Raw genomic sequence first — 72089 nt, 5'->3', positions numbered from 1 at the left:
GCCAGGTATAGTATCTTTTGGCTTTTAAATAGCATCATAATGATTGGAAGATATATTAATAATGTTCATTGAATTCAATTAGACTGCAGATGTTCACAATGTCTGAAAATCAGCAAGCATCTTAATATGATTAAACATGGATTTCAGTGCTTTGTGTTACATACCAGTTTCTGAAAACAGCCTTCAGTAAATTCGTTTGGAATTCTATAACTCGATCCTTTTCTGTAGTGTTGTGTATTTTTATGTTCTATTTACACATTACTGCTTCAAAAAGGTGCTTATAAACCAATGTGATTTTCTCTGTACTAGAGCCAAAGAGAGCACTAAAACACAAACAGGGAATGTACAGACAGGGCATTCAAGAACTGGTACACAAAAGTGAAGAGATGAAAAAGATGGATTTCTCAAATTCTTTTTTTTTTTAAATATGTTCTATAACATTTGCAGTCTTTGTCAGTCAATAATCACAATAAGATCTAATAAATATTGTTTTTCAAAAACTAATTTGTTTTCCCAACAGAGGAGCAAAAATGTTCTCTCATTCAAAATGGCTTTTATTTAAGATTAAAAGAAGGAATATAGAGTAGATAGAGATCCCAATGAGAAAGCAAAATTAGTTTTGATCACTTATTACATACATGTAGGGAGAAAGCAGGAGAACAAGAAGATGAAGTTTTAGCAGTATTTTGTAAGACGGAGAATGTCAAACCAGAAATTGTGCTGAAATCCTTGAAGAAGAATGAATACAGTGCCTACTGTTAAGGGATGTTAGGAGCAGCAGCCACCTCCAGTGGCTCCAGCCCAGGACCCTCTGTCCTGGCCACTGGAGCTCAGCCTGGTGCCCCAGGGACATGGGGTCTCTGCCCAGCCTGAGGGACATGGCTGCTGCTTTCCCGTTTGCAGGTTCAACAAGTAGCGAAGCTGTGCATGTGCCCCAGAGACACACACACACACAAACACACACACAGAGGCACACGCAGAGGACACTGACATGGGCAGTTACACAGGCTGCCACAGACAAGGCACTGCCTTCAACAGCACCTACGTACAGGGCTTACATAAAGCACAAGCACAGACAGCCAAGTCCTCTCCTCCTCTTCAGCTGGTAGAAGCAGAAGTGAAGGCACATGCACATGACTTTCCCTAGATTCACAAGCACTAGCAATCCCCTGAATACTGGAATGACCTCTTTGTCGGTCCGACACCCCTGACGAGATCCTGGGCCTTCTTACTACCTCCACAGATCTCCCACTCGCTGTCTGGTCCAGCTTGGTGCTTGCTAGCAAACAAACACCCACTCACACACTCATTTCAAAGGCACCCTGCACTCTCAGGTCTCCCTGAACACCAGCCTGGGCCCTCTCCCTGCCTGATACCCCGGCCCAGACCCGGGGTCTCCTACCCGCCGGCTGCTCCTGCTTGAGGTTTGCTAGCAAACACACATGAACACTCCGTGCACCCCTGGTTTGGAGGAGATACAGACCAGGAACGGTCTCCCTCCAGCAACCAGCGCTGAGCCCCTCACTCACCTCACTCACACTGGTCCTTCCCAGTAGCTGTTTTTTCAGGACACACACCATTCCCACCCCAGTGGCTGGCAGCCATACGCTCCAATAGCTGGAACTGGGACACCAACTCACTCCAGCAGCTGACACCACAGGCCAGAGGTGCCTGCACCCCTTGTCTGACTCCAGTATCTGCCCCAAATCCACTCACGCCAGTCCCCCCAATAGCTGACACCTAGTCCTTACAGCACTGACACACACAGAGGACAGAGAGTGAGATTACGCAGAGAAATAGTTAAAGAAATAATTTAATAAGAAGATAAGACAGACTGTAGTGATCAGGCACAGGCTCAGTCAGACAAGTGTGCTGACTGGCCCCATTTTACACCTGACTGACCCCTTTTATACCTCTTTCTGTCTATTCTCCCTTTGTTCTGCCCTTGTACATTCCTCCACCAGTTTGCACAGTTCCACCGACCCCCTGCAACATCCCGAACCCTCACCTTTGCATCCTTATCAGTTACAAAGTCCTGGTTTGTGTGCGGTTTTTTGATAGTCCATCAATTAGTGTGACTGACAAGGTTTGTTTCTTATCTTTTTCTGCCTTATGTTTTCCTGTCAGGTTTGTGTCTCTGTGTATTTTGTTTCTGGCTTCCCCCTTTTCCTTAGTAACCCATTTAGCAAAGTCCATGATCAGATAATCTTACAGAAATAAACGTTACCACTTTCCACATACACTTACCAATTGATGTGACTGACCAGGTTTGGTTCTCCTTATGGCCTCCCTTATCATTAGTTGGTCAGGTTTGTGTCTCTATATATTCTTCATGGATTCCTCCTTTTCTCATTATCCTCTTTTGCATTTAAAAGATCATTGTCCAGATACCCTGAAGAAGCAGACACTGTCTCCTTCCTCATACACTTACACCTATGTTTAAGAAATAAGGAAGAAGTCTGGTTTGGGAGTTTGGTCAATAATCACATGCTAAAATACAATACAATATTCCTTAGGAAAAGATTATTAAAATAGGAAGTTAGAGGAAAAAGGCTATACAGGATTGGTTTTAATTATAGGTGGAGTGGAAAACTATAAAAAAATCAGGTGGTTGTAGTGCTGTTGATTTCTTCCACTTCCACCATTTCAGAGCTTTAACAAGTGTGGCTAACTTACTGGCTCTTCCTCTTTTGTGGCTGCAATGAGAAAGGGATCCTACCAAAATTTGGAGTTCTTGTTCCCGAAAAAAAGTAGAGGAAAGTGAAGAATCCCACATAGAGAGTGAAATGGGAAAGCACTCCATGCTGTGGGAGTTGGAGGAGAAGACTATTGTGAGCATACTGGAAATAGAATAGAAGTGGGACCTTGTCGTGGTTTAACCGTGGTAGGCAGCTCAGCACCACACAGCCACTTGCTCACTCCCCCACAGCAAGATGGGGGAGAGAATCAGAAGAGTAAAAGTGAGAAAACTCGTGGGTTGAGATAGACAGTTTAATAAGTAAGGTAAAAGCTGCACGCACAAGCAAAGCAAAATAAGGAATTCATTCACTACTTCCCACCGACAGACAGATGTTTAGCTATCTCCAGGAAAGCAGGGCTTCATCACACATAATGGTTACTTGGGAAGACAATGCCATAAACCCGAACATCCCCCCCCCTTCCTCCTTCTTCCCCCAGCTTTTTTTGCTAAGCATGATGTCATATAGTATGGAATATCCCTTTGGTCTGTTGGGGTCAGCTGTCCCGGCTGTGTCCTCTCCCGGCTCTCTTATGCACCCCTAACCTTCTCCATTATTGCAAAGATGGACTCTTGAAAATGTCATGCTTATTTCAAAATTCAGCCATTCTATTCCTGATCATTCTTGATTCTCACTGTAGTTAGCTAATGACTTTCTTCTATTTCCACTGCCAGAAAAGGAAAACTCACTGACTTCCAGAGAAGCAAAATCAGGCCCAATAGCCAATAAAAATTTGCAGTGGATGGTAGAAAACAAGTCTCTTTAATTCATGTCAATTGTTTTTGTGTCTTTGAGATGTACCAAATAATTCTACTGTGGATTTTCTTTATATTGTTCTTTTGCATCTGGAAAGTCAAGATGACGTTGTTGTGGTTTAACCCCAGCCGGCAGCTAAGCACCACGCAGCCGCTCACTCACTGCCCCTCCACCCCTGGGATGGGGGAGAGAATCAGGAAAAAAAACCTCATGAGTTGAGATAAAGACAGTTTAATAGGACAGAAAGGAATGAAAAACAATGATAATGATAATAATAATATGATAATAGTAATACTAAAACAATTAAACTATACAAAGCAAGTGGTGCACAATGCAATTGCTCATCACTCGTTGACCGATGCCCAGTTAGTTCCCGAGCCGCGATCGATCCCTCCCAGCCAGCTCCCCCAGTTTATATACTGGGCATGATGTCATATGGTATGGAATATTGCTTTGGCCAGTTTGGGTCAGCTGTCCTGGCGGTGTCCCCTCCCAGCCTCTTGTGTCCCTCCAGCCTTCTTGCTGGCTGGCCATGAGAAGCTGAAAAATCCTTGACTTAGTATAAACACTACTTAGCAACAACTAAAAACATCAGTGTGTTATCACCATTCTTTTCCTACTAAATCCAAAACACAGCACTATACCAGCTACTAGGAAGAAAATTAACTCTGTCCTAGCCGAAACCAGGACAGATCTTAACAGAAATTTTTGCAACAAAAAATTTGGGAGACCACAGACCTACAGAATGTAATTTTCAAAAGGATTCTGTAGTGCTAACTCTGATCTTATTGAAGTCAAAGGAACTTCAATATTGATCTCAGTAGGAAAGTACTAAAGACTTTAGAAACTCTCATGATACCTGTGCAATAATAATATAGACACAACAGTACCACCTAGGAAATGTTATTCATTCAGCTTAAATTATTTTAAGCCTCTAGTCTATTATTATTTAAAAGCATACTGAGGTTTTCTAAACAAAATTATTTTATTTTTCTCTACACAGCTCAGAGAATGAATAATTCTTCGTTAGTTGTTGTTTGTTATTGAAAAAATCAACACAATCTTTTAACAATTAGGAACCTCAACCTGTCAGATTTTGCATAACTTGAGTATCTAAAAACACCTATGACAACTGAGATTTTTAAGTGTCTTGCAAAACTGAGTCCCAAAACATCAGTCAATTTAATAATGAAAAAGTTTCTCAAATAAATTAAGAGGCTCCAAAAAAACCCCAAACAAATTAAGAAACCATCTCCAGCCATGTTTCTTTGCATTATTTTGCATGCATACCTTTAACTCACGTAATTTTCTGTAGACAGAATTGAACAGTAACAGTTACTTAATGGTTTATACAGCCTTTAAATCTTATTATTATCGATTAAGCAACATTGTGAATTCTTTTTTGTTGTGTTTTATTTGCTTAATCTACCTAAACCACGTCATTAATATTCAAATACATACAACAGCAACAGCTTTTGATAGAAATTCAATTCAATTTGTTTGGAAGCCACTACAAAATAAAACATTCCTGAAAAGCCAAAGTTTGCCAACTGTTCTTGAAGCTGTCATGGAGGAATAGGTGGCTGTTAATGGCAGATCTCTATTAATATGGAACAAATAATTTTCAGTTAAATAGCATTCTCATTATAAATTTCTGTCTTAACTAATAAAGACAGATGTGAGAGATGGGAAATATCCAGTACAAAATTGCTCATAACAGCTGTCTTTTAGTCTTAAATATTTCCCTGACTCTAACTGCTTCATCAATGCATTCTGTTATTTTTCATGTTTTTTAAGTTCTATGCTTTGAAAATAGTTCATTGAATGAATATGTGTTATTATCAGTATTTTATCATACTAATGGTTAAATGTTCCAGCTGAGACTAAGGCCCTGTTGTACTATAGGGCCTATTGTGTAGATACCTAAAAGACCTGCTGCACAGCTTGTACAATGTAAACTGAGGACAAAGGAAAAATAAAAGCTGTTTCCTCTCTGTTGTAAATTAAGAAGAAAAATAAATGACTTGCTAGAAGTCTTATATGAGAGTTTTTGCAGAAATGCAAGTAGATCTTAACCTTCTGAGGAGAGCTGATCAAAATACAAGGTTTCCAAATTTCAGCTGTGAAGTACACATATATGTAGTACTAGATATGTATATACATTTCAATATGTGACATTACTTCTATACATATAGATTTTCTTAGTTGTCCTATATTTTAAATAAAAGATTATATATAAAAATATTTTCTGTCACAGCTGTCTACCCATCATGAAACTGACAAAAATATCAATTTCACTGAAATGAATTCAGGATCTGTAGTTACAAAATCTTTCGAGGGACATTAATCTTTTAAAGTCATCTCAAGACTGTTAATTTTTGTCAGTGTGCAACTTCACAACAGGGAGCAGCCATATGCCAGACCCCCAACTAGCCTTGGTTGGCTAGGAATGATGAATTTTGGTTTCTAAAGATTACTCAGGTTTCCCCAAGGGTTCCCCAGAAGATCTGACTGTCCCAGAATTATGGACCCTGGAGTTCTGGTAAGTCCCAACTGACATAAAAGTGAGATTGCTCAAATGATTTTTTTTTTTCTCTAACTGCAAGAAGACATTTCATTTTTTATATAATCCCACTCACTACATTTGACAATGCAACAGACTATTTGGGAATTAAAATAAAAGATTATGAAAATTTTTAAACTTTCTATAGAATACGTTACTAGCATACAATGTAGATTAGCATACAATCACATCTTATGTTAAATTGCTAAAAAAGTTACAGTCCTGGCTTGTTTGAATTATTAATCAATCAGTTTGTCAAGATTGGAATATATCAATGCAAATAAGGGTAGTAAAATAAATTATGTGCTTTAATTTTCTTCTCTTACCTTGTCTCTACAGAGAGATGAGATCCTTTGAGCATTCTAAGTTGGCTGGATCCACACTAGTTGAAGTCTGAAAGACATATACCTGGGTTTGCATATTGCTGTGCTCAGTTTATATACGCTTAGAAGCAGGACATAAACAATTCACACAGTATTAAGGGAAATGGCATATTAGCTTGGCCATACTAGAGCAGCTGTATAGCTTCTTACCAAAAATTTGCTTATATCAAGCAGACTCAGAATACGGGCAGAAAAGTATGAATCTGTTTAAACCCTATCCTGTAATTATACATTTGTATGTTCTGTTACCCTGCAGGACACCTTATAGCTTCACAGACAAGATTTATTTTCTTCTTCTTTATAATATTGTTAGTGAGAATGTGCTTTTTTCTTCTTACGTGTATTAAAGGTTTGTCCAGTTTCAAGGTGAGGAGCAATGGAAAGCAGTCTCATGCATTTCTTTCTTCCTGTCTTTCTTGAATGGCCCAACTGTTAGGGAGAAAAGAATTTAGGTGTCCTGTGCTTCATGCTCAGAACAGTAAAGCTGCAGAAATGATCTAGGAAGGACAGTGGACAGACAAGAAATGCATTTAAATGGAATTTTGGAAAACTGTGCCTCAATCCAAAACATAGATCTTTAAAACTTCCCTCCCCAGGGGACACTTGGATATTCTGCATGCCCTTAAATGTAGGAAGCTGAAATTTCTGTATCAAATTTTCATAGCACCTTAAGCTCCTGTTTTGAATTTGCCTAGAAGTGCTTCAGTCCTGCCCTAGGCTATTCAGCTTGGCATGTAGTAAACACCCAAACCTGGTCAGATTCCAGAAATTTTGCAGTGGAGTTTGAAAAAGGGAAGATGGTGTGAGGCTGCTCAACCCTCTAGCTATGGCCGTTCCATGTGATGTGAGAGCATAAACTGTAGGAATCATTGTGAGTGCAATAATCTCCCTTGCCTAGGAAACACACCTCTTCCTCTTCTGATGTCCCTCATCGGACAGAACTTCTCATAAACAAAGCAGTAGTGCCCTGGGCTTCCTTTAAAAAAATAGACTGAGGTAAAAGTCCTATTGCCTCCTATTTCCTCCCTACTCAAAGGCCCATTTGTTCTTTTATTTGTGTGAAATGACCCATCTGAAATTGTTGCCACATGACTAAAGGACTTTAATTCAGGAGAGGATGGGCTTATAGTGTATGTCTAACTTGGTAAATTGAGAATTTAACCCCTGCTCATCATGACTTGTTGGGTATTTTTGGTTTTTATTTTTCTGTAATGGTTAATGCTCCTTGTACCTTGTATAGGCCTATTACCTAAGGCATGAGGGAAACAAAATGGAAGGTTCCAAAACTGACCTCATACACATTTGGTAAATTTCAATCTCAGGACAGCTTTTAAAAAGCTCTTAGACAATTAAAGATGCTAAAAATGTTTAAAGTACATAAGGTGTGAAACGAAGATTAAAAATATTTTGTCTTCATGAAAATGTATGTTTTAACAATCAAGAGGTGATTAGATAATACTGAAATGAGTTCATAAAACATTTTAGAAAAGCTCATATTGTAATATAAGAAAGTTTTGAACTCAACAATGTGATGCACATATGAGTGTGTCTATGCTTATATTTGTTTTAAACCCCTGAGGGCATTAAATACAAATTCAAGGTTTCTAGGATAATGTGAAAGAAACTGAGATCGAGCAGTGCTTAGGCAGTTCACAGAAGTGCTGACCCTTCTTTCTGGGCTCCTGAGTGCTCACTAAGTGCTATGACTGAAGATGTACATTCTTACTTAATATACATGTCTTTTAGATTTTAGTTATGTATTGTATTTTATGTTGTTCATGATGAAAATCGCAGAAGCAGTTTTCTGCCGTTAAGGAACTTCTGTCCATCCACTGGAGTTTAGCTAATGGCAGATATCTATTTCTATACAGGAAAGTAGATGTTAAATTTAACAACTTGAATAGGACACTCTCAGTGAAAAAAAATGGTTCCTTCTTTCCACTTCTATAGCTCCTCCCCTACTGTTAGCAGAGGCCTCTGAAATAATACCACTAAAGAATAATGGGAGCTGCTATAAAAAAAGCGTAAAGCTATTAAAAAAGCAACAATCCTAAAATAAAGATATTCCTGAATGCACAAAAGCAGCTGCTGTGTTGATGCTTGCAATCAATTACTATACTATAAGCCATTCGCTCCTCTTGAAGAACCTATTATTTTGAAACATAATGCAAAGTCACAGCAGGTGTCATAGTATTGGGCCATGCATACTGCATCTCAGCCAGATAGAGAGAACCTTAAACAGGCTAGACTCTGTGTGTATTCTATATAAAAAAATCAACAATCCCTATATCACTGCTCAAAACTGTTTTACCACATTTGTTTTTGGGATCATGACATTCATTACTGAGACTAAATCCTTCATTATGCAGTCTGTTGAAGTGTTTAAAGCAATACACCAGCCTAAACAGAAAGAGTGGAATTAACTTTCAATGGCTAGCTTCTCAGTTTCAAGGAATTTATATATTCACATGCCTAAATGCATGTACTATGTAGGAAAATCTCACTAATTAGAACTTTGCAAGTCTGTACTCTTTTTAATACACAAAAAGTAGGCCTCCCAATTTCTCAGAGATTTACTATCAGATGTTAATAAAGGGCTTAATTTTACTTATTTTTTAATTGTAAAAATAATTTGCTAAATAATTTGGTCATGTATTTGCTAATTTGTTGTGAAATAATAGCTTAAGTGGATAAAATTAAACTAATTGGCAAAATAGAGTGTAAATAAATTTTGAAATATTTAAATAATACTATATACATATTTATATGCTCACTAAATAAGATTCTATGAGATATTCAATATTTGCATAAGTTTCAATACTTGAAATTTTAACCATTTCTATTGGGTCTCATAGTTCCAATGAATTATTTATGTGTGTGTGTGGGTGTGTATATATACTACCGATATATATATCTCTCCACAGAAATATTATTATGTGTTTGTGTGTATATATACCATAGAGATGTATATATACCATAGAGATGTATATACCTCCACAGAAATATTATTATGTGTTTGTGTGTATATATACCATAGATATATATCCCTCTCTCCACAGAAATATTATTACGTATTTATTAAAATATATCATGGTCATCTAATTGCACAACCATTGCAAAAGGCATGTAATGATCCCTTTTTAGGATTAATATCTATGCAAGAAATAAGCTCCACAACTTTTTCCCATGGTATGACGTACAGCTATTGGAACTTTTGGAGGTTCCCTGGATGCAACAATATTAGGAAAAGAAATGTTACTATAGATGATTGTAAAGATTCCAAAACATAACAGTATGATTTTCATTTTCCACTGATTCTTGTAGGGTTAAACTCTACTAGCCAGATCTTAGAGGTAGAGAGGTGAAAGATAAAGTTTTTAAAATTCTTAAAATCACACCTGACAGGGTGTTTTGATTCTTTTTTTTTCTTTTTAAATATGAGTCATCTGGAGTACTTGGTAACATACTGGTTTGCATTCTGGATGAACTATAACTTTTTTAATCATTTTGTTACTTGCAAGTACTGTGGTGTTTTTTTTTTTTCCCTAAAAACTGGTAAAGGATTTGAATGCACGCACTACTGCTCTACTACAGCTCCCTTAGTAATCTTGATCCCAGGCAGCCTGTGAGAGGTGAGCTTTTCTGTGCATAGAAGGCCTTTCACAAGAAGTGCATGATGGAGGCAGAAGCACATTTGCCTATTACAACAAATATGCTAAACATGACACCAGAGACATATCCCTTTGCTTCCCTTTACCATCAATAAGGGCTGCTCACTTCAGCCTTGATTCTTGTCATTACTTCTATATCTAGGTATCATTGGAGAGTATTTAAAAAAGGGTAAAATTATATTTGTTGGCTGTACAGGAAAGTAGGCATAAATCGCTACTAAAGCATATCCAAGTAGGAATATTTCTATATTATGCTGAAATGAAGTCATTTGGAGAGCAACAAAAGAATTTGGACTTGTCAACAAAGGGAGACATGATCTCTGAAGCAGAAAATTCCAACACAGAAAACAAGGAGATCAATTAAATGAGAATCAGGAGCCTACAAGGTGCAGTTTCAAGTAAGTGACCTCTTTTTTGTAACTGCTATCTGATATGTCAAGTAGAGGTTCTTACTGTAAATGGTGTCTAAAGTATGTAGTTTGCTTATTTTATAATATTAACTTGAAATAATGTTTTAGTTTATATGAATGCAATAAAGAGTATAAAGGTCTTTCAAATTAATGTCTGTAAACACAATATCCTTAAAAATGTGAACCATAGTGTGTCTTTGCATCCATTTATTTAATAGATACCTACTCATTTTCAAATAGCATCTGTCCATTTAGCATGTCTGCAAAAAATCCCTCTCTCCCTTGTGCCCATACACATCATGCCTGCTTAAATAAATTAACTGTAAGCATAAGAAATGATTTTATCACAGGTTAAAGAAAAATGTTAAGTTATAAATTTAATCTGTCTTCCCAGATCAGTGATGTCTATCCAGAGACAAATACTTGAAGATTACTTTGCTTTTTCACTTTATTGTAAGCCATTCTATTATAAGCTCATTTTCAGAGTCTAAGGAGGTCAACCCTATGGAAGACAGGTAGAAGACCATCACCTAAATGCTTAGGAAATTAAACAGGACAGCCTTGTGTACCTTAAAGAAAAGTCATTCTGTGAAAGTGGTGTTTCTTGTGAGATTTTTTTGGTGGTGTTTAAAGCAACTGTTTTGACGATTCTTCAGTTTTTCAGCAGCTCCTTTTCTCCAGAGATGTTCCCAGGTGTTTTAAAAAGTCTTTCATGTGCCCCCTCTCTTCTTACACTTTTGAATTTGGTGAATATATCTAGCTTGAAGTTAATATTTTATGTATCTGTCTTTTAGCAGTTGTAACATTGGAGAGGCTTTATTTTAAACACATAAAGGAATAAGGTAATTGTATTTAATTTGACACCTTTCGTATGTCAATGTTTTAGTTTCAGTCACAACATGCTCTGGAAAGCCATATATTATTTATTTATTCCAGTGATTAACATATATTTTCTTAATAAAAAGTTAAGGCAGAGTTTCAGTTAACGTAGTTAATTTGGTTTCCAGAGATTTATAACTACAACATACACTTTCCCTTCTTGCCTGTCTTAGCCAAGATCTCATAGATTAGAATCATGGCTCTGAGTTACGGTAATATGAAAGTTAGTGTGGACAAAGCCCCCAAAACCTCTATTTTGTCTTCTCAGGAAACTATTCAAGATAAAGTCCAGTCTCTTCTCATTGCTACCCTCAGCCACCTCTCTGTAAAGACAAAAATAAGGATTTGAGGATTCTGACTTTTTAATGCTGAATTTCCATATCGTCGCTGCAATACCGAGTCATCCTTTTTACTTTTCTTTCTAATTTTGCAAATGTTATTTAAAGAAAGAATATTCACACACATAATACACTTCACAGTAAAACTTTACTTACACTGTTGCAAGAAATCCATACAGGTGTAGAAACTTGTTGGGTAAAACTTATTTTTGTTTCTCTAGATATCCACAACAGCAAACAAGAAAAACCACCTCATTTCATTCAGATTGGAAGAGATTACTCTCAGAAAAAGTATTACTTCACCAAGAGCTTTCACAACATTGATCCTAATTTGTATGCCTCGTGCATACCTACTCTAGCTATTTCTGTATTGTTTTCATTGACTTCATGCTTGCAACTGCACTTGGTGTAAGATCATAAAGTCAGTAATGTTTTCTTGCATGCACTATTCCTCCTAGAAATAGGCATATATTATGTTTTAAGTAACTCAAGATATTGAATCATTGTAGTCAAAGCAGAAGCCTGTGACACCTATACATTAAAGTGTGTTAATCACTATATAATTAATATTAGCTTTCCTTAAACTCAAATATAAACTGAAATAATGTAACCAATGAAAGTATGTAAGCAGGTTGTAATACTGTGATGGCATGCCAGACACAATGCATAAGCTTTTTCTGTAAGTATGTGATCAATGTGACCAACAAGAGAGAAATAAGTTGTCTGTAGCACATACGAGGCATACAAGTATAAAAAAAATTTGCTAGGCAAGGGCAAGATAAGCACAAGGAACTGCAAAAAGGCTGGACATCCTGCAAAATATATAAGAAGGATGAATGGCAAAAAAAAAAAAAGATAAACAGTATTGGGAGCAGATGAGCTACAAAAGGATGTGGAGAGAGCAAATAACATAAAAATGTCAAGCACAAATAGGCAAGCCAGGGTAAAAAGAAGACAAGCTTGCTTCTGGTCCACCTTCTGACAGGGAGCTTTCAAACCTGATCGCTTCAACCCATGTGAGTAAGGCCATAAAGAACCATAGCTGTCTGCACTGACTGTACAATAGTAACACCATGATATGGTATACTCACAGCTGATTTAGGGTATAAATAGTAAAAACTAACAGCTTTCTATATTAATATTGTGTCAGAACTAACCTTTAGCATGAAATATGCTGTTAAGGAGTGAAGTTAGTTAGGGTTTTCTTCTGTGTTGTTTTTGTTTTTTTTTTTAAAAAGGGTTTATAACTGGCTTGATTTATCTGTCTTCTAAGTATTCCCATCACAGCAATTTCTATTTCCCTGATATATATGAATGTATATATTCAGTTGCACCATTATACTCTAAAATACTGTGAACTTGAGTGTGTTTCCATTTGATACAAAAAAGTTTGAAAGATTATGCAAAACTTTCGGAATTAAAACTAAGTCTACATCAATGCCTACAAATTCCAGTCCTGTTTTTTATTTCCTTATTCACATTGAATCATATTTTGTTAACAAATAAATACATACAATTAAATTATGCAGTTTGACAAAATATGGCCATGTGATGGCACATATAATGCAATATAATATAATATAATAGCTATAATTAATATAATATAATAGCTATAATTAATATAATATAGCATAATATAATACAACATAATATAAAATTGCATAACATTACTTAACATAATGTAGCTTCCTAATGAAGTGAACTGTGAATTTTAAAAATAAGGATACAAAGATTAACTGCTTCACTACAATGAGAGTAAAATACTGTAAAATGTAAAATTTAAATACTCTTTGCTGTTCTGAAGATCAGATCAGGTACTATGCTGTGGGGCCCTAGGCCATCCCACCTAAACTAGTATCTTGGTTTTGATGGTGGCAGATAACAGATATTTAGGAAATGACTGAAAGAAAGAGTATATATATAGACACATACGAATATACAAAGAAAATATGTGACAGTGGTGCTCCTGACTTTCAGGGTCCTGAGGGCATCACCAGGCCGGACTGTCCCTGCCTGGCCTCCACCCTGCCTGCGGGCCCAGGACCCTATTATGGCTGATCCCAGTGACACCATCGGAGTGCCTGTGTTCAGTCCTGCCTCTAGTCCTGCTCCCTGGATGGACCTCGGATCTCCGTAGTAGCCTTGTTTCCAGTCCTGCCTCCCGCTGTTCCTGACTGTCCAGGTCCCCTGGATGGACCCCAGGCCTGGTTTCTCACTTTGCCTTGCCTGGGTCTGTTTGAGGGACCCTGTTACCAGCACCTGGCTCTGTTCACCCTGCTCAGACCCTGTGGGGCTGTGCCTCACCAGTAAGGGCACAGCCTGTGCTGGGGTCATCCTTGCTTCCAGCTAACCTTCCCTTAGGGAGCAAACTTGCCTCTGCTGCTCCCTGAAAATGACTGTGTGATTGTCTGAAGACGTATTATCAGAGTACCTTTGCAGTGCCAACTCCGTAAAGAAAACTAGAGATAAAAATCACGGTTTGATCTATGGTAAAAATACACGTAGAGTGAAAGGCTGAAGAGGATCTCAAGAGACCTGCTAATTCATCTTTTCACTGAGGCATGGTCATGATATTTCAGAGTCATATTCTTGAAAACTTCTAATCAGAGATTTGATAACTTGGAGAGAAACTTTGGTTCAGCATCCCACTGTTCTCACAGCTAAAGTTTTCCTGATATTCCCTCCAAATTTTGTTTCTTATCATTTTACATGCTGAAATCAAATACCTAAAACTTCTACTAAGATTATTGTAAGAATGTAAGAAATGAGGCAGAAAATAGAGCAAATCTAGGTCAGCTATGTCAAAAACATCAGATTTAAATTATAGTATCTTAGTCGTTACACAGAAAATCAGTACACGAATGCTGTAATAGCCAGACTCTTCTTCTTGGCTGGAAACTATTGCTACTATCTTGGCTGTCACTGATTCTGTGCAGTAAATTTGGGAAACTGGTCTGGATTGGTAAAAAAGATAAATAGTAAAATATAACTGGGATAATAAACCCTCTTTCAAGAGATTTTAGTAACATTGTAAGACGTTAGCATTCTTTGTTGGGACATATCTTTAAGTATTGCAGAGCTGGTTAATTAAAAAATCCCCAGTAATTTATCTAATAAACAGTTAATAGCTTAATTCATCACCCTGTTACATATAGGGACTCTGTTATTGGATAATGGTGCCCTAATTATGAATTAATTAAAAAGGGGAAAGAAAACAATGACCAAAAAATCATCACTAGCTATCAGAGAAAAAGAAAAGCCAGATCAGGGATCTGAGCGTTGCTGGCTGAAAGTATAATACTAGCTAGGTCAAAAAGTCACTTCCAAAACTCACTACTGCTGTACTCTTTTTCTTTCTTTGTTTTTGAGCAGTTTGGAGCTAGCTTATATATAAGCCAATATTTCTCACAGTTATGTCTTTCAGACTGTATGATTGTGATTATGGAAGGAGATGAGTGTTTTCATGTGTGTGCAAGAGATAGGCAAGTATGGGACTTGAATCAACTGATGATAAAGCTCAGGGTTGCTAAAAGTAGTAAGAATCCTGATTTTTCAACATTAAGTGCATGTATGCAAATATTTCCATTCGTAAAATATTCAAGACAAATTATAGCCCTGCACAAATAAGAGCTGATAAACAAGATGCTAACAGAAATCTCTCATTTCCAGTTAAACTTAAACGTAAGGGAAAATATGAGTGGTTGTGTATTGTATACATGTTGATTTGGTTTAGCAAGAAAAACTTTTTTAAAATGAGTGGGTTTTGTCTTCTGTCTGATCTGATTTCATATATGTGTATTTCAAATTTTGAGAGAGAGAATTTTTATTTCATATTCATTAAGAAAAAAACTATTTTCCACAGGGAATAGTGAAATTGACATATTTCTTCTAACAAGTTTACCCTTAGAAATTGGGAATAAAGCATGTCATAGAATCACAACCTGAATGGCTTATGTGTGTTTCAACGTATACAAGTGTGTACTGAGTTTGTGTAATAGTGAACTGGTGTTAAAAGTTGAGTACTCACCACTTTTTTTTCAGCTGAAGTAATTGTCGTGGTTTAACCCCAGCTGGCAACTAAGCACCACGCAGCCACTCGCTCACTCCCCCTTGGTGGGATGGAGGAGAGAATCAGAAGAGTAAAAGTGAGAAAACTCGTGAGTTGAGGTAAAGACAGTTTAATAGGTAAAGCAAAAGTTGCGTGCACAAGCAAAGCAAAAGAAGGAATTCATTCACCACTTCCCATCGGCAGGCAGGTGTTCAGCCACCTCCACGAAAACAGCCCTCCATCACACATAACGGTTACTCGGGAAAACAAACGCCATCACTCCCAACATGCCCCCCTTCCTTCTTCTTCCCCCAACTTTATATGCTGAGCATGACATCCTATGGTATGGAATATCCCTTTGGTCAGTTGGGGTCAGCTGTCCCAGCTGTGTCCCCTCCCAACTTCTTGTGCACCCCCAGCCTCCTCGCTGGTGGGGTGCTGTGAGAAGCAGAGAAGGCCTTGGCTCTGTGTAAGCACTGCTCAGCAATAACGAAAACATCACTGAATTATCAACACTGTTTCCAGCACAAATCCAAAACATAGCCCCCTACGAGCTACTATGAAGAAAATTAACTCTACCCCAGCCAAAATCAGCACAGTAATTTAGTAAACTACAACTGACCACATAATTCAAAATAGAATGGCGATAGATCTAGGAGCTTATTATCTTGTTCATGATCTCTGAAAATTATATATAGGACAAAACAAACAAAGGATGCATTGCCCATTATGACTTAAATAGCAACAAAAATCCATAAATCCATTAAAAATCAGAAACGTGGTTAATGACACTGATTTTGGTGGTGCTTAGCTTTCACTCATTATTGCAGAGTGCTGTTTCTTTTTCTTGTGAGGTCAGAATCAAAAGGATTTGGATAGTATGTTCTAGTAAAATCTCCTCTTTGCAATTGACTTATTAACCTTTTGATGATGTGAACAAAAAATAAATCAGGCTTTATAACACCAGTTCTTTATTTTCCCCAAATCAGTTAGAAAATATATCCGTTCAGTTTTGGAACCAATACCTCATATCTCTAAGAACTTGGTGATTTTTAGATTTCTTTAAAAAATTATTTTTATTTTTATTTTTATTTATTAATTTTATCTTTAATTAAAGATACCCACTCAGATTTGTAGCCAAGAGTTATAGTGTTTCAAGTATACATATACTCTGATGGCCCCTTCCTGGCAACTTTTTCTTCTTGACTTCAGGCACTTTCTATCCTGAATGTTTTCTTTTAACTGTTCCATCTGGAAACTTGTAGCTTCTCTGTCCTTGCCCTTATTATAGCTGAAATGTAAATTTGCTCCCTAAATGAGATAAGGATCTCTCATTTTCAAGAGCTTGAATATTACGACTTAAATTCTCTTAGGCAAGTAATTTAAAAGAAATCAAAATGTGTCATTTTGCTATGCTGAATGGAATCTTTTGAGTTTATCTTTTGATACAATTAGAAAATCCCATTAAAAACCAGTAGATAGGTTTAGGTGCGTTTTTTTAGTGAATGAAGAAGGACCTATAAACACCCAGACGCTCAATATACATACACAAGAGGCTGAGTTGCCAGTGCAGTCTAACACAATTCAAAGCCTTACTGGCAACAGCATCCTGACATCACTTACCTTACAAATAAAAATACACTTCACTCACCTGCAGTTACTGCAGTTACTATCCTCTCTTGCAGCACAGATTGAAAAGAAAAATTAGTTATGGTAGATGTTCTGAAGCTTTTCAATCTGGGAAAGGTTATTTTTCTTAAGGTTTTTGTTTTCTTTCAGTTTAAAACTTATTTCTGTGAAGAAATTTAAACCTATACTCAGCATCATAAAAACCATTAGCTATTAAAACTTTAGAGAAATATCATTTGCTGAAGAACAAGTCTTGCAGAACTCCTCTAATGTCAAACTTTTGACTGAAAGATCTATCTGACCACATAAAACTGGACATGCAAAACCATTTTTTTTCTATTTCAAATTTGAAAATATACATATAATACCTGCTAGAAAAAGATTCAGAAAAAAAGCATGATGAAATGGTATTACTCTCTCAGTTTTTACTAATAAAGAAGCAGCTATAGCTTTTGTGAGTTTCTTTAATGTAGCACAAAAGAGAAATAAGTTGGATCATTCCAAAATGTAGGATATATCTGTCTGAAAGTCAGTGTGTTGTTTTGAATCTCGTAGGTATATGCTACACTTTATCCAGTCCTAGTGTGCTACTACACTGAAGTCTGCACACAGCAGACTTCAAGCAAGTACCTGGTTGAATCATGGCCAGACACCTAAAAAAATTTACTTGCTGTTACTAGGTAGTTATACGTATAGGTTGCACAGAGGTATTATGCCAGCATCTATGTATAGTTATGTTAATGCCCATTAGCTTCTAATATACAACATTTCAAGTAACCAACATGCTGATTTTATAATATTGACTGAGTGTTCCCCGGAGCTAGATTAAGACTGTCTCATTTTGTGAAGTAATCTAGGAGATTGCCTAGAACTACGTATCATTGCTATCTGAAACCATAGTAAATGGATATAGCCAGTATTAGTACAACTTAACCATGCAATTATTTCAATTTAAAGGTGAGTGAAATGTACTACTTACTTTCATCTAGTTTCATGTGTGGCACAGGAACAGGCAGTACAGACAGTCAAGTATTCTGCCTTTTACTAAGTTGCAAATTTCCACTAACTTGGCACAAGTTGACAGTTGACAGTACTCAGTTATTACATATAAATAAATCCTCTACGTTATGGAAGTTTGTCTTTTTTTTTTTCCTATGGAAGTTCCTATTTCCTTTAATAATTGCTAGCTAAGCAATGAACATATAGCACATCATTTACAGCAAACTGATTTATGCTGAACCAAGATCACTGGGAAATAAAATAAATGAAATTGAAACCATCAAAAGCACATGAGATAAGAAAAAATAGAAAAGATCAAAAGATCACAAGGTCAATGAGTGATACATCATCAACATATTAGTAAAACTATAACCATGAATAGTCCTTAATGAAATTAGGTGGACTGTGCTTTAATACTTTCTCAGCGCGAAGAGTTCTACACAAATAATAATACAAATGTAATTATAATTTCACAAGCAAAGTTATTGAAAAAAGATGCTTGCTTACACAAACACTAATTTTATGGTTTTTTAAAATGCTTTCACTTTTTTTTAATCTTGTCTTTTAAAAATTGCAAAATGGAACAAAATATTTTTTAAAAAAGAAATAATTTGATAAATTACCTTGCCAAAAAATATCCTCAACTTCATAAGTATGAGATGTGCAGAGATAAATTGTGCTGACCATTTTAATTTAGTCTTATATTATTAAGGTAGAATGTCCTTTTTTACTGATTCTTGTAGTTAAAACTGCAAGATAAAATTGAAAACTTGTAAAAAAACCAAGGACTGTATACAAACTGATATAATGATACAAAAATTAATCTATGTAAACCCTCCTGAAACAAATCCTGCAATGTATTTTTGTTATAAAAAAAAAAAGACTCATCACCTCTTTCAAATCCAGGGTATATTTTGGGGTTTATTTTCAGATGCTGAGAAGGATTTCTGATTTTCATCTTATTCTCATTTGCAATAGCCTTTTTTTCCCTGTTGACATCTAAGGATTTTTCTTGCTTTTTTCTTTTACACGGCTTCCAGAATGTAGTGAGACAGAACAAACAAAATTCTCAAAATACTAACCCTGCTTTCTGTTCTAACCTGGTAGCTATTACTCATCTAAAGTATGGAAAGAAAGTGTATACCAGTGGCTCAGAAAAACTCTCAGAAAGATAATTTTATCAGTTCTAGGACACAAAACCAGAACATACCTACATCACCAAAGGGACAGAATCAAGCCAAAATTAAACTTTTGATAGACACTTCCAAATTATTTTTATTTCAGTAAAAGGATTCTTTCCGTTTCCAATAATGAAAATCAGTTTTATGCCCACAGTTTAGATACTGCAACCCCTCAAAGACAAGTGAGAGCTACTGAGAGCTTCCAAGCTATACTTATTATCCAATTTAACAAATCAAGATTTTGCTTTGTCATGCTAAAAAAATGAGTTTCACTGAAGATGAGTCATTGGTAAGAATATCGGTACTTCCCTACCCTCTGAATCCTGAAGGGACTACAAGTTATTTCATGTTCTTTAGAAGGCAACTTTCCAAACACTTGTCTTGCTGTAGTACCATCATCCATTCATTTAAGCCATTATGTTATGATTGTAATTAGAACTGCATTGAAAAAGGTTTTCTTCTCCTTGGGAAAAAAATCAAGTTAAGAAAAGGAAAACAAGAAGGATGTATCTTGAGTATTTTTAAGTATAAGGCAAAACCAAACACAAATTTAGATCCAGTCTAAATGATTTTTCTTTTTTTTATTTCAAAGTAGACCGTAAGAGGTAAAGGCTGTGAAACATTTCAACCTCAGAAATGTATTTATTTAGTTATATAATTTCAAAGTGAATGCTTCTGAAAACTTTAGAACTTCTTTTCTGATCATTTTGAAAGAAGAAATAGGAAAAAAATTCTGGGAAATTATTTTGCTTTTATTGAACTAACATTTTCTTTTGGAAAAAAGTTACATCAAAAACTTCCTAACATGCTCTAACTCTGAACTCCCTTAAATTATATTTTAATTAGGCTTATAATTTTGCAAAAAATTAGTTATTCACTCTGATATGAATAAAGAACCAGACCTGTAGTGTGGGGTTTTAGTGTACAGAGATTTGTCCCAGAAGAAGTATGCTGTGAAAGGAGTGTTTCTGATGTACATTTCTGCTGCATGAATTTCATTCTCACAATTTTTGTTATCTCATGAGATAGTTCAATTATTCCTGTCCATTTCCTAATTCATCCTAACATACTTCCTAAGAATTTCTGGATGATTATATAATGTGTCAGGTAAATTTCTATGGCAGAAGACTGAAGAAGAAGTGACTGTAACTTCTCAAAAACTTGATTAATGACATTAAAAAGTGCTGCCTGCAAAGTCTTATTAAAATCATTACAAAAATAATGAAAAGAGCCTTGCGCATTTACTTAGGATTATTGGTTTTGCTGTGACATGCCTGGCAATCAGTTATAAAGTTTCTATTGTGTCCACTGTGGAGGTTTAGAACAACTTCTTATTTAGTAAAGTTTTTTCTTGTTTATGCTTTAGTGCAGGTGTGACAAGCTGCTTGCCTGAAGCAGTCTTTCTGTTATTAGGGACATTTCTCCAGTTCTTCCTAATAAATTCACATGTGGTTGTGGTTAACAATTCATGTACCTGCTTGTGTTATATTAACCATACAAAAAAATTACTCTGGAAAGCTTAATATTGAGTAGTGCTTGATACTATTGCATTTCCAATCAATTTTGTGAGCTTTCTTTTTTGGAGCTAATTGCTCTGTAGCTTTGGGGTACAATGTCTTGAAGAAGATTTCTCCAGGCCTATATCTAGAAGGAAGGACATAAATCTTTATTAAAATAACCCTCTCCTTTGACAGAGATCTACTTATCTCTTCATAATTCATTATTAAAAAAACAACACGTACCCTCTCAAAAATGGATGCTTCTCTTCTTCCATTTAGAAGAGATTAAAAAAGTCCTTACAAAAATAAGATTCATAAATAGTGATAGCCATCTGTGAAAAGCTGCATCTAAGCTAAGTTACTAAGTTTGTGAAAGGCTGGTAAGGCTATTAAAGACTGGTAAACATTTTTCTTCTTCCACCCTAATTCTGAGTGATACATTCATGAAATTGTTTTACTAAACTGTTCCTCATGCCTTTGGGAAGGAGGAAGCCCAGAATGACATCAAGGATGTTTTCTTCACTCTGACTTCAGTCTTCTGGTAAATTTTTGAAGATTTATTTTATTTGCAGCTATCATTTGTGAGAATGCAAATGGAACATTGTAAAGGCTGATCTGGAACTGAAATATATACAACTTTATATATATATATTGATTTGCCACAACGTAGAGAGGTGGAGGTAACAAATGGAATTGTTCTTCCTCTGACACCTTTCTTTCTGACAACAACAATTTACACTTTAACCCTTTCCTTGTCTTCACAATAATTTAGACTTGTACGGTATAAAAATTAATATCTACAGAGTGATGTTATAAATCTTTCTGTAGAATTACGTTATCTTTAGAGTTATGTTATAATGCGCTTATTTTCTGCACTTTTCATCAGTTTTTAGGAACCCTTTCCATCTCTTACCAACTATAAAAGCCCTTCCAAAAAAATGGAAAAACTTCTCAAAAGTTATCACATAATTGCCTAATTTAATTTCTGGTGCAGGAAAATTATTATAGTGAAATTCAATGCAAAATCTTATGGAAGGGCAAGGTTATATTTACTCACAAAGTCTCTAATCGAGTTGCTGTAATGCAGTCACATGCTCACACTCACTCTCTCATAGATTTAATTCATTCACACACTCACATTCACAAACTCAGAAGTAATATAGAGATGCAGAACCCAGAACTTCTCCTGTGCAGACTAGAGTACAAATGTATAGTTTACTTGCTGGAGAGAAGGTGCAGACTCAAGGACTGGGAGAGGAATCTGAGGCAAAGGAGTGTTTAGTCAGTGACAGATATTCACAGAAGACAGAAGATCACATATGGCTACTGATTCACTGGCGAAAGAAAACTTGCTAATGGGATTTAAAGTTAACATACGTGAGAGTTTTTAAAGTTTGTTTCCTAAGGAGACAAAGATTAGTTCCTTAGGCTGTCTGCTTCCCTCCTTACCTCTGATGATTTTGAGGCCTTCTGACCCAATTCAACCAAGTGAAACAGTGAGGAAGACATCACTAACATACTAAATTCCTATACTTTCTGTAAAAATGTAGCTGCGTAGATAAGAACACCGTTAATACATTCCATGAGGGAAAGAATATTTTATAAAATTCAAATTTGAAAAAGTCCCAAGCATTAGAAGTTCTATACTCGAAGAATGAGAAAGGGTTCTCATATTTCTGTATATATATATAAGGGTTCACGTATTTCAAGCAGATGTTGTGGTCCCTTAAACTTCAACTAAATCATTCAGACACACAAACATAATACTGTATATGCAGGCAAAGACATGCAGGAATATTCTTTTTATTTTGAGATGTAAAATGAATACTTTATTCACAATTTCCATTTTCTTACTACTGTAAGTGCAAGATAGCTATAAGCCATGCTGGTACCCTTTATCATAGTTCTGCAGAATGATATTGTGCACCTTGTTCAGTTTTTCCATGTTTTGTGTTTCTCATAACATGTTTTGTTTTGTACTTTACCTATCTGCAACCTACCCTTGTTTGAATGAGGCAATTCAAGAAGTTCTGAACAAGAGGATATTGAGAACTCTATCTTAAATATATTTATTAGCTCAGATAGATTGGGGGTTAGGGGAGAAAAAATCTAGCATATTTGTGAAAAAAATTCAATGAAGGTGGTTTCGCATTCAGTCAGATAAATCTGGATGCTCTTTTCAGGGAATGCATAGTTTAAGGGATATAAAAGATGTTAGTACATAAGCATGCAAAAAATCTATAAGGCAAGGACAGACTTTTGAAAACAGCATTTCATCTTTGTGCAAAATGTTCTGCAAGAGAAGACTCTTCTGCATCTTATCCCTGTAGTGAGCCATTTAAACAAGAGGGCAAAAAGTTCTTTAATGACTATTGAAAAACCTTAACTTACCACTTAACATAGATTCTTATGACAACATCCGTCTGTTGTGGCAAAAGTGACCTATTTTTCATTCCTGATACTGTAAACAAGATTTGTCCATGGTCTGAATCTTGAACAATAGAATTATTGTTTCCAAGATATTTAATTTGAAAATATAAATTTTTTTTTAACTTTTCTTATCTGTAAATTTCCCCACAGTTTCATTTATTAAATGGCTGGACTGGATTATTCATTTTAATCTAGTTGTTGAAAATGTAACTTGCACAAGATAGGAATAAATGTTCCTTTTGTGAAGTGAAAGAAAATGACAATGACTGTCACAGGACAGGTAAAATATGTATAAAAATACTTTTTGAAGTGTGTAACATACCAAATCTTTGTTTGTTGGAAGATAGTTTGCTGACTAAACTCATCTTTTTAGTAAATTATTTTAAACTCAAAACGCTGATTTAGGTTTGTAATGAAAACTGCAGTACTCACCAGCTGACCAGAGGCAACCTTTCCACTGCTATATAAGCCTTCTGAGCTGCATATAAGAGTAATGTAAAAAAAACTATTTTAGAAGCATTTGTAATAAAAATAATTAAAAAAACCCAAACCACATGGAAAGCCAGCACAATTATTCAGTGGCACACGAGTACATGCACACACATACACAGCCTCCCAAAAGTCACAAATAAGCATAAAGATAATGACTGTTTCAACAGAATATTGATAAGAACCTTACATTTCAGACTGTATTTTCTTTTCTGCACTGCTTCAGGGACATTTTATTTCTGGAGAAGGTACAGCATCACTGGCATGTAGCTGGCTACTAAAAACTCAGCTGAAAATTTTCATGGCTTTATCCAATGCTGCTTATAGCAATGAAAATCTAACTGGTATTATGTTTGGAAATAGGTAGAATTTTGTGAATAAAAGTAGCCTTCTGTTGAGTTGCTCTCATTTGAAGAGATAGATGGTGCATTCCTACATTACCGTTTAAAATAAGTGCTGGTTTTGTGTCCTGGTTTTGGCTGGGACAGAGTTAACTCTCTTCTTAGTAGCTGGTACAGTGCTGGGTTTTGGATTTAGTGTGAGAATGATGTTGATAACACTCTGATGCTTAGTTGTTGCTAAGTAGCGCTTATCTTAAGCCAAGGACTTTTCAGTTTCCCATGCTCTGCCAGCAAGCAGGTGTGCAAGAAGCTGGGAGGGAGCAGAGCCGGGGCAGCTGACCTGAACTAGCCAAAGGGATATTCCATACCATGGAACGTCATGTCCAGTATATAAACAGGGGGGAGTTGGCTGGGAGGCGCAGATTGTGGCTCTGGCATCGATCAGCAGGTGGTGAGCAATTGCATTGTGCATCACTGGGTTTTTTCCTTCCCCCCTCCCCCTTCCTTTTTTTGTTGTATTCCTTTTCATTACTATTATTGTTATTATATTTCATTATTACTAGTGTTAGTATTATATTTTACTTTAGTTATTAAACTGTTCTTATCTCAACCCACAAGTTTTACTTTTTTTTCCTTTCCTCCTCCTCACCCCACTGGGAGGGGGGAGGGGGAAGCGGCTGCGTGGTGCTTAGTTACTGACTGGGTTAAACCATGACATTTTGTCTCATGATTTTGGCTGCTGCATGTCAATGCTACTGCAGATGTTCTTAGCATCACAAGAAAGCAAGAGGTTAAGCAGATGAACTCCATGGAAATATGAAGATACTACTTCCTGCCTGTATTGGGTTTGCATGGCAAGGTTTTGGTAGTGGGGGGGCTACAGGGGTGGCTTCTGTGAGAAGCTGCTAGAAGCTTCCCCTATGTCCAATAAAGTTAATGCCAGCGGGTTCCAAGATGGACCTGCCGCTGGCCAAGGCCGAGCCCATCAGCAACAGTGGTAGCGCCTCTGGGATAGCATATTTAAGAAGGGAAAAAGAAGTTACAGGGGAGTAGCAGTTGCAGCGAGAGAGGGAGGAGTGAGAATATGTGAGAGAAACAACTCTGCAGACACCAAGGTCAGGGAAGAAGGAGGGGGAGGAGGTGCTCCAGGCGCCGGAGCAGAGATTCCCCTGCAGCCCGTGGTGAAGACCATGGTGAGGCAGGCTGTCCCTCTGCAGCCCACGGAGGTCCGCAGTGGAGCAGATATCCACCTGCAGCCCGTGGAGGATCCCATGCCGGAGCAAGCGGGTGCCCGAAGGAGGCTGTGACCCCATGGGAAGCCCGTGCTGGAGCAGGCTCCTGGCAGGACCTGCGGACCCGTGGAGAGAGGAGCCCACACTGGAGCAGGTTTGCTGGCAGGACTTGTGACCCCACGGGGGACCCACGCTGGAGCAGTCTGTTCCTGAAGGACTGCACCCCGTGGATGGGACCCATGCTGGAGCAGTTTGTGAAGATCTGCAGCCCGTGGGAAGGACTCACTTTGGAGAAGTTCGTGAAGGACTGTCTCCCATGGGAGCGACCCCACACTGGAGCAGGGGAAGAGTGTGAGGAGTCCTCCCCCTGAGGAGGAAGGAGCGGCAAAGACAATGTGTGAAGAACTGACCCAAACCCCCATTCCCCGTCCCCTTGCACTGCTTGCGGGGGGGGAGGAGGTAGAGAAAATCAGGAGTAAAGTTAAGCCTGGGAAGAAGGGAGGGGTGGGGGGAAGGTGTTTTTAAGATTCGATTTTATTTCTCATTATCCTACTCTGATTTGACTAGTAATAAATTAAACTAATTTTTCCCCAAGTCGAGTCTGTTTTGCCCATGACAGTAATTGGTGAGTGATCTCCCTGTCCTTATCTCGACCCATGAGCCTTTCGTTTTATTTTCTTTCCCCTGTCCAGCTGAGGAGGGGGAGTGATAGAGCGGCTTTGGTGGGCACCTGGCATCCAGCCAGGGTCAACCCACCATGCTGCCACAAGTTATCTGTTTGTTTGCATCCTTGGAAAATCTGGGAATGGAATGAAAGATCAAAAGCTTTCTTTCAGATACTGCGATCTTATTCTTTCCCCATGAACACTTTCCCTTTTTTTCATGTTGTCCAGGAGGTGTATGTCTCTTTCTCTTCTCCTTAGCATACATGAACTCTTGCTGGTCTTCATTAACAAAATGATCCTGATGAAGACTCAGGTCCCAGGCGTTTGTTGTCTTAAGGGTTCAGGAAAGGTTTCAAAGATTTCTTTCTTCTTCCCTCTCTCTTTGTAATTGCATAGTAGTGGCCATAGCAATGCTGTACAGAGCAGATATATCACTTTCTCTACTTCCATCTGCTTTTTAAGTATCTAATGTAATCAATGCAATCTGTTCTATATTACACAGAGTACCTATGGGATTTCCAAGAGAATACCCTCTTATATTACCATCTAGATTACTATTCCCTAAAATTTCCCTCAGAACTTTACAGATATAATCTGCGTTCTCAATTCTCATATGCATTTGATTGTACTGAAATACAGGTTTTTTGATTCAATCCATTTAGCCAAGATATTAAGAATACGGTAGCAGTATCCTGTCCTCTTATTTATTTACTTTCCTCCCAGTCTCTGTTATAAGCAAATTTTATTATCAAAGATATTTAGATCATCAATCTAGATCATTGATAAAAGAGCATTAGTGTCATACCTAATATCAGTTCTTGAACTACCTCATTAGATTATGCTATGCACATTGATATCTCATCATTAGCAATGACAATTTAAGATGCCATATACATTATATCAGACATGAAACTGGAATTCTACTCAGTGGGAGATAAAGCAGCTGTAAAATGTACCTTTTTTAGAGAAAGGAAAGGTTACTAATTGTTTTAGACTGAGGTATAGCAGGTTACTCTCTATTAATAGTCTGTACATGGATATAGATAAAAAACAAGTTCCTTGACTGCTGATTTATGTTTGTAGATTTTATTTACCACTTTCTGTGTCTGAAACCAGACACAGAAACCAAAATAACCCACTTCTGTCTCCAGATTAGAAACTATACTGTACTCTGACTTATGAACAGGCAGTTCTAGGATCTGAATGTCCAAACAAAAGAGAATTTTGTAATCTTAAAATAGGCAGAAGCAGAACATGCACAACTCAATAAAATCCCACCCTTGATGGCAAGAAGTTGAGTCAGAAAATTAAGATAAATGCATGTCTGTCTTGCAAAAATTCAGAGGGGAAGAAGAAGGAAGGCAGCTGCAGCTAATGTATCTGGAGTTTCCTCTCCAGTTCTTTTATTACCTTAATTTAAAATGAGTTTAGTGCTAATAAAGTTTCTAAGCAAAACAAAGTTTCAGGTTACAGACAAGAGTTTGATTGTCTAGGGAAAAAGGCTGATGACTGCACAGGATCCAGCCCTCTATTCAAGCACAGAATTAGATTAGTTATAGAACGTTAGCTTTTTCTGCTGCAGAGATTGGTAAACAAACATCTTTCTTGGCTTCACCTACTCACCTTTGTTATATGCATAGGGAGCTTAGTAATTATATCTGCTGTGTAAGGGAAATAATGATATCCTCCATTCTGCGGCTTTATTTTTTCAATATGTGGCTGGCTAGGAAATAAATAAGTATGCTCAATGGAATTCACAGAAAAGCCTGATGTTGACATTAGTGTGTTCAAGAGATTGCAATTTTGACCAAATTTAAACAGGTAATTGTGTTAACTTGTAAAGAGACAAGAACATTCCCAAACTTGATCTTTTTCAAATCAAATTATTATTGTTAATAATTGTAATAATTTTGTCTTGCTGCTAATATGTTTTTGTATAAGGGCATCCCATTTGACCTTTTCCAAATGTCAGCAATAATATTTAATATGAATATGCTTCACAGACACTTTAAACACTCATATAATGTTTAATATTAAAAGATAATAATCTTGGTATTTGTACTCAAAATGTCACTGAATATTGCATGAACAGTGATCACACTGGCTTAATAGCAAGGTGTGTATCCAAATCCTGATATTATCAGATAGCTTAGGAAATTAGTATGGAAGAGAATTGTTGTTTTCATGCTTTTTTGTTTTTTAATTACTGAGTGTTTATAGAACAGTCTTCCTTTTTAAGGAACTTGGTCATAGGGATCTGTCTTGAACGATGTGAAAAGAAAAAGAAAATATTAGTTCCTTCTATTAATGAAGACGTACCTTAATGCTCTTGGATTCTAAAAATTCCTAGGAATGAGTACACTGGAGACCATATCCAGTGAAAGACTTAATTTCAGGAACCTAATTCCCAAATGAACTATGTATTAAGGCACTCCAAACAAGTAGAAACCTGAGACAGGTGATTTGAAAAAACCAACACTTTAATTGACAAGACACTTACAATGAACCAGTAGGAAATACCACTTACAAGTTGTGTTCTTGAAAAAGAAAAAGAGTTCTGAAGTCAGATCCTCTGAAAAGCTTCTCCATCCACATTGACTTATATCCTAGAATTGTCTTCCAGTGGAATGTTTCTACAATTGCTGTTTTCGCTATAATTCAGTTAACACCCATTGAGTTTGTCTAAAACTTGAATTCTGAACTGAAAGCCTTCACTTTAAATTTTCAAAGCTGTCACCAGGAAAGGGGAGATCTATCTTTAAAGTTTTCCTCAGATTTAGGACCTTTAAGTCCACATATCCAGAGCAATTCTGTATCCACTGGCTTAAGAGGAAAGAAAAACGAGAAAACTTACTTGACCATGAGGAAAAAGCATAGGAAGAGGGATGAGCCTTGAGCCTACCAATACGTCACTTTCTAAGGAGGGTGGATGTAAAACCTGAATTTGGAAGGTTTTGCACTTTAATATTGAGATTAGAGGAGGGAAAATAATATTTGGATTAAACAAAATAACTAAGAACAAATGAAAAATACTGCTTAGAACAGGAATGAGGATTCACATCTCTCTTCATGAGTGCTCTTACTGCTACATAATAGTATTATACACTTGTCTGTATTGAATTCCATTATTCTGCAAAGAATAACTTAATTACTGTTGAACAGAGCAACTGCCTAGCATGTCCTGGAAGTATCTGTGTATTGTGAATGTGTCATAGAGTGAGCTGGGCAGGTACAACAAGTTTGAAGGAATTATGGCACCTCTGATGTTGTGCATGATAGATCTTCTGGCAAAATACATGCAGAAAATTTTAATTATGCATATGCAAGCACAGGATTTGGAATCCAAGACCCAAGTAGGGAGTTAAATAAAACTAATAGTAGCATTATCATATCAATCTTGATACAAAATTAATTGAAGTTAATAAATGGAAGCATTCTGTTAGATGTTATTTCTGGAGGTATATAGTGCCTGGTCTATCCCTGAATTCAAGAAGATTGATGGTTATGAGGCCCATGTCTTCATAGCCAAACCTGTTTTCAGTTATATTTCACTAGTTTACTGCATGTTTCTGGAAGTCTTCTGGGAGTTTCCTCTGCTGTCTTACAGATTTCTTAAATAAAGCCTACAGCCTACTTATCCACCATCAAGAAAATAATTCTTTACCAGAAAGCAAAGTACATACCTCATTATCATTTAATTAAGACATTGCATATGAAAAACAAACCAACAAACAAACAAAATCTCTTGCCCCAGGCAATAATTACACCACTTGGAAAGCAGGAGCAGATGACTCCTTAGAGTTGCTGGAAAATTCTTCAAACCTCCCATCAAGGGAGGTTCTATTTTTGTGATACATGTTTTCCTGCATATCTTCATGTTTTTCATTATTATTTATTCTATTCTAAATTCATAGAGACTGGATTATAGTATGACTGGGTGGATATTTGCCAATAAAATAGAAGCAATTTATGACATGCTGTGGCTTTTGTATAAAATAAATGGACTTTTAAATTGTGATATGTATGTTTGTATATGGCCAAAGGAGACAAAACTGAACATTTGTTGTAATGGCCTTCTTTATACACAATTTTTTGTAGCTAGAAGAAACAGCATGGATGCTTTGATATCAATAAACAAAATAGATGTACTTATGCTAAGATCTCCAGTTAGTTTCTTTCACTTTCTTGAGCTGCTTCCATGACAAATTCTGCTGTTAAAATAGTTTTTATGCAGGAGGTGCTCTTTTATTCCATCTTCTTTTTTTTCTTTTTCTGATAGACCAGAACTTTTTCAAGACAACTTCTCAAACATGAGATGCGAGATTCTTCTTATTTCTCCTTCTGACTGGGTATTCACTGTTTAGAAAGGTTAACAGACCGTGGTTTATTCTCACAAGAAGCTCAGTGCCACTTGTGTTAGTAATCTACTGAAGCCAGGAATTAACAGTTGAATATGCTTTGTGACTTTGTGGTTTTTTGTTGGTTGTTTTTGGTTTTTTTTTTGTAATGAGAGGAGAAGGAGTCAGGAAAAAAACTTAATTTCTCCTCTAAAAGCATTTTACTTTGCTGTGCGGAAAGATGTTGAAGAGTTAGATGTACAGAAAACCATCTGGAACAGTTTTGGGCATGAACAGTCACATAAGGAAAGGGAGGGAAGAGTAAGAAAGAAGGAATACTTGTTTATATGAGAATCTTCCTTGTTTATATTTAAAAATTCTCTTTTGTTTAGCCTTTTCAAGATGCAGAAGAAAAAATATCTCTTCATAGTCTTTTTTGGAATCATAGACAGAAAGTACAAAGGAGATATATAGATATAGAGAGAGATATATATAGTGTGTGTGTGTTTGTCTGTGTGTTGATTGATGAGTGTGAGTGAGTACATATGTGTGGCATTCAGACTTCTATTACATGGCTGTCATTTGGAGTATTGTATAGCATAATCGCTGCTTTGGAGGGGGGGGGCTTATAAAATGAAACCACCCAATTCTTATTTTATAAATATAAATCTAAGAACAAGATAGATTGGGTCAGTTATCTATAGTATCAAATAAAGACTTAGTTCAGTAAGTGAAAGACAGCTAATTAACAAAGAACCACAGAAGACTTGATATTCAGCTGCCTTTGTAGAAGTTCTTGAATTTAGCAGCAGAAAGGTTAGGAAAATCTTACAAATAATGTTAAAATTAAGCTAAAATATATGAAAAGAGAAAGAAAACACATCAGAATATATTCAATATAATATATTCAATACAATATATTCAATATAATGTATTATATTGAAAATATACTGCTCAATATAATATATTCAATATAGTCAATATAATGACAAGCACTTTCATTTAAATTGGTTTAAAGTTAATTTGTTTATATAATAAACTCCAAAATGAATAAAGGAGTCTGGTATGTTGCATGTACAAAAGAAAAGGGAATACCATACAAATAAAAATAAAAAATCTTACAGTTTTCTGCAAAATAGTTAGTCTTGAAATTTGCCTTTACTAATTGAAAAATCAAATTTACAGGAGAGAAATTATAATAAATTAAGAAAGGGATAAATAAAACCTTGAGCTTATTAAGTATGAGAAGCTCTGAACATTGATCAAGACTCCAGAAGCAGTCATCTCCCAAGAGATGCTAATGGGAATGGGAACAGAAATTAGAGAAGCCAACAGAACACTCTTATTTAAGAAAAAGCCTAGGGACACAGCAGGAAATTAAAGACCAAATAGTTTAACTTCAATTTGCAGGAAAGTATTAGGAACTATTTTAAACCACCAGATTGGAAAATGCTTAGAAGAGCACAACTTGATTAAACGAAGGTTGGAATAGGAAGGTTATGCCTTACTAATTTGTTAGTTCTATGAGACTATCATTGCCAAAGTAGACAAAGGAATTACAGTGTAGACATCATACTTAATGGCTGCTCAGGAAGCTTTTTAATATCAGAGGTTGTGTAAGGTGCAGAATCATTGAACAGTAGAGAGTCTGGCATATTAATTTAAAAGAAAATGGCTAAAGGACTAAAGGGCAGAGAACAAGCCACTATAAACCTGGAACAATATTGTTTGGAGAAAGAAAAAAAAAGAGAAAAAAGAAATGTGATCCCATAGAAATAACTTCTAGTCTAGCGCCTGGAAATGTAATACGCTGGGTTCAGGATGAGATAATACAAAGGCCTTGCGCTGTATATAAAATTCTATAAATAAAAGAAAGGTCAAAATTTAATAAACTATCTCAAAATATTTTATAAGACTTCTTTGTATGACAGGCTTTTCCCTCTAACTTCTAACAGTAAAGCAAAACTGTGATGGAAGTACAGTCCATCTTTCTTTGTGATACTCTTAAAAACCTTATCTACAGCATGATACAGAAGTGCCAACAGATGTGCTATAGGTTTTGGTAAGGGTTATAAATGTCAGTGTAGATCAGGAAAAAATAAAATTCACTGTTCAAAAAGCAAGTTGTATTCTTCTGTCTGTTTCTTCCAGAATGTATTTAAGACTTTGAAGTGGGAAAACAGACCGTCTCATCTTAGTAGAAAAGTAAAACCAAAACAAAACAAGAAAAAAAACCCAAAAAACACTCATGTTAAATGGAAGTGAAAAGACCACTTTCATCTTGCTCTTCATCTGCTTGGAAGACTGATGTGGTTTTTACTTGCCAGAAGTTTCTAGTGAAGATGAAAATAATACCTCATATAGCCTGAAAATTGCTGAGATCCCTTCTTTATCTTTTTCACTTTGTCTTTAGCCTGACGACAGTTACTTACCATTACAAAAGAGAAATTGAAAGAAAAAAATCCTTCTGGGTTTGTGACCACTGGAATGTCAAAAGATTTGGGAAACTGAAATAGATCACAGCAATTTTAGTCCTAGAATAATATTTTGTATAAAAAAAAAATCTAGGGAAAATTTCTGTATAGTTTACAATTTGAAATTTGTTTTTTAATACAGGTATAATATTTTGAGACAGGGAAATTAAGATTATTGTACCAGAATGATATATGCTTTTAAAAGAAATAAAATAAACTTTTACCTGTCTTTAATAAATATTGTATAACATTTCATACTATCTTATAGATAATATAAATGCTATAGAAATCTAGAATGTAATAGGTGGGGTTTTTCTGTTATTTTTTTCTCTTCAGCCTTGGCTTGCTGAATAATGTCTAATATTTGTGGAGGTTTGACCTTGGCCAGCTGCTGGATGCCCACCCAGCCACTCTTTCACTTCCCCTCCTCAACAGGACAGGAGGAGAAAATAAGATGAAAAAGCTTGTGGGTTGAGATAAAGACAGGGAGATCACTCACCAATTACTGTCACAGGCAAAACAGACTCAGCTTGAGAAAGATTATTTAATTTATTGCCAATTAAAATGGACTTGGATGGTGAGAAACAAAGACCAAAACTAAAACACCTTCCCCTCAGTCCACCCTTCTTCCCAGGCTCAACTTCACTCCTGACTCTTCTACCTCCCCCACCAGCAGCTCACAGGAGATGGGGAATGGGGGTAGCAGTCAGTCCATCTCTGCCATTCCTTCCTCTTTACACTTTTCCCTTGCTCCACTGTGGGCTCTTCCCATGGGCTGCAGTCCTTAAGGATAAACATGTTTCAGCATGGGTCCTCCATGGCCCGCAGTCCCTGCCAGAAAACCTGCTCCTGCTTGGGCTCCTCTCCACAGGCTGCAGCTTCCTTCAGGGCACATCCACCTGCTCTGACGTGGCGTCCTCCACATGCTGCAGTGTGGATATCTGCTCCAACTTGGTCTCCTCCATGGGCTGGAGGAGTCTCCTTCTGTAGTTCTTAAAGAGAAAGCCCGTTGCAGCCCAGTACATTTTTTCCATTACTAGTAAAGGCCACTGATTTTATATTTACTTGACAGTGCAGGGATCTCAGGACTAGTCTGGGATTGCCTTGGACTGAGCTTATTTTTGCTTGTTTCAGCTGCAGTTGCAATTGCCTACTGGCTAAATAGCCACTGCCTTGTCTTAATTAAGCTTTAGTTTATAGGAATGACATAACAGTAGAAGCAATTCTGTACAGACTGAAATGTCTGCAGCTCCAGAATAAAAAGTGACATGGAAGAGTGCAGACACAGGATGATACAGGAGGTCCCAGGAAGGCAGCCTTGTGACTCAGGTGAAACTGATTTAGAGATAACAAAATTGAATGACTGTGAACTGATGAAAAGAAAGAGCACATAAGCAGACTGTGTTAAGAAATCGTATAAAGATAACCCCAGGTGGACCCCAAGAGTGAAGTGGAAGACATGCTTACTGCTAATATCCTAGGAATGTTATTCTGACAACTCAGTTTGGAGGCCTTGTTTCTCTTGATTTGGAGGCTTGGTTTCTCCTTGAAACACTTTGGAACTTGATTCCTCTCTTGGTTAGGGAGGAAATTATGCTGTGCAATTCTGTCCTCTGGGCTAATGGAGAAGTGTAGAAAGTGGCAGCTTCTCCAGCCAGTTATCCAGCCCCTCCAGACAATTTATACTTCTTGCATTGTTTTTGTTCTCTCTACCCCAGCTGCATATAATTGCTAACATCTCTCCTTGTATCAAGAATTTCTGATGGTCAAGAGTTTATGATATTGACTCGGAAAGCTTCTGTGTGAACGAGTTTAACTAGGATAGTGAGTGTGAAGGTTTCATTGACTTAAGCTGTGATGCTCAGGAAAAGATGAACAATCCTGAGGCTCATCTGGACACCTGTGAACTCAAAAATCTGGTGACTCCTATAAAGACACCAGTATATCTATATCAAAAGATAGTTACTTGAAACATTTATCAGCTGTCATGAGCCAAAGACACACTTTTCCTGTGTCCAGCAAAATATTACTAGTGAATTTCTATGAATATAGGCTTATGTGTTACCAGTCACATTTAACTGTATGGGAGGTGTTGACCTCTTTTTATTACAAATGTTTAAATGAAATGGCATGAAATCTTGAGTTATATTGCCTCTGCATGCTACAGGTTTAGTATGGTTAAAGGCTAAACAAGTCATTCTGTCTCTTCTTCAATACAGTTAAAATAGTATCACTTTGTGGTTTATGTACTCCAGATGAAACACTCCCATGTTTCAAACATGCTTCAAACTTGTTTTTCTTCTGTTTTCCACCTGTCTGGGTTAGGCGAGCACTATTGGAACAAAATATAGTTAACATCCAATTATTCAGTGTTCCTGGGATAGGAGGAAAACAAATTTCTTTTCAGGGAAAAGCTAGTTCTCTTGGAGATTTTTGCAAGAGCAAAACATTGAGAGTTTTCTGAAATAATACATTACCATTACCATTACCAGTACTGGAAAGTAAGTTCCTATATCATTGCAAAATATACTCAAAAGACATCCCTCAGTTGACCTGGAAAATGACTTTTCAGCTAGCACTCTTTCCTAAGCAGGACACACATGTTATAATAAGAAATGGAAGTTATCTTCTGGCTAGCATAACATAACCTCGTCTGCCAGTAAGTTATCTGTAACCAAAGCAGAGGCCTGTAACACCTGTAAACCATAAATGTCTTAATCAGGATATCCTTAATATTAGCTTGCCTTGATCCTGAATGTAAGCATACTGAAGTAATTGACAACAGCATATAAGCACTTTGTAACACTGCGATTGTATAGCCAGACATAGTTTTACTATGTGAATAGTGAGCAATGTGACCACCAAAATGTCAGAGAGGTGTAATTGCATACAAAAGGCAACAAAGTAAACAAAAATTGCCAGACAAAGAACGAGATAAGCACAAGGAACTGCAAATAGGCAGGACTTCCTAATGAATATGCAAGAAGAATGACTACCAAGAGAAAAGAAAAACAAGATAAGCAATACTGGGAGCACATGAGACACCACCTCCCACTCCCCTTTTGGGGATGGAGGCCAATAGCACAAAAGCATCAGGTATAAACAAGGAAAATTGGAGAAGAAAGAAGATAAGCCCACTTCAGCTTTGATGTCGCTCATCAAACAGCTTTCAAGCCTGATCACCCAGACTTCAATGACTAAGAATCACCAAGGACTGCAGTCATCAGTGCTAACTATATGGTATCAACTTTGTGGTATTGTATACTGACAGGTAAGTTAGAAAAGTATTCCTAAAAAATAAGAGCCATGAGTTTTCATGGCACCACAAGGAAAAAATTGCAGTGTCAGGTCTTTGGTCTCGTTCCCTCCAGTAGTGGAAAAGATTTTGACCCTTCCCCCTCTCCGAGCAAGACAGTGATTAGAAAACTTTGAAAGCAAGAAGGAGAAAGGGAGAGGGCTTCTTGTTAAATAGAGGTAAAAACATTCAGGGAGGAAAGAAGGCACTCACTGAAAGTATGTCCCATACAATGAACAAAAAGGAGAGGGAAGTGCAAGTCAAGACATGTGAGTACCAGAGCCCTGGGATGAGCACACTGAGAGACAAGTACCTGCCGTCATTCTTAATGCGCTGAAACCTCACAGTTTTTCATAGCTTGCCTCTTACTGTCTGTGGACAGCCCGTCTCCTGGAACCAATAGTGCTGTAACTATGCAATAAATATTTGTTCCTTATATATATATATTTATATGTAAATATATGTGTGTTATATATATTGGATTTCTAGAACATTGAGAATGATGGTTAACTTTTTTTGTTTTTAATATTGTAATGAGAAATTTGGGTTAGCCTTAGGCTTAGCAAGTTGAGTCTTTAAAAATGGGCCTTTGTAAACAGAAGATTTGTATACTTTGCTCATATATCAAGTGGATTGGACAACATATGCAAGGCTTAGTGTAGTAAGCACACCTGGGAATTCCTACTAGAACAATGGAAAGTGGTGCAATGGCCAGTTTAACCATCCCCCTATGTCTCAGCAGAACCAAGCAGTTCATTGTGATCAAAACCTTAGCTGTTATGCTCTTGTTTGCCATTAGGAAGTTATAGATTTAATGAATCCTACCCTTAGAAAACAAAAGCAGTTTCTCTCTAATTTTGTTGGTGACTGATCTTTTTTGATAATCTGTTCACCACACTTGAGAGTTGAATTGCTGTATTTTTGTGGACCCTGTCACCTTTTAACATCCCACTATGTCCTAAGTGGCTTGTCTATGGGCACATTTCAAATTTGGCAGGACTATAAATATGGCCAGGCTTTCCTAACCTCTTATCTTTTTCTTTGCCTCATTCTTATTACCTCGTTCTTGGCCAGTTCCAGCAAAGTGCAGCTACATATATGTCCAATGTTAATCTGAGCCCATATGCGACACTGTTTAATTACAAACATAAGAGGATAGCTACAGCTTCTCTGAACACTTCATGAGTTACTTCCATCTATTCGATCTACTCTGCCTTCTACAGAATTATTCACTGTGTTTCATTCTTTACTAGCTGGACTGAAAGTTAGTTTCAGATCTGGACAAATCTTGTTCACTGATTGTTTGGACTGCCATAGCTATAAGTGTCTGGGGAAAAAAAAAAAAAAAAGCCTGTGGCAGCTGACATCCCAAAAAGGATGTATTTAAAAGACAGATGTTTATTGTAGGGGAGAGGAATGTATATCTGGCTAAAAGGCAACTGTTGTATGGTAAGCCTTTGTGATTCTTTAAATGCCAGGAACATGCAAGAAGAAAAAAAGTCCCAAATGATTCAAAGGCCTATAGAATCCTGAGGGGTTCCTGGAGATACCTAGCTTTGACAATCTGTCTTATTTGGTATAGATGTTTATGTGATAGTAAACATAATAGATGTAACTTGGATTAAAGAATGCTTCATACTTTTTTAACTCTGAATTTATACATATTACATCCCTCACCCTGTAAGAACATATGGATTGTGTGATTTCCTAAATATCAAAGCAATCTGTTGTTTGTTTTATAAATATATTTTCTAATAATTTTACTGAAGCAAATATAGTAATTCAAATGAGTGAAAATTGCACACACTTCTTTGGGTTGAAAGATCCCTTCTAATACTTACATGTCGAATATTTTCTGGTCCCTGCCATTGTCTGACTTGCTAATTCTGTCTTCCATGGCCTGACATTATTGGGAGTGTTTTGCACAGACTTTGCAGTGTCAGACCACGTAGGACTCATACCCTCTTCAGACCTTCATAGGGAGTTTTTCCTAAGAACAATGCTTAAAAGTTATAAAATAAATGCAAAATATGAACTTACATTATATACTATCTATATAACAGTTTATGTTTTTCACTGTCTCCTCAGAGACCTACCTCATTCTTGTGTTGCGCTTTTCAGTGGACTTTTTAGATGCTTCTCTATCTTATTTTTTATACAAACAATATACAACCTGACAAGTGTCACACACTCTTTGTGAAATTTGCTTATATGTTCCCTTCTTCCTGTTCTCTCACCACAATTCTGGCATCATGAATGTTTGCAAGATACTAGGTTTTTCCACAGGCCATAAAATGGGAGGTCCCCTGACTAGTGATCAAGTATATGGTCCCAGGAGCAGCAGAGGCACTGTGAAGTCCTCTTCCTCAACAGAGCACTGGAAGAGGATTCATTCTGAACTGGAGTGCTACAACCTTGTCACTCAAGTTGGTGTGTATCCTAAGGGTGGCCCAATACATTGTTCATATAAGAGACATGCAAAAAGGTTTACTCCATTACAGGGGATATCTCATAATCTAGTGCATATATAAATTTACATAAGATGCATATATGACTTCCATAAGACTGAGAAACTTATATAATTTGCAGTAAGCAAAAAGCATTTCCCGTAAGTGTAATGTATGCTTCATTGAAAGGGGAAGAATGTCATTTCAGCAGTTTTAAAATATGTTTTATGTCTTAACTTATGATTTAAACCTATAATCTTGGATTATGTTAGTTTACTGAATCAAATCAGTAAGGGCTCATTTTACATTTAAGCCTCCAACAGTATTACAATTGATAGAGCACAGTAAAAAGATTACAGACTTAAGTGATCATCGAGATATAATAAACTTTGTTTTTTTCCAGTCACAGTTGCAGGAAAGCTGTCTCCTACATAAATTAATGAAAATTTAAAAAGTAAAAAAAAAAAAAAAATCTTTGGGGAAATGGAAGACTGGGTGGCAGAAGGCACAAAAGGGGTCAATCAGCAAAATAATAAGCCACCTAACAAAAGGAGGGGTTAAAATACCAGGAGGTAACACATGTTGTTAGTTGATCCTCAGTCTGTCTCTCTTTTTTTTTTCCCCAGTAAGTATGTATTTACTCATTTAAAAACTATTAAAATTTTGGAAAAATAAGGAAGGACATAAAGAAAGAAACACATAGGTTAGCTTGAGGAAAGAACACCAAAGCCAGCATATCTACAGTGTTTCGTTATTTATTATTCACCACCATTATAATGGGGAGAAAAGCCAGGAATGATAAAAGGCTAGTTTACACTTCATAAATTGTGATATACCAGCATATTTATCACTAACATTCAGAGATGGTGTGAGATGTTATCTTGCTCATAGGTTTAGTGACTGAACAAAATATCAACATGATTACAATGTACAGATTACAATAACAGATACATCTCCTATTAATTCTGATGTATTATAGCACATTAATTCACTAAAGAAGTCAGATTGACTAATTAAAACTTTATTCTATGTAAAACTTGAAAAACGAAATTGCTGCTCAGCCTTTCATGTTATTTTCTGACAGTCGGCAGACAACTTCAGAGACTAGCTTGAACTGTCAAAATAATTTATATATATTAAATGTCAATGCAACTCAGGAAGAAGATAAAAATTCGCTTTCAATATGACATTTATATGCCAGTGCTTGATTTAGATATGCAGAGGTAGCAAGACATGTTAGCTAAAAGTAGTTATGCAGCATATTTCTAAACATGATGTCCCATTTATGTTCAAAATGATGTGGACTGAATCAATTAGGAGAAACAAGTGAGTTCCAAGAAGTACTTTAAAAAAGCTGTGGAGTTGCTTAGTAACCTGATGTTATACTTCATTTCCCAACAGAACTATAAAGCTGTCAGACTGGTAATGGGGAGCTCCCCAAGATAAATGGCATCTCATGTGTTTTGCCAAAAACATGATTCTATTAAATATGTTATACCTAACTGTCGGGAGTCATGCATATGCATATAGTAACACATGCAACAGGACAGTTATCAAAGAAATGACTTTTAGTTGCACTTTGTCATTAAAAAAAACATACTTTCCCTCCTTAAATGCATTATCTTGTCAAACAGGAGAAAGCACTGAATCCAGAATGCCTAAAGGGAAAATTTTAATCCGGCTCTTTCTTAGTGCTATATTTACCTGACATCAGCTTTGTTCTTCACTGACAGTAATCTAGCATAATCTACTGTATGCATCCTAGACTTGGAAATCTAGCTTTTTCTGCCTGAAACCTCTTTGAGAACCCTAAAGAAGTCATCATGTAGTCTTCTATCATAGGAGTTTGCTTTCATAGGATAGCAAAATAGATATGTCTTAAATTTCAGTAAAAATTCAAAATATTTTCAAGTACATTTAGTGAAAAATGCAAACATACTGAGGGGAAGGATATCAATCTTGCTTCCTCAACAACCAAGTTATCAGTTCCTGAGCTTACTTTCTTTTTAAGAATGGAAACAATTTCTCAAATCGAGAGCACTAAATCTGATATTTCATGAAAAAACTAGTCTAAATAGGGAAGAATAAAAAGTATCTAATATAATAGGGTCAGCTCGTCAGTTGAGGTGAAATGGACTGTTGAAGTCAGTCCAGCTATGTTGATTATATTTAGTCCAGAGTTCAGCCTGGACTGATTTTTATTTTTTTTGCCAAAAATATAATAATGACATATTTATAAAGAAAAATGACTAAATGGAACAGAAGGTTCTTGTCCTTTTTAAAAAGTACTTTCTTGAATTCAATCCAAGTAAGTTTCACACTGTTTTCTGTTCTTAAGCAACTTAAGGGCTCCTGAAATTCTCCTTTAAGACCATAGTTTGTTGTTCACTTCTCTAAATGGCAGAACTAGGACAAGATAGTTCACAGTGCTGAAAATGAAAACAGCCCTAAAATATATAGTGAAAGATTTAATGAAAATTTTTCAAAGAAAGTGTGCATAGGTAGAAATGTCAGTCTGCAGTCAGGTCAGGTAGAAATGGCTGCAGTCAGATCAAGGTGCCAGGTATTTGTGGGTTGTTTATAACTTGTATTTGAATTATAATTGAATTAAACAAACGTGAGAGGGTACAGCACCAGAAGTTAACGTGGGCTACAGTAAAAAAGACCATATCTGATCTTCCTATCTCTTTACTGACATCATCTAGCATTTTTAGCATGTCCTTTAATCTCATAATCTTTATATTACTTAATTTTTAACCAGCAGAAATCAAGGAATAATTATTTTCCTACTTCCATTGAACATAACATTCATGAAAACTTTTTCTTATTTTCTAAAGCTGGGAAGTGGATGGTTGCAAGTGCATGATTTCTCAGCATAATACCGTGATAATTCACAGGTGCATCAGGAAATTCTTCTTTTGCATTGCCTTTCCTTGCCTTGCTGTTCCTTAGTTAACTACTGACTTCTCCCTTTTCAGCAAAGATTCAAGAAATTATTAAAGGACCCAATGAAATTTAAACAGGAAATACTTAGATTGTTGACTTACAATATTTTTTTTTGAACTAATTTGTTAATTTTGGTCTGCACCCCTAGCTCCATGGATTAAAATTTAATTAAAAGTTACAGAGTACTTGAGTAGGTAATGTCACCAAATATTTTTCTTACCAGTTTCATCATAGCTTGATATACAAGCAGAAAATTGTAAATTTCAAAATATATTATTTTGGCTTTTAGTGAGTCAGGTAGTTGATGGCTGTATGTTAGCAATACAGCTAGTTTTCATTCCATTGGCAAATTCCTTTGCATAGTGTAATAAAATTTCCTCACTTTTTTTTTAAATACTTTGACGAGTCTTTCCATGTCTTATTTGCATAAGTTTTCTGAGCTAAAATGTTTATGCACTATTCATCATGTATAGTAGTTTTTCAACAAACCAAATAGCATTTTTAAAAGACTTGTGTAGATGATTTACTACATGATATAATTTTGATTGAAAATAACTTTACTTTTTGATATATGTTTTAAGAAAAGCATGAAGGAAATTTCAGAGTTTAAAATTAAAAAGCCTAATAACTACCTATAAAATAGAGTTTAACTTGTTCCATCTTTTTTGGTATGTGGACATACACATTCAGAAGGAGACCTACTCAACTCACTCACAGAAAAAATGAAGTTTGTTTCTATAAATAGAACTATGGATCAGCTGTGTTGGGTTTGTGTGGTGGGGCAGGGGCTACAGGGGTGGCTCCTGTGAGAAGCTGCTAGAAGCTTCTCCAGCTCCACGTCGGACCCGCCTCTGACCAAGGCCGAGCCAATCAACAATGGTGGTAGCACCTCTGTAATAGCATATTTAAGAAGGGGAAAAAAAGACTGCTGAGGTAGGGAGTAGGAGAGGAGGAAGGAGAGTTGCAGTGGAGACAGGAGTGGGATGTGAGAGAAACAACCATGCAGAGACTGAGGTCAGAGAAGAAGGAAAGGGAGGAGGTATGCCAGAGCAGAGATTCCCCTGCAGCCTGTGGTGAGATGGCAGGCTGTCCCCCTGCAGCCCATGGAGGTTAATGGTGGAGCAGAGATTCCCCTGCAGCCCATGGAGGACCCCATGCTGGAGCAGGTGGCTAGGCCTGGAGAAGGCTGTGACTCTGTGGGAAAGCCCATGCTGGAGCAGTTCATGGAGGACTGCAATGTGTGGAAAGGACTTGAGTTGGAGAAACTCATGGAGGGCTGACCCCTGTGAGAGGGGCACCATGCTGGAGCAGGGGAAGAGTGAGGAGTCCTCCCCCTGAGGAGGTAGCAGCTGCAGAAACAATGTGTGATGAACTGACTGCAACCCCTGTTCCCATCCCCTGTGCTGCTGAGGGGGAAGAGGTAGAGGTATCGGGAGCAAAACTGAGCCCTGGAAGAAGGGAGGGGTGGGGGGAAGGTGTGTTTTTAAGATATGGTACTATTTCTCATCATCTTACTTTGCTTTGATTGGTAACAAGTTAAACTGATTTATTTTTCTCCAAATTGAGTCTGTTTTGCCTGTGACCATAACTGGTGAGTGATCCCTCCCTGTCCTTGTCTCAACTCATGAGCCTTTTGTTGTATTTTCTCTTCCCCATACTGCTGGGGGGGAGGAGTGAGCGAGCGGCTGTGTGGTGCTGTGTTGTTGGCTGGGCCTAAACCATGACAATCAGCTTACAAAATATTAAAAGCAGTTTACAAAATATGAAAAGAAGAAAAGATTTGTAGAGATTGCATTATGATCTTTGTTCCATGCATGGAGTACCACTAGTTCTTATGAATTGGGAGATGCCCATTGTAAAGGAATCTCAGATGTGATGCAAGGTTAATTCTTATGTAATGCATTAATAGATGATATAACCAGTGTGAAAAGATTGAAGGTGCTCTGATCTTTATGTAAAATTTTTCGAGGGGAAAAGGGGCACTTGGAACTGTAGATCAATTTTGAAAGGTATCTCCAAAAGGCAATGCACCCCACTGACATTAGATGACAGGGCAAAATCACTTTGATAAAGTGAATCCTAATGTGAACAGTGACTGAGAAAATCATATTTCCTTATTTAAAAGATCTGCTATTTGTATGTGGATGTCTGGAGAATTTTTTTAACTTTGAATTGAAAAACTTCTTGTTCAACTTTTATCACGGAAAATACTGCAAAGGCTTTACACCAATGGGAGAACAACTGGATTCTTTCTTTGTGCATTTAGAGTAAAAGGGTAAAAATCGAGGAGCTTTTATCTGTGTAGACAATGACAGAATATGTTTTGTATCAACACAGTTTCTTGTGGTTGGAAACTTAGGACTTAGGCTTCTGTCTTTTACCTTAACACACAAAATTTTAGTTGTATTTCTTCCTCCTCCTTGCCACTGACCTTTCATTTTTGGAGTAAAAGTAACAGAAAGTATATGGAATAACAGTAACTAGAGATGTTCACATTCAGAAAAATACATCAAAGTGACCCTAGATTTCATACCATTAACATATGAGACCCCATTTAGATGCTGTCAAAGAGTAACTAAGGTCTTTGTAAAATGACAAATAGGTTTCTGTTGTTAATTTGGTAGTTTTTTTGCAAAAGTATTGTGGGTGATTTCCCTTATTATTGTATTAGCTGGTGAGAAGGCTGTGTAACCTCAGGGAGGCTGAGAGAGTTAGATAGCTGGTTCCAAGTGCAGTCTGCAGTGGACCCACAGCCCATGGCCAAACAGCCAAAAACTCCCCCACTGGCACACATGGAAGGGAGGGGGGCCAATAATGAAGAAGAATGGAAGCTTACAAGAGCAAGGACCTGCAGGAGGAAGGGACTTCCCCCAAAGCCTGAGGTGGCCTTGCAGAACCACTTCACTCCTCTGCAGACTGAAGAGGAAAGACCTGTCACATCAGGAGAGGTGCTGGAGCTGAGTAAGGCAGCCCGATCTGCTCCCTGTATAACAATCAGCGCAACTAAGAAAAGGTGACGCGTGATAGTAGTAGGCGACTTTCTTCTGACAGGTGGGGAGGCACCCATCTGCTGACCTGACGCACTCTCTAGAGAGGTGTGCTGCTTACTGGACGCTCGTATCAGGGATGTCACTGAGACTACCAAGCCTTGTACAGTCCACTGACTATTATCTGCTGCTGTTTCATGTGGGCACCAGTGATGCAGCCAGGAGCAGTCTGAGGAGTATCAAGAAGGATTACAGAGCCCTGGGAGCGGCGGTAAGGGATTCTGGAGTGCAGCTGGTTTTTTTTCATCAATCCGCCCAGTCAAAGGGAAGGGGTTTGAAAGGACTAGTCGAATCTGGTGAATCAACAAATGGTTACAGGACTGGTGCCACAGCCAGGGGTTTGGCTACTTAGACCATGGGACTCACTTGGAGAAACCTGGTCTACTGGGGGCTGATGGGGTCCATCTGTCAGAGAAGGGGAAAAGCATCTTCAGTCATAGGCTTGCCAAGCTGGTGAAGAGGGCTTTAAACTGCAGTTGCCAGGGCAGGGGAACCTCTATCCATCCCACTCCTACCAGTTTGATGCCAGTGCCAGCAACAGATGCCCAGAGCCTGGAGGGGGACCACAGATCGGCAGGAGAGCACCTGAAGAGCAGCACAAAGGAATTTCAGCCAGAAAGTCAGCTTTATCAGGGGCCCAACTTAAATGCCTCTATGCAAATACACATAGCATGGGGAATAAACAAGAGGAGTTAGATGTATGCACACCTGCAGGGCTATGATCTTATTGGCATCACAGAGATGTGGTGGGATGGCTCCTATGACTGGAGTGTTAGAAGGATACAGGCTCTTTAGGAAGGACAGGCAGGGGAGACAAGGAGGGGGTGACACCCTCTAGGTCAATGACCAGCTGGAGTGCATGGAGCTCCACCTGTGGATGGATGAAGAGCCAACCAAGAGCCTATGGGTCAGGATTAAAGGGAGAGCAGGGACAGGTGATGTTATAGTGGGGGTCTACTAGAGGTCACCTGACCAAGAAGACTGAGTGGATGAGGCTTTCTATAGACAGATAGGAGCAGCCTCATGTTCACAAGCCCTGGTCTTCATGGGGGACTTCAACCACCCCGATACCTGTTGAGGGACAACACAGCAAGGCGTAAGCAATCCAGGAGGTTCCTGCAATGCATTGATGATAATTCCTTCTCCAAGTGATGGAGGAGCCAAAGAGGAGAGGTGCTATGCTGGACCTTGTTCTCACCAACAAGGAGGGAATGGTGGGGAATGTGAGGCTCAAGGGCAGCCTTGTGTGAGGGACTGAAAGAGTTAATGTCTGTCAATGTCTCAAACATTGTAGCAACCAAGGTGCGGTCTGCATAACAAAGAGGGCCATTAGCAAGAAGTTGGCTGGCATGGACACAGGGGGTGTGCCGGAGGGTGTGCAGTCCCCTGTTCTGGCAGAACCAGCCCGATAACCCACCACAGATGGCCAGAGGCCACACAAAGCTTATCTGAGGTGGCGGCTTGTAGCTCCTTAGCAAGTCCCTAAGACCACCACCCCGATAAATCGCACATACTCAGTAGATAAAGAACCCTCTGGAACACTACCATATTTGTTGAGAACTGTCTTCAAGAGGCGTGACTGTGGACAGAGATTTAGACTATAAAAGACACAACTGCAAAGAGCCACTGCGCGCGCCCATCGCCGGAGGATTGCCACGTTCGTCGCCGACATCGCGGGAGGATTGCCACGCTCGTCGCTGACATCGCGGGATCCAAGGGTGGTGACTATCTCTTTTCTTTCCCCCCTCTTTCTTTTTTTTTTCTTATTCCTCTCTTTTCTCTCTTGTGAACGTTTTGCTGCAACCCACGCTGCCCACCGTTATGCCTTCCGCAGTTTGGATTGTTCGAATAAAGCGTTCAAAGTGATCGTTTGGTGTCGTTTCACCTTAATTTAGCCCGGGGGATCCCAGAACCTCTATGGCCCTCTGGTCTGTCCAGTCCGGGTCGTAACACCTTGTCTGCAGTGACCATGAAATGGAGTTCAAGATCCTTAGGGCAGTGAGGAGGGTGCACAGCAAGCTTGCTATCCTGGCCTTCAGGAGAGCAGACTTTGGTGTCTTCAGGGATCTGCTTGGTAGAGTACCATGGGATACAGCCCTGGAGGGAAGAGGGGCCCAAGAAAGCTGGTTAATATTCAAGAATCACCTCCTCCAAGCTTGGGAGCAATGCATCCCAACAAAGAGGAAGTCAGGCAAAAACACCAGGAGGCCTGCATGGATGAACAAGGAGCTCTTGGACAAACTCAAACACAAAAAGGAAGCCTACAGAGGGTGGAAGCAAGGACAGGTAGCCTAGGAGGAATACAGACAAATCATCCAAGCAATCAGGCATCAGGTTAGGAAAGCCAAAGCCCTGATAGAATTAAATCTGACGAGGGTTGTCAAGGGCAACAAGGAAAGCTTCTATAGGTATGTTGGTGATAAAAGGAAGACTAGGGAAAATGTGGGCCCTCTCCGGAAGGAAACAGGAGACCTGGTTACCCAGGATATGGAGAAGGCTGAGGTACTCAATGACTTTTTTGCCTCAGTCTTCACCAGGAAGTGCTCCAGCCACACCGCCCAAGTTGCAGAAGGCAAAGGCAGGGAGTGGGAGAATGAAGAACCATCCACTGTAGGAGAATATCAAGTTTGAGACCATCTAAGGAACCTGATGGCTAAGCCACTATCCATCATATTTGAGAAGTCATGGCAGTCCGGGGAAGTTCCCACTGACTGGAAAAGGGGAAATATAACCCTATTTTTAAAAAGGGAAAAAAGGAAGACCCAGGGAACTACAGGCCAGTCAGTCTCACTTCTGTGCCTGGCAAAATCATGGAGCAGATCCTCCTGGAAACTATGCTAAGGCACTTGGAAAATAAGGAGGTGATTGGTGATGGCCAACGTGGTTTCACTAAGGGCAAATTGTGCCTGACAAATTGGGTGGCCTTCTACAGCATTGGTGGATAAGGGAAGAGCAACTGATGTCATCTACCTGGACTTGTGCAAAGCGTTTGACACTGCCCCGCACAACATCCTTGTCTCTAAATTGGAGAGACATGGATTTGACAGATGGACCACTCGGTGGATAAGGAATTGGCTGGATGGTTGCACTCAAAGAATTGTAGTCAACGTCTTGAAGTCCAAGTGGAGACCAGTGATGAGTGTTGTTCCTCAGGGGTTGGTATGGGGACCAGCAATGTTCAACATCTTTGTCAGCAACATGGACAGTGGGATTGAGTGCACCCTCAGGAAGTTTGCTGATGACACCAAGCTGCGGCTTGGTGGTGCGGTTGATGTGCTGGAGGGAAGGGATGCCATCCAGAGGGACCTTGACATGCTTGAGAGGTGGGCCTGTGTGAACTTCATGAAGTTCAACAAGGTCAAGTGCAAGGTCCTGCACATGGGTTGGGGCAATCCCAAGCACAAATACAGGCTGCGGATTGAGAACAGCCCTGTGGAGAAGGACTTGAGGGTGTTGGTTGACAAGAAGCTCAACATGACCCAGCAATGTGCGTTTGCAGCCCAGAAAGCCAACTGTACCCTGGGCTGCATCAAAAGAAGCGTGACCAGCAGGTCAAGGGAGGTGATTCTTCCACTCTACTCCACTCTCATGAGACCCCACCTGGAGTACTGCGTTGAGCTCTGGGCTCCCCAACATAAGAAGGACACGGACCTGTTGGAGCAAGTCCAGAGGAGGGCCATGAAGATGATCAGAGGGCTGGAGCACCTCTCCTATGAAGAAAGCCTGAGGGAGTTGAGGTTGTTGAGCCTGGAGAAGAGAAGGCTCCGGGGAGACCTTATAGCAGCCTTCCAGTATCTAAAGGGGGCCTACATGAAAGCTGGAGAGGGATTTTTCACAAGGGCATGTAGTGACAGGACGAGGGGTAATGGCTTTAAACTGAAAGAGGGTAGCTTTAGATTAGATGTAAGGAAGAAGTTCTTCACTGTGAGGGTGGTGAGGCACTGTAACAGGTTGCCCAGAGAGGTTGTGGATGCCCCCTCCCTGGAAGTGTTCAAGGCCAGGTTGGATGGGGCTTTGAGCAACCTGGTCTAGTGGAAGGTGTCCCTGCCCATGGCGGGGGGGTTGGAACTAGATAATCTTTAAGGTTCCTTCCAACCCAAACCATCCTATGATTCTATGATTTGTGATGACTTATTTATCAGACTTTTTCACAAGCTGAGAAGAAATATAAATATTTCACAACTAAGGTATAGTCAAGAAGTCATAAGTAATTTTTCCATATTTTCTCCTTCTACTGTGAACTTATTTTGTATGTCATTCCAGTATTGTTAACAAACATGTGCACACACAGGTATATGTATATATGTACTATTAAAATCTGTATATGGGGAAAAAAATATATGTATATTCCCCATATATATGGGGAAAAATTTTTGTCTGTGGTCAGAATCACTGTAACTCCTCTACGGATTTATTGATGTGCACTTCTACAAACCCTACCTTCAAAATCTTAACTGAACTTTATTAGTATTTAATATGAAATTAAGTACTTAAAATAATCTTAGAATACAATTACAGGCACTACTGAATAATGAGTTTGGGTTTTTTGTTTGTTTCAATATTGTCTAATCCTCTGATATAAAAATGTAGATAGACTTAAAAAGTAAAGAAATTTATAGAAAGAAGTCCTAGTTTTGGATGTCCTTCTTCCTGAGGAGTTGGTAAATTCTGTAGGAATTCTGTTTGGATTCTTTCCCCACTTCTAGAGAATATACCAGATTTCTGAATTCTCCATGAGATTTATAACTGAGACTAACAGCTGAGCTTGTAATCATCTTTGTAAGTTTTGACACTCATGGCATGTAAATAGCAGTTTAGAGATCCTGTAATCTGTAATTTCTGTATGTTTTATGTTTAGGAGCTTTCTCCCATAACAAATATGTCTTCAAATATTCAGGCATTTTCAGTTTGATACATTTTTAACCTCGATCCCTGTGAATACAGTATATTTTAAATTTCTTCCTACATTAATGTATGGAAAGGAAGAGAGTCACATTATTCCAAAACTTTTTTTCTTTGATTTGTCTAACATTTTTTAGACATATGGTCCACTGAAATTGTTCTAGAAGAATAATGACAGCAAATATTAACAGAAAGAAATCAAATAAAGCTAAAGCAGTTCCTCTACCCCAAACAGGAATTTCTCCAAAAAGAAATCATAGGTGAGGAGTCTCAGTTTGAAATCAATATGTATAGGTAGAAATCTGTGAAATAAACTGAATGTTCAAATGTTACAGCATGGAAATAAATGGGGAGCACGTAACTACCAGATCTAGGGATGGAAAGAATCAATTATTATAAAATACCTTATTTACGTTCTTAGCTATGGAACCCCTTCAGTGGCTCTAAGTTGAAATTCACAGGCCCTTGCACCAGCTCTTGTATCAAAAAGATGTAAGACATTTTGGTGGTTTTGCTGGAAACTGACCAGATACAGTGAAAAAGAAATGGAAAGGTGATGTCACAGACATCAGCAAGATGTTTAATGTTGACTTCAAGGAACAAAGAGAATAAGGGTCTGTTCATACAAATGTTGTTGGATTCAGAATGCAGTAATATCATTGAATTTAGTGACTACCATATAACAATTCCTCAGCTGCATAAGTGTTTTCCCTCATCTGCAGCAAGAACATTACCAGCGTTAAGTCCTGATTACCTTTTATGATGAGATGGTTGGTGCTGTGGACAAGGAGGAACAGTGGATGCTATATATCTTAACTTTGGGAAGGCCTTCCATGTAGTCTTCCATAATGTTCGTATAGTCAGCTGGTGAATTATGTCTTGGATAAGTGGGCAACAAGATAGGTGGAAGGTTGGCTGGGCTGTGTTCTGCACCAGGGGCGGAGGGGAGTGAGGTGAAACAGAGACAAAGAGAGATGGTGCAGGGTTCTTTCTGAATCTCAGTAAGAAAGGCGCAACAACAAATGGCTTAATAAGATAACTGCTTTAATAAGATGGAATAAGAAGAGGAATATAGATGGCGAGTAAATCTTGCATCCTTTCAGATGCTGGGCACGCCGAATTTGTGCAGCATCGGATGGAGCCCAGATGGATTTTCCTAAAGTGCACTGTGCAGAGCAGACCCTGTTCATGGACAGAAACTCTCCCTTTCAGTCATTCCAGCTAATATATAATTTCCTTACAAGAAAACTACTCTACTCCTATAGGATGCTCTCATGAGAGCTTCTTCCTGCACTTTTAGATAAAGGCAAGGCCATGCCAGTGGTGTAATCACTGGTTCCAAGTGGGAGCTGCCTGCAGACTCTTCCATTACGAGATGACCAAGTTTATCCTGTGGCCTAGGAATATGTGCAACACAACACAGGCCTGAAGACCATGATGGACGAGCAGCACAGCACAGGCCTGGGACTGCTCAGGTTAACTGCTGTGTGGTTCACTAACTCCTAAATGTGCAATGGTCTCCTGGTCAGGATCAAAGCATTCCACCCCTTGATCCACATACAGTTTAACTTCCCTAAAGACACGTTATAAATTACAGATTATATTAATAACATACAGGCTTCCCAAGCCCTAAGTACGAGCCCCAGCAGAGCAGTCATGGCCTGTCCAAGTTCACTGACTCCTCAGATACAATGTTTTCAGCAGGGCTCCCATACAGACTGCCAGACTCAAACTGGTGTGATCAGTGGCACAAAGTCCAACTGACAGACGGTTACTGGCGACGTCCCTTGTGGAATAGTAGTGGGACCAATACTGTTCAATACCTTTGTTAATGCCCTGACCAGCAGGACGGAGTGCTCTCTCAGCAAGTTCATACATAATACCAAATTGGAGGGAGCGTTCAATGGTTAGGGGTCTGGAACAGAACATTTGAGAGGCTGAAAGAGCTGGATTTGTTTGGCCTTAAGTTGAGAAGGCTAAGCAGTGATCCTTTTGCTGTCTGCAGCTACCTAATGGGAGGCTAGAGAGAAGATAGATTCAGACTCTTCTTGGAAGTGCAAAGTCATAGAATAAGAGGCAATAAGCACAAAACCTGGGAATTTTTATTAGAGAAAAGTAAAAATGATTTTATTGTGAGAGTGGTCAAACATTGGAAGAGAGGCTCAGAAAGGTGGTGGAGTCTCCATCCTTAGAGATATTCAGACCTTGACTGGGGAAGGCATTGACCATCCTTGTTTAATTGTCCCTGCTCTGAGCAGGGCTTTGGACTAAATGACCTTCAGAAGTCCTTTCCAACCCAAATTGCTCTGATTCTATGATCAGATATCACTGCTGAGTTTTTAGCTGAATGCGATTAAAAACCTTAAGCACAAGAATTAAACTATTTTCTTCATTTTCAGACTACCATGTATTTTTAATGAAATACTATGTCTTCTGTAAACACAAAGAATTAGGTTTTGATAGGAGAAAGCACAATGTTCCTACTTATGCATATTTTTCAATGGGACCCAAGCTAAATTATGCAGTTCTGCAAATGCTTTGCACAGCTAACTCAATGTAAGAACTCATTTTGTCTACTAAAGCTGATGGCAGATTTGTATTTGTGAAATATTTGAATTAAGTGAAGGAAATGGTGCTTAAAGTGTGGCAACTGTTTAATCAGTGAGTAATTTACTCTTAATGTGTGAAGTATTTTTTATGGTCTCATTTATGATAATAGACGTTCAAGGCTCAATCAATGTAAGCAATAGATTTATGGTATATTTAGTCATAACATAATCCAATGTAAGTACTCTTATTTATTACTATTCACAGTTTAATTCTCCTTTTTTTTCTCCATACAATTTACAGCATGTAACTAAACTCATATAAAGTACTTATCAGAATTTTTCAAACAGCGTTTATTCACATCTGTCTTAGTATATTTTTACATTCAGATGTTGGACTTCAAAACACAAGACTATTATCTAATTTGCATAATTATATGAATAGAAGGGTGTCTGTCTTTTTCCCATTTCAAAGAAACAATTAGAGAAATCATTAACCAGGAAATTGATCCATTCCTCTGAAACTTCTTCCTCCTTTTTGTCAAAAAATATTGGGGTTTATCTTTTAGTTTATATATTTCTGATTTTCCCTCATAAGCTGTTCATTTCCCTTCTATTTCTTCAAATACCATGCCAAAGAATTAACACTGGAAATTATGATCCTCTGGCTACTAACAGAGGCAAATAAACTGTAGGTGCTTGGATACATCATAAATATTATTCAAATTTTACATACTCCAGAAGTCCTCCATAATTATAATGTGTAGGCCACAAGAGTGTGTTTTATAGATGCAGAAGATAAGCTAAGAGAGAAGCAGTTGTCACCTAAAGGGATATATACTCTATGGTTAATTATCCTTAATTGTTAATATGCTACTTTCAACTGGGATTCTTCCCAGTTAGATAAAAAATGATATGATTTTCTTACATCATTTACTTGAATTTTCTGAATTAGCAAGGAAAAGATATTGCTACATGAAGTAAGTGCAATTCCTAGCGGAAGACATTTTATATGATGTCCAAGATACCTGTACCATAATAGAAGGCTAAAGACTTCTGCTTCACTAGCAGAGGACGATCAATTAGCCAAATATCGTCTGGATGTAAAAGTATTACTTGTGATTCTAGAATGCCAAATTACTCATAGCATCTGGAGGGTCTGTAGAAGAAAGGACATCCTGACGTTCCTCTCAAGCCCTGAAGAGTCCAGCTGACATGCAGGACGCATTATGACTATGCTATAAAGATTAAGAAAATATCTGTGGTGGAAGATCAGATGTAATGTGGCTATATGCATGTACAGAATTAAAAGGATTAACATTATGATGAAATTCTGCATTTAGGTAATTCACAAAAGAGTAAATGTACCGAACTTCCTAACAACTTTGATCTGGAAGTTAGGAAAAAAGTTCCAAATCTCATTTGTCTTGTTTTCTGTATGGTACTTAAATGACCATTTAGTAGGAAATTGTAAGGTGTTTTCCATACGAGACTGCGTAGGAACTGTTTTCTTTCAGATCTACATGAATGGCCAAAAATATGAATGGTGATAGATCAGAAACATTTTTCCCTTCCCGCCAAAATTGCAAACAGGCTTTCTAAGTGTTTTCATTCTTAATTAAGTTTTGTTGGGGTTTGGCTTTTAAATTGGAGAAACTGAAATATAGTCAACAGCCTAACAGAGGCCAAGGTCCAATATTTTGCTTTATTTAAACTAGATAGACGTATGTTTCATAACAAATTACTTGTAATTTACTGGAACATCTTCCTGTTTCTTTTGTCCTACTTCATGTTACTATGGTTAATTTCAACAAGGCTTCCCCCAGCTAGATCTGCAGCAACATTTCTTTGTCCTTTCTGACCATTTTAGCTTCTACCTATAGGTCTCTATTATGTTGAATTTCTCTCTGCTTTCTTAAGTTAAAAAAAGACTCCTGTTTATCTTCCTCAAAACCCATAATTTGGGATGGCATTAGATTAAGCATAACTTGGGCTGTACCCAGCTTCTAAACCATGTGGCAATCAATCATGTCAGTTTAGTTGTGAATGTGCCAGTTTTTTCATATTTTAAACTACACAAATAAGATTAGTTTGCTACTGACTGTTCCATAATACACTGTGAAAATGCCACTCCGACTATGTAACTAAATTCAGATTCTTGAAGGTCAGTGTGACCAGAACTTTCCTTTTGATTTAAAATACTTCATTCTTTCTTTCTTTAACTCTCTACTCAAGTCTGCTGTTATTTAAACACATATAGATTTCAGTGGGTTTGAGTAAAAATGGGAGACTCTTAGTTTTCATTACTTTTTGTTCTGGAAATGTCTTGAAGAGAATTATGAAACCATGAATAGGATCTTGAATAAGAGCATTAGTTTTGTATGCAGTAAGACAGTTGAGAAGTGAGTTGCTGCCAGCCAGAAAAATATATGCGAGTGCCTGTCTAAAATTGGAATATTTTATTATACAGATTAGTGGCAAAAAAATCCAGAACCAAAGAAATCTGAGTTTATTTCAGGTTTTGAATAGTTAAAGATATCATATGAAACTATATCCTCCTAGGTTAGTGCCAGCAGATATCCTCTAACAAGTACTTCCTACTTCCTCTGGAGTTATCATTAATTGTTTGATATCTAGATTTAAACTGGTTATTACTATCCGGTAACCCATTTTGGGGTTTTTTTGGGATGTCTAAATGAGTTAGCTGGTGATTCTAATGAAAGAGATACCATAATCTTTCAGAACACTTACATGAATTCAAGCAGTGTTAGCCTGTATGTATTAAATAGACATTGGAATGCATAAAGTACACGTTTTATTGGTATCACCTAAATATTCTTTACATCCAAAAGATCGTTTTTGTTAGTGAACATATTTAGAACAACTGAAAAAAAAACCCAAAACCAAATGATCACAGCGTCTTTATATTTGGATTCCCAGGTAAAGTACTTACATCAAATGAAATTGTATACTTGCCGACACCAATGACCAATTATAATGGTCATGTGAGCTACTTTCAGAATAATTTAAATAAAACCTATGTTTAAAAATATCTCTACTGCTTACAAGTCATCCAAGATTCTGGGTTCAAACATACCTCATCTAGTTAGCAAATATATCAAACCTAGCATCAGTAACTACTGTGGATTAAGAAAAAAAGAGTGGGACTATCAGATAGCAAAAAACAAACAAAAAAAAAAAACAAAATGCCCTTTGGATACTGATAAATGAGATACAATTTGTAGTCACTTTTGAAGACAAGAGTCCCTTTTCTCTGTGTTTTAATATGCTTAAGAGCACAGTTTTTCCCATCTCTCTTTGCTTATGTTGTATGCCAGTTTATTTACAGTGGATTCAAAATACTGCTTTTAGGTTACAAAGGTATTTGATTTGATACAAATAAACACTCAAAAATATTAAAATGTTAATGTAGACTATTGAGAAAAAATGAACCTGAAGAAAAAATGAAGTCTGAAATATATTTTAGATTTTTTTACAAAGTATTACTCTTACTGAAGAAGTTGCATTATATTTTGTTGCAAATATTATATGTGATAGCAGGTAAATTAGTTGTTGTTTTCCACAAAGTGATGAGAAAGAAAAATAAAATTAAATCATTTAACACTTCTTTTTTAAAGTCTAACAAAAATATATGATCTTTGTCAACCTAATGTCCATATTCTGTCTACCTTTGTTCTCTGGAAACATTGTGTCCAGATAGATTGCAATAGGTGAAAATCTTTCCATGGATTTCAATTGATTAAGTCCAACATGCATGTTTCAAGTGAGGAGAAATTAAAAGCATGGGACACACAAATCTCTTGCTGGTACAGTTAAAATGAAACTGTATTTGCCAACACTATGTGAATCAACTGAATAAAATAAAATTTTTATTGTGCAATTATCACATAAAGAGAGGACATTTATTGAAAATTAATAATAGGTTATGATTTGTATGGAGGAACTGAGAGTCTGGAAGTCCAATCCAGAACTTACCCTACAAGTTAATAAAATTCCTGGTAAAAGTTTACAGTCTCTGCATATGAACAGGAAGGAAAAATGGTTAACATCTTTTTTAGACTAACAGTTGACACAATAAGGAAGTTTTCTGAAAAATGAAGCTATCCAGTATCCCCCCCCCCCCCAAAAAAAACCCAGAAAAACTATTTTTAATAGAATTAAGAATGTCATTGCAATATTTGAATAATGAAAATAGTTAATTTAAATTTTTAAATAGATTTTCAAGATTAAAACACTTAGAAATATTACATTTACTATAATCTTTGATCTTATTTTGTAACCTATTCTTATTTTGCAAATAAAACATCTGAATTAAGGCTGAAGGAAAAGGACATAGACTGTAAAATTTGAAGAGTAAATTCTGCTGAGCATTAAGTAGTGTAATACAAATTGTATCCTTTAATCATATAATGTTAATTTTATTTCTGAATTCTGTTAAGAACTAACTCTAAAAATTGATAAATTCTTACATGAAAAATGTCTGTGTATAGATTCATAATTTTATCTTGCAGATACTTCATATTAATACAAATATACATGCTGAGAATGCAATTTAATTTTGTTATAACCCTTGACTATTGTTTTTGTTGATAACAGACTAACCACTTAAAAATAGTATTAAGATTACATTCAGAAATCAGGTCATTTACTGCTTTAGCTTTCAGAATAAGCATTTGCTACTCTCTCTGTAAAACCTGCTATAAAGTTTCATTTTATTGCATAGTTATATGCCACAATATCAAACAACTAATAAATAAATATTTGGCTGATGCTATGATTACATGGGACAATATGACAAATTCAATGTATGTTATAAAATATACAGAAAACAGTGACTTTCTAAGTGATTGCTCACCTATATAATTTTCTCATTACGTATTTTTATTCAATTTTTTTTTCTAAATCCTAGTAAAAACTGTAATATAAAGATATTAAGGTAAAAATATGCATATCTGTACAGCTTTGTGATGAGAAACATTAGAGGAAAAAAGGCACAATAGGAAGAAAGCTGAAAAGGCTACATTTGGCTGAGATACTAACAGAAATTTTTGACAGTAAGATTAGTCAGAAAATCAATCAATTACCTAAAAGTCTTGGCAAAGAGTTGTAGTGATTCTATGGCAAAACTTCTCTTGCTCATAACATTAAATAAGTAGATGGTATTGTATAGTGACTTAGATTAGAAAAACTACAAGACTTCTTTCATAAACCTTCCTTTTCTCCATTTTTGTGTATTTTGGGGGGATTTAAAAGAAACTTTTTAAATCTAAATTTTCTGCCCAGCAAATAGCCTAGCAAATACAGCTACAGTGCCTTTTAGAAGCTTTAGATTATGGAATGTAAATCATACTACCATGACTTCTATGAGAATTTAACACCATAAAACTAGACAGAACTTGTGTATACTGGATTTACTTTTAACCTTTAGTTTGAGAGTAATGGTTAGTTGGTGCAGGTTTTTCTCCCTTTTCTTCCTTCTTTTCTTAATATCTGTTCCAGCTGCTTTTCTCCTTCCCTTCTACTCCTTCTTTGTGGGTTGTGTTGTTTGCTTGTTTGGTTTTTTAAAAATTGATAATTTATTTGATTTCATTGTTTAATGTTAAAGGATATTTAAATGTTGGTTTTGTAACTATTAATGTTGTGCTTAAAATGGCTATATTACTATAAAATTTATTTTTATTTTTTGACAGGGGAAAAACTAAAAGAATGATTTTCGTTAGTAAGGCCTTCATTAAAATAGATGGGGAACCAATCTCTATTCATGAAAAAATAAATATTATTACCTTTCCTTTTCAAATGCAGAAACAAAAGCAAATATATACATACATGTACATGCCTATATGTATGTATATATATTTGTATGTGTGCATCTAGATGTTATTACAGGTGTAACCAGCAATTAAAAGAATGAAAATCAACTGACCCAGATTTAGCTTTTATTGCTGATGGTGCTTTCCTACAGGATTTGTTATTTTTCTGCAAATTTTATTTAGCTTTCTGTATTATATTATCATATTATTGCATAATGGAACAAAGAAAAACAATTTCCTAAAGGAATTTTATATAGGAATTTTTTAATAGGAAGTAAAAAATTCAAGTATAATAAGAGACAGTCATTGGAATTTCAAACTATTAATCCACTGATTATGTTGTATATCTAACAGAGATGTTACTAATTTTCCTATATTTAATCTGTGCTTTATGTCTAGGCAAGAAAAGGTGATTACTCTGTTGGGTGACGATCATAATACTGTAATCTTCATTATGAAGTTAGGGGTTTACGACAACTACATCCTGTCAGTACCCAGAATCTCTTCTTTGCTAGGGAAAACAATATCTGTGACTGACTTTCAAATATCTATGAGATAAGAAGTTATTTGGAAGAGACTTCACACTATTGTTGCTTATGTTAATATTTACTATTAGCATACTATTTATTACCCTTATTATTCATTTTGCAGAAGTACAATAAGTAAAGGGTAAAGGAGAATTCAGTCAATAATAAGTCATTTTAATTCTTTTAAATATAAATTATTACAAAACATGTTTTAAAATCCTACACAAAAAGATATGAAATAAGCAATTTCTTCACTTTTGACATCAAGAAACCCCACCTGTGAAATTCTTTTTGGAGCAAACTTTAGGTCTGTTTCTCAGCTGGAGGCATAAGCTTAGTATATTGAGAGGAGTTTTTTTCATCTACCTTGTAACAAACAAACAGACAAAAGTGATAGACTCGATTTTTTCACCACCTAATGACAGTTCATTCAGAGGAAGATAGATAGGGATTGTAAAATTCAGGATTCTTTGTTGCTTTTGTTTGCTGGTATTGTGGTTTTTTGGAGGAGGGGGACACATTGCCAAATGCAAAATTTATTTTTACTTAAGGTTGCAGTTGAAGTTGTATCAACAGAGAGGCAAATGGGAATGTTTTTGGTTTACATATTTGGACTTTATTTATAACTTGTATTGAAGTTCTGATATATATTTTTTTTTAAATCTGGAGCAGATTGACCAGAGTATGTAGTTGGCACTCTAAAAATATTAAATAATATAAACCATAAGTGACAGGTAGATTATTTAGGAGAAAAATTAAAATAGAAAGGATGACTTGTATATGCTCTTAGGAGGTTGTGTTAGATGGGTCGTATAGAGGGAAATATAATGAGTATTCACTGTCAACATTATAAGTCATTATGGAAATTATTATAAATGAAGATATTTATTCAGTCCATGCCAGACTGAGGGAAGAGATTTCCAGAAGGTAGGCCAGATGGTTAAGTGGGTTTTACTGCAGATCTATGCTGACCCATCCTCAGTGCTCCAAAAGTCGCCATCGTATCTGTGTGACACTGTGAAACCAATAGTAATGTCAGCTGAAGTTCGGTGTGCTGAGGGACTGTCAGAGTTTGAGAACACAAATTTTTGGTACTTAATTCTCAGGATTCTTTACACACTGTGAGGAATTTCCTCAGCTCTCTGGGGAATTTAGTGAACTGAGGATGTAGCGGGTTGACCCTGGCTGGATGCCAGGTGCCCACCAAAGCTGCTCTATCACTCCCCCTCCTCAGCTGGACAGGGGAGAGAAAATAAAACGAAAGGCTCGCGGGTTGACATAAGGACAGGGAGATCACTCACCAATTACCGTCATGGGCAAAACAGACTCAACTAGGGGAAAAATTAGTTTAATTTATTGCTAGTCAAATCAAAGTAGGATAATGAGAAATAAAACCAAATCTTAAAACACCTTCCCCCCACCCCTCCCTTCTTCCCAGGCTTAACTTTACTCCTGATTTTCTCTACCTCCTCCCCCCCGAGCGGCGCAGGGGGACGGGGAAGGGGGGTTTGGGTCAGTTCATCACACTTTGTCTCTGCCGCTCCTTCCTCCTCAGGGGGAGGAGGACTCACACTCTTCCCCTGCTCCAGCGTGGGGTCCCTCCCACGAGAGACAGTCCTCCACGAACTTCTCCAACATGAGTCCTTCCCACAGGCTGCAGCTCTTCACGAACTGCTCCAGCATGGGTCCCATCCACGGGGTGCAGTCCTTCAGGAACAGACTGCTCCAGCGTGGGTCCCCCATGGGGTCACAAGTCCTGCCAGCAAACCTGCTCCAGCGTGGGCTCCTCTCTCCATGGGTCCACAGGTCCTGCCAGGAGCCTGCTCCAGCGCAGGCTTCCCATGGGATCACAGCTTCCTTCAGGCGCATCCACCTGCTCTGGCGTGGGGTCCTCCATGGGCTGCAGGTGGATATCTGCTCCACTGTGGACCTCTATGGGCTGCAGGGAGACAGCCTGCCTCACCATGGTCTTCACCACGGGCTGCAGGGGAATCTCTGCTCCGGCGCCTGGAGCACCTCCTCCCCCTCCTTCTTCCCTGACCTTGGTGTCTGCAGAGTTGTTCCTCTCACATCTTCTCACTCCGCTCTCTCTGGCTGCAACTGCAACTGCCCTGTAACTTCTTTTCCCTTTCTTAAATATGTTATCCCAGAGGCGCTACCACTGTTGCTGATTGACTCGTCCTTGGCCAGCGGTGGGTCCGTCTTGGAACCCACTGGCATTGGCTCTATCGGACATAGGGGAAGCTTCTAGCAGCTTCTCACAGAAGCCACCCCTGTAGCCTCCCCACTACCAAAACCTTGCCATGCAAACCCAATACATTGGACAATTAGAAACTGACCATTTCATAAAGGGTTTTTAAAGTAGCGCACTTCTGCATCTTTTAGTGTAAAGTACTCTATCTAGAAGATTTTCTCAGCACCCAGGGTCACTTGTTTTGATTTTTCTTTTTATAGGGGCAACTTTTATTTTGATGGCCTTCAGCTATCTTATTAGCCAAATGTCTTGTCTTTTTTAAAACATTTATAAACTTTCAAGAATAATTTCAGTTAAAAGCTAAGCAATATCAAATTTCCCATACATAAAGGAACACTGCAACATGCTAGTAGTGTAGTAGTGTAACAACAGGCTAACCCAATACCCACAATAACTCCAGTCTCTTTCTTGAAAGCTTTTCTCCATGAGTGTTACTTTCCCCAGTACAGAACTGTCCTCTTATAAAAGGTTATTGCTGGAATGTCTTTCTGATACTGCCCTTAAATATTGCCTTAAAGAGTAAGATATCTGTAACCCCACTCTGAACACTTTATAATTGAGCACTTTTTTGGTATCTCTTTTATTGATGCTATTTTATCATAATTCTCTTTACTTTTTTCTATCTTGTTTACAAGGCATTGACCTCTATTCTCAAATGTATTAAGCAGAAAAAGACTGAGGCAACAGGAAAGTGAACTAGTCACTTTACTTATGCAGCCAGTTCCCAACAGAAAGGTTTATTTAGAAGGAGACGGACTAGGATTACTCGATTTCCTGCTTCATCGAGGATCACACCATCTTACTCAGTTCCCTTGGCTCTGTGTATAAGGAGCTTAATGAAGAGGGAAATTAATTCTCAGTGGCAACCACCTGTAGCTACTAACTTATTCACTCATGCTGTCAGTTCTCCCTGGCCCCTGTCTGACTGTGAGAGCGTTTGTCACTCATCTAAATCCCATTTTCTAAGCACTCTAGGATGATACTTGGGTTTCTGTTGTATGAACGGTGTCTAGTATAAAGAAGCTACAAATATTTATGTAATCTTTTGCATTAGGAATAGCTGATAGTTATTTCATTGCAATCCCTCTGGCCAACAAGTCTAGGCACTTTCTAGGCTGTCCTCTTTTGGATGGGACTACTGGACTCCCAGCTATTGCTTATACCTGAATGCTAGCAGAACTTGAACAACTAAATAAGGTACTGCAGTCCAAAGATAAGTTCTCAATTAGGAGACGCTTAAACTTAAGAAGAACTTAACTGTCCGATTTTAAATCTGTGCAGTTGTGTCCAGTACTGCCCTGGGGGTTATGCAGTCTGGCATCTTGCTCACTCCTAGGCCCAATTACAATCCAGAAAGGAGGCATTCCATCAATAAAACCCAGAGCTCCTGATTTTGTAGATAATATCACTTAATACATGTTGACATGATCACACTCCCTAAGAAATCCAATCTTACCAATTTTTTTTAAATGCTAATTGTATTCTTCTTTTTTTTTTTTTCTGATTGGGATAGAATAGTTAGTCTGTATTGGGTCTGCGTGGCAAGGTTTTGGTAGCCGGGGGGCTATAGGGGTGACTTCTGTGAGAAGATGCCAGAAGCTTCCCCCATGTCTGATAGAGCCAATGGCAGCTGTCTCCAAGACGGACCCGCCGCTGGCCAAGGCTGAGCCAATCAGCGACGGTGGTAGCACCTCTGGGATAACATATTTAAGAAGGGGAAAAATCTGCTGTGCAACAGCAGTCAGAGGAGAGGAGTGAGAATATGTGAGAGGAACAACTCTGCAGACACCAAGGTCAGGGAAGAAGGAGGGGGAGGAAGTGCTCCAGGCGCCGGAGCAGAGATTCCCCTGCAGCCCATGGTGAAGACCATGGTGAGGCAGGCTGTCCCCCTGCAGCCCATGGAGGTCCACGGTGGAGCAGATATCCACCTGCAGCCCATGGAGGACCCCACGCCAGAGCAGGTGGATGCACCTGAAGGAAGCTGTGATCCCATGGGAAGCCTGCGCTGGAGCAGGCTCCTGGCAGGACCTGTGGACCCATGGAGAGAGGAGCCCACGCTGGAGCAGGTTTGCTGGCAGGACTTGTGACCCCATGGGGGACCCACGCTGGAGCAGTCTGTTCCTGAAGGACTGCACCCCGTGGATGGGACCCATGCTGGAGCAGTTCGTGAAGAACTGCAGCCCATGGGAAGAACCCATGTTGTTCGTGGAGGACTGTCTCCTGTGGGAGGGACCCCACGCTGGAGCAGGGGAAGAGTGTGAGGAGGAAGGAGCAGCAGAGACAATATGTGATGAACTGACTGCAACCCCCATTCCCTGTCCCCCTGTGCCACTTGGGGGGAAGAAGTAGAGAATTCAGTTAAGCCTGAGGGGTGGGGGGAAGGTGTTTTAAGATTTGGTTTTATTTCTCATTACCCTACTCTGATTTGATTGGTAATAAATTAAATTAATTTCCCCTAGTTGAGTCTGTTTTGCCCATGACGGTCATTGGTGAGTGATCTCTCCTTGTCCTTATTATATTTTCTCTCCCCTGTCCAGCTGAGGAGAGGAAGTGATAGAACGGCTTGGTGGGCACCTGATGGCCAGCCAAGGTCAACCCACCACATAGTCACACACCCCTAAAGGCTAGACATTAAACATTAGCTGTATCCAGAGAATTCAGTCTCTAGGCGTTTTGAAGCAGAACCCAAAATGTACATATGGCTAGTTAATAAGGTAGCTGAGAACATGTTGCATGAAATAAGAAATTGCATGCCTTTCTCAGAGTAACAGAATCACTACTATATAGTCTGAAGACAGATGCCTGCAATCATTGCTGGCCATCGTATCTCCCAATTATAGACAATTTAGGTTCCTTTTCCTGACATTGAGAGCTGAAGATTCACTTCCCTTTTTTGCCTTAGGGAATTTATCTTATTCCATACATAAGTTTCCAAACTACAAGAGGGGTCTTTTGGATGAAAGCCTTTCTCTCCTCCATGCTCAAAATGCTGCCTGGACTATTCCTATATTTTATAACCAATTCTGATAACAATGACTGAACTCAGAACTTTTCTCCCTTAACAAGAACCCTAACCCACTGATTTATATATTCCTCTTCAGGTGTGACTAGTGAAATAGATGACTAATTTATGGAAGGTAATCTGTAGACTAGATAACTAGATAGCTAGACCAGTGCTTTGGGAGATAAATTATGAGTTGGATATTTTCAGACACAGAGAAAATAAACCTGTATCTTCTGACAGTGTACTAATTAATGAAGTTTTGTATAAAACAAAGAGCAACAATTTTTCTGTCATGACACATTTCTTTTTTTCTTATTCCTTAATGGAAAAGGACTTTCATGCTGGCCAAGTAGCATTTTCTTGGCTGTGGAATTTGGAATGAATGACGGCATTTGTTGATAGTACTTTACTAAGTAAGCACATAAAGAAGAGTTAGAAAAAAACCACACTTTCTTTATTTTCCTAAAGGATAACATAGACAATACCTTCCTTCAAAAAGCAGATGATTTTAGCTTAAGTATAGACAAGCTAGTGCAGCTATCTGTTTTCTGGAGCAAGGTGTTTTAAAAATTGGTTAAGATTTAAGATTAAGATTCTCCTGGTTATCTACCTCAGAGTATCAGGCAAAAGGAGTTTCCTGCATTCATTGCTGAATTCACTGAATTAATCTTTAGATGTTCCTTTAGAGACAGAAAGGGAACAAGAAGACAAAGACTTCTATTCAGCGGTTGAAACATTCACCTGGGTTCAAATTTTTTCTTCTTGAGGATTTGATTTATGAGGAAGTGAGCTGATTCACCCCAAACATCTCATTTTGCAGGAAATTTCTAATCATGTTAAAGAACATGCATATTTCTTGTGGAAGAAGTGCTCTCTACAGCATCTGTAATCTGCCTCTGAAAGAGAGTCAAAAGTGTTAGGTAACATCTGAATGCCAAAACATCTTTTAAGAAGACTGAAACCGTAATTTTTGTAAACATACACAAATGTAAACACATGCTTATTTATGTATTTCAGGCTTTCAAGGTCACTTCAGGTCTTGCTTACTGTTTGTAAGTATTTTGATGGGAAAATGTTCCATCATCTAAGATTTGCATTGTAACCTTGTAAAGAAAATTGTAAAGAAGATCTTATGGTTGTTAGCTTGCTTATATAAGGAATGTTAAAAATCTCAAAAGCCTACATTAATACTGTTTTACATTTTGGTTTAGTTTATCCCCATGCTTACTAACAAGCACTGTGATAATGCAGTTCTTCCTAGCTGTTATAACAGAGTTAAAAGAAACAGTGATCCATCTTACTATTTCCAGAAGCTTCATTGCAAATATCAAGACAAGTATTTTGTATAATCCATTAAAATAATAGAACAAAGACTGAACACTTCTACCATCAGTATCAATGTCACTACACATTTCAGAATCAACACCCACCTGTTTATATATAGCATTAAGTAAGAACAGATATGACATATCTATATTTTCATATAAAGAAAAACAGAAAAAACAGAAATATATACAGAAACTACCGCAGCTTGGAAGAGAGTAAAGTAGATTTTAATTTTCTTTAATGTTTTCTTTTTATTTAATTTATTCTTTTACAAAGCTTGCAGAAGATTTTTGAGCACAATACTCTTAAAGCAATTATTCTGTCATCCATTTCCCCTCTAGCTTTTGGAACTCTGTAAATACCTGTAAATAGCTGATAGAAGTCAGAACAGGAGAAAATCCATATATAGCAGAGTAACAGTCCTGTCAATGAGATTGTTTCAGCTATGGTTAGGATATCCTAATAGGTTCATAAGCAATCACTAAGACAATGAACTATTGTTAATAGTCTGAGAGCTGCTTGGACGAAGGTGGATGTGCACTGGCAAATGAAAGACTATACGGTATTCAACTAGTTATAGCGCATGAAGTGACAATTATGCACATATATTTATGACTTAAATTTTGTTCTTTATTTAAAAACTTGTATTTTATTGGGACAAGTAAATCTTTAGCAAGCTTTTACCCAGTGTTAAGAAACTGATTTTTTTTTCTTTTTTTAATAAAATATCCTCTTTAATTGTATCGAACATTGGCTGAGTTTGTTAACAGAGAGTTAGTACTAGAAGAATTATAAAGTGGCATTTATAAATCCATGTTAAAACTTTCCAAAAAGATTCCTCGTAATTCAGATTAGAATTAGTTATTTTACTCAATGAAATTAAGAAAGAGGGAAAATCCCAAGACAGAAAGGTTTGTTCCTGCACCGTAGAGAGCATGACTGAACAGACCAAGCCTACAGTGGATGTGCGGGCACTTCATCGTACCAAATAGAAGATATTTTCAAGGCATAAATTCTATAGCTGATCTACAATGGACACATTAGGTCTGACAGATCTCACATACAGAGAAAGGGAAGGCACATGTACATGAAGTGCAGCTGATCTGAAATATATAAACCGACCCTTTGCTTGGGTTCTGTTTCAGATACCGGCCCGTTCAAGCCAGCCTATTCATGGCTTTAGCAGACTGCTGGGAACCCAGAAAGACTGTTTTAGCAGCTGAATTTTCTTCACTATTTGGAAAACAATTGTAGCTAGAAAAAAAGAACATATCTACAAACATATAGTAGTACTCACATCAGGGTTAAACACAAAAGTTTTGACAATTTTAAACTGTAAACATACAGAAACTAACAGATCAGGAGGAAGAAGTGAAATGCTTTCTTTACAATTATCATGATAATCTCCCAATTTGCTAATGTACATAACAAATAACATGCTCTCCTAATAATAGGCCTGTATTTTCAATAAAGTACAAACAATAAAACTAATCTGCTGTTTTAAACTACTAATTCCAAGTCTGAAGGAATGTGAATGGACAGGTTTTTTTCATTTTCTGTCTGCTTTTGAGGTGCTGTAATTAACTTTTTAACAGGAACAATTTTTTTTGCACACGGTTTTTAACAGTGAATGGATGGTGCCAAAGAAAGTTCTGTGGAGTAAGAGAATGTGAAGCAATTGAGAAAAACAGATTGTAAAGTATCTTCTTCCACACTGTGAAATCCTAATGATGACAGATTGCTGTCATCATTAGAGACTGAGCTCTGTTATTTGCCAAAATGATTACACAGTTCTGACAAATAAGCTGGAAATATTTCAGCACAGGATATTTGAGGCAGCAATATACTTCACAACAAAAATATTTGTGTGACTATTAGAATATATAAAGTATCTCAGGCTGCATAGCTCCACGTATGTTTTCAGCTGCACCAATCTGCCAATTTTCTTTAGCTCCATGAGAAGCTGTTAAAACCTACCTCCAGCAAACTTCACTCTTTCCCACTGATACCCCGTTTACCGAGAATCGTGCATCCCGGTCTTGCTCAGCACCAGCTCTTCCTTTTCTATTTTCTCACCACCCACTTCCTTTCTTACTTTCAGACATCCCTCTGCTAACTTTCCTACTGTATATGTATGGCTAAATTGTATGGAGAAGTGAGTTATTTTTAACCCGTTGTCTACACATTTGCACCCTGCTTGCTTGTGGATTTGTGATGGTTTAAAAAAGGCAGTCACCTTTATAAAATGGAAAAAAAAGGACACGTAAGGACAACTGCATGTGTTTCTTATGTTTTTTCAACCTTACTGACCTCTTCATTTTTCTTCCTTCAGATTTCCTCCTCCCTTTGCACCATCTGTTTCAAATTTTTAAGTAATTTTTCACATATTTTAATTAGTTAGGATTTTATTTATTTTATTTAAGTGTTTCTACCAAGCGTTGCTTCTATTACCTCAGTTATACTGGTTCTGATATGTCAGAAATATTTTTTCTTATTCCTCATTATGAAGAACTACTGTGACTACTTCACTGCTATGACTGTTTCCTAGCCACAGTTTCCTAGATATGATTTCACGCAGCTTACAACAGAACATAAAATATATTTTACTGTTTCCAGAGTGTTCCAAATGTCCTATGTTAATAACAATTTTATTTGATATATTGAATCTCATAATGTTACTCATCTATCCTTTGTTTTCTCAGCACCAAAACCAGACATTTAAGTTGTATTTTCTTTGGCACTGTTGTAATAAGAATGGAACTTTCATGGAGTAGTGTAAACTTCATAGGACTTCTTTTTTTAAATGTTTTTCAACTCTACACACATGAATGCACAAAAAGAGTATCAGAAATAATGTTATCAAATATCAAACCAAAACTGAGTTACAGATGATCGTGACCACCACACTGTTTGAACATCCATTTGAAATCTATACTGTATATATAGAGAGAAATCCACTGGAACATTTATGAAATTTAGAAGCATAATATATAATCAAATATCAATATTGATGAGATAAATTGCTTTAAATGCAAAAAAGGAGGCCCTTCTGCAAGAAAACAATATTAAACTAATCAGTGAGTATGAGTTTTACATTCTTTCTAAAACGGTGAAAATTATCTCATGGGAGATTTCTATTCTGAATAATAATTTATTTGATGTTGCACTTAAAAAAGCTATTTTTCAAATGGATTTGATCCTTGAACTGATTGATATATCAATTAATCTTCTCCAGTCAGCCCTGGCCTGACCACTAGTTGGGAAAAAAATGAAAAATTAATCTGATATTAACCAGAATAAGTCATCAGTGCATTCATTCTCTGGTGAATCATCTTGTGTTGTGTTTAGTATTTGTTAGTATTTATGGTACAAATAATTTTGATATCACATAAGTCTATCTGGTACTTAATGACACAATCAGCTAATGGCCTGGGACACCATATTTGTCTTATATTAATACCTCAGCCACCATTTATCTATACTCGTTCCTTTGCTAATATAGGACCAGTGGCCTGTCTTGTAGTCAAACAGTGAAAAGTGTTAGAAGCACACTCCAAAAATGTCACGAGCATAGCTTAGCTGGTAAGCAAGGATGGTTCTTGCTATGCAACAGTCACAGAGAGACTAATAGGTATATGTACAAAGTATGGTTTATCAATTAAAAAAAAACAATTAAAAATCTTTAGTATGCTACTAAAAGTACAAGACAGAGAAACAGCAGATATTGAGGGATCATCTTCTCATTCAGATGGTTACGTTTTTGCCAAAGATAGTTTACAATTTGAAAAAGAAAAAAAAGTTTGTTGCTGAAACAGAAAATTAATCCTTCATATATAATTTTGGAAATGGTGGTTTATTCATTCTCAATATAGTTAGTACTGTTGCTTTAGACATACGAACTACTAAATTGATATTCTTTTTACCTTTACTTAAATGATCATTTGTCCTTGACATATCTGTGTCCTCTAAACAAGTTAACAGTTAATTTTTAATTGATAAAGTATATGTAATTAATTTTACATTTCCTTCCTCTCCTCAACCCCCAACACAGTGACAGCTATCAATCCATGTACTTTAACTCTTCCTTCAAAAGAAGGATTCTTCAATTTATCAACAGCTGAAGGGATATGGCTTCTATTTCTAGTTCTAGTCATTGAAGTTTATACCAATCTATATATCTTGATTTAGCTTCCACACTTTCTTTAACCTCATCTATCTTCTTTGATTATTAATCATTTATTAGAGCTTATCTTTACCTTGTGTCCTTTACAATACCCATTACAATAAGAACTGGGCTTTCTGTGCTTGTCTGTAATAATATGACTCCTTAATAGCTACCAAAACCTGCTGTATAGTACAAAATAATACAGTAACATGGAGCTAGGAAGATTAGGAAGCTAGCACAAAAATTTTAGATTTAAAAATGACTGAAAAACAGTATAAGAGTGTAGACAGATTGCAAAGATCAAATGTAAATATGTTTTAAAATCAGATATTAAAGGAATGTTTGGTATATGTGTAGAAAGAAAATTCAACCATTATTTACAATTAAATTTGAGATGAAAATAATTTGGTGAACTTTCCTCACAAAAAGGAAGTTGGATCAGAAAATTTCACATTTGCTATAACCATGAATACTCAAGTCAAAGGGGATATAACAACTTTCCAGAAGATTGTAATTAGGAATTGTTACATTATCAATGAGACAGCTGTAAATATTGATGTCAAAGGAAATATTTGACTATGAATATGTAATGATCATTGACAAAATGATCATCTGAAATTTGAGATTTGCAAGATCTACATTGTTTATGTATCACATTTTGAGGAAAAGGGAAAAATTTTACCTGTTACTTATTTTGAGGACAGAAGAGACACAGAACTGAAACAAAAAGAGACTTTTATCACACTCAGACAAGAATTGTACTTGAAGGGGTAGCCCTGAACATTTTAATTGCATTGAAATTCTAGCCCCCAGGTAAGTAAGAACTATGACAGCTAATGCCATATATGAGGAAAAGAGATACTGAGTTTTTATAAACTCACTGTACAATCATGATAATGCCTAGGTTTCAACAGTACTTTGGCAAAGGTCCATTGCATAGTTTAGATGCAAATAGAAGGAAAACCTCTTAATGCTAGAAAACGATGAGGTGCAGGCTATGATGTGCTGTAATTCTAAAGAGTGATAAAGTCTGTAATACACATGAAATCTGGTAGTATATTCAAGCTTTTTATGTAAAGCAGCTAATGTATAAAATGGATTATCAAAGGATTGTATTGTTTTGATGTTTATTTTTGAGTGAGAACCCCTCAGTGTCATTTGTAAGAAGAAATGATATAGAAAAAACGTTAAAACAAATGAAATGTGAATGCTATCATCAGTGAACAAATGAATTGTGTTACATAGAATTAAAGAACTAGGATAGCTGTGTGGTTACTGTCAACACTTAAGCAGTAACCAGCTGGAAGTAACATAGTCTGAGATGTGCTCCCACACAGTAACTTTTTTATTGTTTGTGTTGTTATGAGATACTTAAAAAAATCTTGGAAAATTCAAGCAAGAGGATGAGCAAGGAGGAAAGCCAACATTGGATAAGAAAAATAATGAAAAAGTAAAAAACAAGGTACAAGTTTATTAATTATTAATTATTAATTATTTAACTATTAATTATCAATGGCATTGTTTTCTCTTTCATTAAGAAAGAAGATGTTTTGTAGATGCAATATTTTTTCCTTTGATGCCATTGAAGACCCCTACAAGAAATGATCTATTTCTTAATTATAGTTTGTGGAGTCCTTTTTCATCTATAATGATTTATTGTGACATCAGCTACAAAGATGATATGATGTTTTCCAATATTTTCTATTTTAAAACATTTTCCAAAATTTATTAGGTTCCAAACATAATTAATAGATCTAAAACCAACCAAACACACAGATTTATAAATAAGATCCCAAAAAAAGGAATTCAACCTGTAAGAAAATCTGTACTTTTTTGGATATTTTAGAGATGTATGAGGTTTTAATTTCCAGTAAGGGAATGCTGACACAAGAAAAATGTAAGAAAGAAATAGTACACCTTGAAAAAAATAATTATTTACTCATTTTAAATGGGAAAAAAAAGGGGAAGACAAGAAAAAAAAAATTAAGTCAATGTTTTGGTCATTTGAACGACAAAAAGTTCAAGACTAAATCATTGCAGAAATAAAGGTTAGGAAAAGGACCGAGCCAGCAAGACTAGCAGGAATTACTATCCCTGCTATCTCAATCATGAGAATATAGTGAGGATTCCACTTTAATGGTAATTAAACATGAACTTACTCAATGATAAACACTAATATTCTGATAGCCTTGTTTACAAGGTTCAGTGAGTGATCTCCTCTGAAGCTAGTGCAACACCTCAAGGAGGAAAGCACTACTCCACATAAGTAAATTGGTCAGAATGTGGTAGATGAATAGTAGGAGTGACTTCTCTGTAAATAATATTAGTTTTTGGCAAAAAAACCATGTTCACTGATGGATTTTTAAGGAATGGGAGTGTTTAGATAATAGAGAAAGCAATTAGGACTTTATTTCTACTGTTTTGCGGTACACTTCAGTCACACCTTTTGTAAGATTTTTATCTTTAAGATCCCATGTATTTACAAAAAATAGATGATTTAATAATTATTAATAAAGGCAAAAACGTGATGTTGTAATCATTAATGAATTAAAACAGTAACTTTTTTTTTTTTGAGAAAATAAAGATGGAGATGATAAAGTAACCAAAATCTGTTATCCTACTTTTTTAATATGAGAAGTGTTGCCATGGTGATTTTAATCTTGCTGTAAACCTACAAAAAGCTACATAAAATTTTGTCCTCACTCTTCAGTTCTGAATCATAAAACTATTCCATTGA

This window comes from Gymnogyps californianus, chromosome 4 (genome assembly GCF_018139145.2).
Source record: "Gymnogyps californianus isolate 813 chromosome 4, ASM1813914v2, whole genome shotgun sequence".
Taxonomy (NCBI): Eukaryota; Metazoa; Chordata; class Aves; order Accipitriformes; family Cathartidae; genus Gymnogyps; species Gymnogyps californianus.
The sequence above is the reverse complement of the archived record's forward strand: the minus strand, read 5'-3'. Positions refer to the sequence as shown.